We start from the raw sequence: 72089 nt of genomic DNA on the forward strand, positions 1-72089 counted from the left end.
CTTTTATACCTCCCTCTAGCCATGAGCCCAGGTGACCAGCAACCAATGGGCTCCTTCCTACACTCAGGAACCGCCCCCTATCTGCCCCTACAGCACTGGGTGTTCCACCCCTCCCTCCCCACTCCAGCAGGGACATGGTCGGTCGTGCCTGTTCTTCTGTCTAGTGGGAGCACCGTTGAGCTGTCCCTCGGAATTGGGGTGTGTGTGCTGCATGCAGCTAACTGAGCCCTGGTCCATACTCCATCCTTACCTGGGAGTGGAATATCACACCTCCGGTCTGAGGTGCAATACCCCTGTAGCGGCCGAACCCTCGGGGCGCTACAGGTCCACATACTGTTCTTGCACAGGGACCCTCTTCAGACTGCACATTTCACTATCCTGATTATGGTGCAAGGTACAATGCTAGTTCCCTCCCCTGAAGCCACAGAATATTATGGAGACCCACTTCCGTATGTATGTGAGTAATATGCCATGTAATAGCCTATATTGTGCACCTCTAGCTTAAAGGCAATCTATCACCAGGTCTTTGTTACCCCATCTAAGAGGAGCATGATGTAAGGGCAGATACCTTGATACAAGTGATGTAACACTTCCTAGCCAGCACACATCACTGATTGGCAGCTTTCTGTGAACACTGTGCATAGGCAGAAAGCTGCCGATCAGTGGTGGGGGCGGGATAATACAGAGCTCATAAATATGGAAGACTACATGGCAGCTGGTTTACTAGTCCTTTAATGATAATCTCCTGCTGATAAAACTGGGATTTTATCAAAACTACAGCAAGCAGCCTAGTAAGTGACACATCATTGGAATCAGGGTTTCTGTCCCTACATTATGTTGCTCTCAGATTAGGCGTCAAAAATCTGGTGATAGATTCCCTTTAACACACACAGTGTCAATGATCTGATATTCTTAAATATCGTGATGTGGTACATTCAAGTACACTACTACTCTCAAGTAAACGTCTCTTTATCTTGTTGAGTAACAGGCTTTACACATTGAATCTATTAAAAAGAATATATAATCTACAGTTGTGCTACCTTAGGGTGCATTTACATTATTTATTTATCTCACTTATATAGCGCCATTAATTCCACAGAGCTTTACAGACATTATAGGCACTGTCCCCATTGGGGCTCAAGATCTAGATTCCCTATCAGTATGTCTTTGAAATGTGGGAGGAAACTTGAAAACCCGGAGGAAACCCACGCAAACACGGGGAGAACATGCAAACTCCTTGCAGATGTTATCCTTGGCGAGATTTGAACCCAGGACCCCAGCGCTAATCACTGGGCCACCGTGATCAATGAGCATTTATAGGAACACTCATTTCCCAATAATAAGCCAGTGTAACCAGGCTGCCAATCACCCAATGAATGCTCAAAATGACTTTTAATTTTGCTTAAAAATCATCATTGTTGGCAGCACATTGTCCCATGTAAATGGCTTGTGCAACAAAGAAAAATGACAGTCTATGAACACAACACAATCTATTACCAATAGTTCTGTGTGCATGGGTAGTGCAGTAGGCCTAAATAAGCTATTAAATGATCGTCAATCGGCAAACATGTAGACATTAAAGGGGTTGTTCACTACTATTGAAAATAGCCTAATGTATTTTTATAATGAAAAGAAGCTTCTTTCTAATTACCTTGCGCTGTTGATAATGCCTGTGAGCGGCTCTATCACTGGCTGCTCAAAGGCAGCGCATGACCCCCCTGCTGACGTTACATCAAGTGAGTTATTACTCAGCGCTGGGGTCCCCGCGGTGGCTGCTGGGTTGTGGGCGGGGTTACCCCCCGCATCACACCCTGCATACACCACGTGCTTTCCCAATGAATGGGGAGAGGGAGAGCGCGCGGTGGATGCCGGGTGTGACGCACGGGGTAACCCCACCCACAACCCAGCATCCACCGTGGAAAGCAGACGAGAGAGACCCCCGGCTGCATCCGGAACCATGACATGACATCAGTGGATGTCAGAGCCGGCTGCAGTCGGGGGTCATGTGATGCCTGTGAGCGGCCAGTGATAGCGCCGCTCACAGGCAGAAACAGCAGTGGAAGGTATCCACAAAGAAGCTTTTATTCATCATAAAAATACATTGGACTATTTTCAGTAGTAGTGGACAACCCCTTTAAGATTATGTGCACACATTGAATTTTTTCTGCTTCTTCGATGCATTTTTTTTCTGCATGGATTTGGTATGGAAAATACTCAGCATTTTACAGTACGATCAAAGTGAACGAGAATTCTGAAATCTCATGCACATATTGCTTTTTTTTTCTTTGCAGATTCGGAACATATTTAATTCTGCAGCATGACAATTCTTGCAGAGTTTTGGCAGATTTCACCCATTCTAATGAGTGGGGGAAAAATACATACCAAAATGTGAAATGTGAAAAATGTGTCAAAATCAATGCAAAAATGTAAGTATTTCACACAGCGTTTTTCTTGCTAAGAAATGCCGAAATGGTACAAAATTTCTGCTGCAAATACTTAACGTGTGCACTAAGAGTGGAAAAAATTTAATTGACCCGCCCCCTGGGCCGCGTGTGTGTGGGGATACCCGGAACCGGATTCGTTGTGGATGCTGGGGGTTTTAGTCCTTGTGTGGCGGGGACCCGGTCCCGTGGCTCAGGGTGGTCAAACCAAATGGCAGTTTATATGCTGAATGTCCGACTAGGCCACCCGTGGATTGCGGTCAGAGTGAACCGCCGCTGCAGGGCAGACCGCTGAGGCTGGTGTTGTGAGTGCAGCAGAGGATAGTATAACTCCCCACGGGAGGAGTATAGCCTCAGGGCAGCAAGTGTGGATGTTGGTGGTGATGGTGCGCGGGAGCAGCAGTAACCACACGGAGTCTGTCATGCAATTCAGGGTCTTTACTGTTGGTGGTATTAAGGGACCCATCCGGAATGCAGGTTGACAATGGAGGCCTGGTCAGTCTGAGAGCAACTGGGAAATCCTGCTGGTCAGGAGGAGTTTGTAGGCCTACCGTGCTGACTTCACTCTTTCTTGGCTATCCCACTGTAGTGTAGTGGTAGCCCACGTCTCTGAGTGTACCGTGTTGTTCTCACCCGTATGACTGGTGACTCAGGCCTTCCGTACATCTCACCCCTCCAGGGCAGTAGTGGTCCCTCTCATGTGGCTGAGCCTCCGGGCTTCCTTGGGCCAGAGGACTTGAAGTCCCCTGCGTGGTGGTTTTCTGCTGCTGGGCTTATAACCCTCACAGCCTCGGACTCCCGTGTCCGGCTTTGTAAGTCTCTGGCCAGGACGAACACTGCTAGTTCCCCTCCTGGCCTCGTGTTCCTCCTCTGCCTACAGGGACTCCTCAGCCTGCTGTTGACCTGTCCCTATCTGCAATTTCACTGGAACTTGTCTCTAACTGGTCTCTAGCTGGTGTCTCTAACCCCGCCCCAGATCCAGTTTATAAAGGGCAGGTTTCTCCCCTCCCTGGACTGAGGCAGGAGGTGCTGCATGCTAATTGTCCTCAACCAGGGAACCTCCCACCTGCTCTCAGACATGACATTGCTGCCACTGTGGCGACCAGACCTGGGGTGCCACATAATGATTCTTTTTGGCATGATTTTTTTCCATAACATAAACGTGGCATTTTAATATAAGTGTAGACTTTTTACACTTTTTACACTTGTAATTGAACATAATACATTGATGGTGTGTTGGATATGCTATTCATGTTTTATGAAGAAGAATTGTATCTATTAGTGGATAAGTATTAGTTTGACAAAGAGGCCGATCTATACTAGGGGCTGAAACATTGCTGTAATATCTGTATTTGTGACGCCATAATAAAGCAAGTCAATCATTATGCTAAGGATTCTTTCACTTTATTTATCCCGAGAAATAGTCTAAATGGTATATTCTTAATGTGATAAAATTTTAGTAGATTTCCACAAGGAAGAATAAATCACAAATAAAAAGTTAACATATTTTAAGCCCTTATTTATTATCTTTAATTTATTTTATTCTGTTCATCCTCTTCATTTTCTGTCTGCAGAAACAGCAGCTATTTTGGCCCTGATAAGTAAGAAACAGTAGAAAACAACTTGAATATTTATTAAGGGGTTGGCAGAGTAATAGTTCTAGGCTTGAAAAGGCGAAGTTGCGGCACATGTTGAAGTGTTTGTATATAACAACATTTTGAATGTGCAATCTATTAATAGTTATAGAAAAACAACTGAGAGCTGCACATGTTCTCTCTATCACTCTCATAATTTTTATATAAAAAAACATCACATGTTGATGGTCTAAGTCTGCCCAGAATACAATTTTAAAGACAGTGTCCAGTAATGGACAATATCAGCTTAATTAATTCAGGACCCCAATAGATGTAAAAACAGCAACACTATTCCAGCAATGGCTGTTCAGCTGTTCCCAGACAGTGACGTGACATTGTTGTATTACGTGGAGTCCATAACCAGTGGGCAATGTTGGATGACTGCATCTTGTCAATATTCTGTCAGGGTAAATGTCCACTCTGATGAATTCATCGTTTGTCAGTTTTTCTAATCTACCCCTCCCTTCTACCCTGTAGAGTATATTTTCAAGCTTCTGGCCATCTCCCTACATTTAATGTCTCTGTCCGACACATTGTGGTGTCTGGGACCCTATAGTGAATAAACATGGGAGAATAGTGCACAAAAAACACTGTCATGAAATTGCTTAACAATATGTGCAGATATGTCTGGAATGCTTGATCACTAGTGTTGAGCATTCCGATACTGAAATATCGGGTATCGACCGATATTCGCAGTATCGGAGTTCCGATACTGAGTTCCGATACTTTTAGAATATCGAATACCGGAATCGGAAGTTCCCATAATGCAATGAGCCAGTTTGATTTTATTCAGCCAATGAGGATCCTAAGAAGTGTGGGCACATCCTACACCGCATTCAGAATTATTAGGCAAATGAGTATTTTGATCACATGATATTTTTTATACATGTTGTCCTACTCCAAGCTGCATAGGCTTGAGAACCAACTACCAATTAAGTAAATCTGGTGATGTGCATCTCTGTAATGAGGAGGGGTGTTGACTAATGACATCAACACCCTATATAAGGTGTGCTTAATTATTAGGCAACTTCCTATCCTTTGGCAAAATGGGTCAGAAGAGAGATTTTACGGGCTCTGAAAAGTCCAAAATTGTGAGATGTCTTGCAGAGGGATGCAGCAGTCTTGAAATTTCCAAACTTTTGAAGCGTGATCACCGAACAATCAAGCGTTTCATGACAAATAGACAACAGAGTCGCAAGAAGCGTGTTGGCCAAAAAAGGCGCAAAATAACTGTCCATAAATTGAGGAAAATCAAGCGTGAAGCTGCCAAGATGCCATTCGCCACCAGTTTTGCCATATTTCAGAGCTGCAACGTTACTGGAGTATCAAAAAGCACAAGGTGAGCGATACTCAGGGACATGGCCAAGGTAAGGAAGGCTGAAAAATGACCACCGTTGAATAAGAAGCATAAGATAAAACGTCAAGAATGGGACAATAAATATCTTAAGACTGATTTTTCAAAGGTTTTATGGACTGATGAAATGAGAGTGACTCTTGATGGGCCAGATGGATGGGCCAGAGGCTGGATCAGTAAAGGGCAGAGAGCTCCACTCCGACTCAGATGCCAGCAAGATGGAGGTGGGGTACTGGTATGGGTTGGTATCATCAAAGATGAACTTGTGGGACCTTTTCGGGTTGAGGGTGGAGTGAAGCTCGACTCCCAGACCTAGTGCCAGTTTCTGGAAGACAACTTCTTCAAGCAGTGGTACAGGAAGAAGTCGGTATCATTCAAGAAAAACATGATTTTCATGCAGGACAATGCTTCATCACATGCATCCAACTACTCCACAGCGTGGCTGGCCAGTAAAGGTCTAAAAGAAGAAAAAATAATGACATGGCCCCCTTGTTCACCTGATCTGAACCCCATAGAGAACCTGTGGTCCATCATAAAATGCGAGATCTACAGTGAGGGAAAACAGTACACCTCTCGGAACAGTGTCTGGGAGGCTGTGGTGGCTGCTTAACGCAATGTTGATTGAAAACAGATCAAGCAACTGACAGAATCTATGGATGGAAGGCTGTTGAGTGTCATCGTAAAGAAAGGTGGCTATATTCATCACTAATTTTTTTTGTTTTTGTTTTTGCATGTCAGAAATGTTTATTTCTAAATTTTGTGCACTGATATTGGTTTACCTGGTGAAAATAAACAAGTGAGATGGGATTATATTTGGTTTTCATTAAGTTGCCTAATAATTCTGCACAGTAATAGTTACCTGCTCAAACAGATATCCTCCTAAGATAGCCAAATCGAAAAAAAGCCCACTCCAACTTCCAAAGATATTAAGCTTGGATATTTGAGTCTTTTGGGCTGATTGAGAACACAGTTGTTGATCAATAATAAAAATAATCCTGTAAAATACAACTTGCCAAATAATTCTGCACACAGTGTAATGGCATGGCTGTGATTGGCTGCTGAAATGATGTCATGATGCACTATAAAAGCCGCCGCCCCCATTTTGGATTCACTCTCCTGTGAATTCAGTTAGGGACAGGACGCTGCTGTTCTGAGGGACAGTTTTAGCTACCGATTTGCTTTATTGTGCTTTACCCAGGTTACTTTATAAAGCATTCTTTTGCCTTGCAGCGCTAGTGCACAGTTCTCTGCGCTCTTCATGGCTGTCTGCGAGGTCTCTGTGTGTGAGAGCAGCTCATGCTGTAGTGTGTGCTGCAGCCACGTCCGGTTGTAGTCCGCTCAGCGTGCGTCACTGCTAGCGTTGAGCCACCCCCGTAGTGTTCGAGTTCGGTTCGGTTCGTCGAACACCCGTGTGTTCGCCGAACTGTTCGTCGACCTGTTCGTCGAACACCTTCGAACACCGTTAAAACCAATGGCAGGCAAACAAAAACACATAGAAACACATAGAAAACACCTTCAAAGGTGTCCAAAAGCTGACAAACTGCTCAGAAGACACAACTAACACATGGAAAAGTAGTAACAAGTACATATAGTCATGCGAAAAGAAAAGAGGTGGAGGAGTAAAAGGAGGGGGAGACACAGATATAGGCATGTCATGCCCTTCTAAAATCCAAAAAGTGAGAAGCCGACACGTTCAGTCCGCTCCTGCCCGTGCCACCTCCGTGTCGCCGGGTTTGTGCCAGAGCCGCGGTGAACCCTGACGGCCAGCCCCCCTCTCCCAATACTGGTGCCTGTCCGCTGGTGGGTCGAGCGAGCCCCCCTGTGGTGGAGGCAGCTCTAAGCTTTTTAATTTAAATTGTCTCTCTAATTTGAATGAATACACTTTAAATCCATTTACAAGGATCTATTGGAGGGCAAGTCTCATGCCAGCAGCCGCGTAATTCCAGCTCCAGTGGCGTCCACTAAAGCTGCTGCAGTTAAAAAGCTTTTATAAGGATCGAGCTCGGCTGTCCACCGCAAGGCATCCTACTGCCAGTCCCAGCCCCTATGCCTTGGGGTGCCTCCTGATGCTCTTCACTGAGTATCCCGTGGTCCCGCAGCATTTCCTTTGAAAAAATTAAGTGTCCAAACTACAGGTGGTGTAGCTTGCTTAACAGCCGGGATAATCCGCTGACTAGCAGACACTGCTACTAGGCACAAAGTATTTCCTGGGCTAGATGCAGTTAAAAATTTGTAATTAGATACTCTCGTTGGATGCTGAGAAAGCATTCCATAGAGTCTCCTGGCACACCATATATGATTCTCTTAAAAAGCTTGGGGTAGGGGTCTAGGGGACCCTTTTATAGCCAAAATCACGGCCCTGTATCACAATACGTCACCTAGGCTGAAGATAAATGGAACTGTAGCACCCTGAGGGCTCGGTTGCTACACAGGAATTGCACCTCACCCAGAGGTGTGATATCTCACTCTCAGGTAAGTATGGAGTGTGGATCAGGACCCGACACCTGCATGCATTACACCACATTGCCGTGGGGCAGGTCGACCAATATGCCTCTGAGATGGGCACGACAGTCCCTGTCCCTGGCTGGAGTGGGGGGAGGGAACACTGAGGAAGGGGAACCCTGTAGTGCAGGAGCAGGGAGGAAGCAGTTCCTGGGTGCATTGAGAAGGGAGTATAAAAGGTGGGCACCATCTTAGTTCAGTGCAGAGAAGTCTGAGCAGAAGTGGCAGGGAGCAGGGGCTCTGCATGAGCTCTGCTCCGGAGGCGGGCCTAGTAACAGAGGCCCAATCCTGGAAGAGGGAGAAGGAAGGAAGAGGAGCGGAGAAGACTCCAGGAACGAGGAACGAAGGGATCCCAGGGGTGCGGGCGGGCGAGTCGCCACCGCACGCCCGAATCCACCTGCGTGGAGGGGTCAGGCCAAAGGGGGAGACCGGTCCCCGAAACTAGTGGAGGCAGGAAACGACCCTCAGCTAGAAACCGGAGGCTGTGACATTTTATGTGGCGCAGCCCCTCGCTACACCCGCTAGGAAGGCACCACATAGGGTCAGGGAAACTGGCGCCAAGTTTACCAAGAGGAGGCCCGAGGCAGCCGGACAGAAGGGTTGGTAAGAAAGGCCAGACAAAGGACACACAAAGGGGGTCCTGTGAAGCGCTCCAAAGTTATCTGGGAGTTGTCTGAGCCCCTCACCTGGTGAGCACAGTACGACGTGGCCAGCCGTTACCTGCAGACGTGGTCTGGATAATAAGAACTGTGAGTAAAGGCCCTGGACTGCATCACTGACTCCGTGTTGTTACTGCTGCTGCCCTGCACCATCACCCCCATCCTCCGCATACACTGCCCTGAGGCTATACTCCTCCCGTGGGGAGTTATGCTACGCTCTGCTGCACCCACAACACCAGCCTCAGCGGTCTGCCCTGCAGCGGCGGTTCACTCTGACCGCAATCCACGGGTGGCGTAGTCGGACATTTAAACATCAAAACCACATAAATAGTTCCGCCACTGGTTTGACCACCCTGAGCCACGGAACCGGGTCGCCGCCACGAAGACTACAACCACCAGCATCCACCAAAAAGGGTCCGGCTCCGGGTGCCCAAGGCCCAGGGGGTGCATCAGAACATTTTCATCACCTTTCACAATCACCAATGGGACAAGGCAGGGATGTCCTCTGTCCCCTCTCTTATACATCCTAGTGACGGAGCACCTGCTCTCATCAATTCGCCATAACCCCAATATTAGGTGGATTGAGGTGGGAGGCACCGAGTACAAGTGCTCTCTATTTGCTGATGATGTCCTAGTATATATCACTCAATCACATATATCCATCCATGCTGTTATGGCTGAAATAGATCACTTTGTTACATGGTCAAATTTTAAAATCAATGCAGCGAAGTCTGAGGCCCTCGATGTCTCCCTCCCCAAATTCATATAGGATTCCATCCAGTCCAATTTTCCCTTTGCCTGGCCCTCACAGGGTATCAAATACTTAGGAATTCCTATTAATAGAGACCTCTCCCATCTATGTTATCTTAATTTTGGGCCCTTTATTGAACAACTCCATACAGACCACGGTTGGCATGTTAGAACTGTAAGATTCACTACGTGAACCACTGGTGTTTTGTGGAAAAGCACATGTACACTGTGTTCCAAATTATTATGCAAAAAGTGTTTAGGAGTGATAAGGGAAGAATTTGTTTGTTTGTCAGTTAAACTCATTGATGGTGATGTGTGTCAGGGCTCTTTATATCACTGTAAGCAATTGCAGACACCTGTGCTAATTAGTTTGGCAGGTGTGTCCAATGAAAGGCAAGGCTACTTAAGAAGGTTGTCTCACATTATTAAGCAGCCTACATTTTCTGCCAAAATGGGAAAGAAAAAGGATGTGTCGGCTGCTGAGAAGCAACAAATTGTGGAGTGTTTAGGTCAAGGCATGACTACAATCAACATTGTGCGATGATCAGGATGAAGTGTCTTGGCAATCAAGAAGTATGTAGCTGATTCACAGTACACACGTGTGCGTGCTGATAAGGGCAAATTGAGGACTCTTTCCTACAGGCAATTACGTCAGGTTAAAAGAGCAGCGGCAAAAAAGCCTTGTCATAGCAGCAGACAAGTTTTTGAAGCTGCTGGTGCCTCCAACGTCCCCCGAACAACAAGGGTCCTTCAGAGGTTTGCAGCTGTGCATACGCCATCCTGTCGACCTCCTCTATCCACTTCACACAAGCAGAAACGGCTCCAGTGGGCCAAACATTACATGAAGACTGATTTCAAAACTGTTTTGTTCACGGATGAGTGCCGTGCAGCGCTCGATGGTCCAGATGGATGGAGTGGAGGATGGCTGGTTGATGGACACCCCACGCAATCACGGCTACAGCGCCAACAAGGAGGAGGTGGAGTAATGTTTTGGGCTGGAATCATGGGGAGAGAGAATGTCGGCCCCTTTAGGATCCCTGAAGGCGCTAAAGATGAACTCCATAATGTATGTGGATTTTCTCAAACAGCACTTCCTGCCATGGTTCAAGAAGAAGAACCGTGTATTTCACAGCAAGATCATTTTTTTGCATGATAATGCACCATCTCATGCTGCACATAAAACATCTGCATCTCTGGCTGATATGGGCATAAAAGGGGACAAACTTATGGTGTGACCCCCATGCTCCCCTGACCTCTACCCCATTCAGAACCTCTGGAGCATCATCAAAAGGAGTGTCTATGATGGCGGGAGGCAGTTCACATCTAAGCAACAGCTCTGGGAGGGTATTCTGTCCTCATGCAAAACAATTGAAGCAGAAACCATCCAAAACCTGACAAATTCAATGGACGAGAGAGTTCAGAAGCTCCTTTCGAACAAGGGGTCCTATGTGAAAATGTAACATCACCTAGAATAAAGTTTTGAGTTGAAAACTGTTTGATTTCAGTTTCTAATAACCTGCTAATGCTTATAATTTCAAAAATGACCATTTTTTTGGTCTTTATTAAAATGAAAAGGTTGATCGAAAAGTTTGGGGGATCTAAGAGTGTGGCAACCCAGTAGTCAAGATTACTTCGAATTCTGACAATATGAGGGTCATGTTGCAGGTAGTGCAGCAAGAAGGCACTTATGTGTCTTGCGCATCTCGGAGCCCCAAAATTATTTTCCGGGCTAGATGCAGCTAAAAATTATTATTAATTTTAAATCTGGTGGAGCTTAGTATAGATGGCCTAATAGGATCAGTGCTGCACACTGCTACAAAGCCCAAATTATTTTCCAGCCAAGGTACAGATAAACATGATTAGTAATTTGAAAGCTTAAAACGGTTAGTAGGGTGATTTTAACCAATCATCAAGCTTTTACTCTCCCCAGGATGACACAGGGGTAGAAAAGTCGTTTCGGATCCATGATTTGTTCATCTTTATGAACGTGAGTCTGTCTACATTATCAGTGGAGAGCCGCGTGCGCTTATCTGTCAGCACACCACCAGCAGCGCTGAACACACGTTCAGACAGAACGCTGGCTGCGGGGCATGACAAGATCTCCAAGGCGTAAGTGGCTAGCTCCTGCCATTTATCCAGATTGGAAGCCCAAAAAGAGCAAGGGTCCAGTGACACAGTCATGGCTTCAATGTTTACTTGGAGATACTCCTGTACCATCGTCTCTAGGCGTTGACTATGTGTCAGACTTCTTGTCTCCTGTGGCCTTGCAAAGGATGGGCTAAAAAAGTGGTGAAATGATTCCGCAAAATTGATGTTACCAGCAGATACTGTGGTTCTGTTACGGTTTGAGTGCTGAACACTTGACGGTCCCACGGTTGGCAAGTTGGAACTGTGAGATTCACTACGTGCACCACTGGTGTTTTGTGGAAAAGCACATGTAAGATTCTGCAACAGTCTCTGCTGATACTCCTGCATGCGTGCATCCCTTTCTATGGCAGGAATAATTTCTTCAAATTTACTTTTGTACCGGGGATCTAACAGTGTGGCAACCCAGTAGTCAGGATTATTTCTAATTCTCACAATTCGAGGGTCATGTTGCAGGTAGTGCAGCAAGAAGGCACTCATGTGTGTTGCGCATCCAGGAGCACCAAGTCCCTGTTGTGTTGGTGGCGAGGTAACAATCATGCTTCCTTCCTCTGTCCTCTCCCCCCAACCTCGCACAACAGAAATGTGATCAAGGTCTCCCTCATCTGATGAGTCTTCCATCAGTTCGTCCTCCACTTCTTCCTGGGCTCCTGCACCTTCCTCACTAGTTTGGCTGCTACCATGCGCCCTGGAAAAACCATCTCCCCCACCCTCACATGCCTGCCGCCTTGGTGCTGCCGACCGTCTGGACCTTGCAGATGTTAGCCCTTCCGCATACAACTCCTCCTCCTCTACTTCCTCCACCTCCTCTTGTGCCACCACCTGACTCCGAATTCTGTTTAACATGTGCTCCAGCATGTAAATCACCGGAATAGTCATGCTGATAATGACATCGTCAGCACTAAACATCTTCGTCGCCATTTCAAAACTGTGCAGAAGGGTGCATAGGTCCCTGATCTGAGACCACTTCTCCAGCGTGATTTGCCCCACCTCTGGATCTCGTTGGCCCAGGCTATACGTCAGAACGTATTGCACCAGGGCTTGTCGGTGCTGCCACAGTCGCTGCAACATGTGCAGAGTTGAATTCCACCGGGTAGGCACATCGCATTTTAGCCGGTGAAGTGGCAGGCCCAACGACTTCTGTAGAGATGTAAGTCGCTGAGCTGCGGGATGCGAACGGCGGAAGTGAGCACACAGCGACCGTGCCCTCTGCAGAAGGCCATCTAGTCTGGGATAGTGGGCTAAAAATTGCTGGACAACCAGGTTCAACACGTGAGCCATACAAGGCACGTGTGTGACATTGCCCCGGCGAAGGGCCGCACCCAGGTTTGCAGCATTGTCGCACACGGCCTTCCCTGGTTTCAGGTCCAGTGGAGACAACCATTCATGAAATTGGTTCTCCAGAGCTGACCACAACTCCTCAGCTGTGTGACTCACATTTCCCAGACATTTCAAAGTAAAAACCGCCTGATGACGTTGAGCCCTACTGCCAGCATAGTAAGGAGGTGTGCAGGATCCCTTCTGCGCAGTTAGAAAGCTTGTGGCATGACCAGACAGGCTTTGGGTGCAGGTGGAAGACCGAGAGGAGGTTGAGGAGGCAGAAGCAGTGGAGGAACTTTGACATAAAGAGGATTGACGCACAACTCGTGGGGACAGCAAGACTTGGACAGCAGCCCCTTGTCCTGCTGTCACCATAGTTACCCAGTGCCCAGTCAGCGACATGTAACGCCCCTGTCCATGCCTACTCGTCCAAGTGTCTGTGGTGAAATGCACCCTGTCACACACAGAGTTTCTCAAAGAAGCGGTGATGTTGTGTGCGACATGCTGGTGGAGCGTAGGCACACCTTTCTTTGAGAAGTAGTGCCGACTGGGCATCTGGTACTGGGGCACTGCGATGGACATAAGGTCTCAAAAATCCTCTGTGTCCACAAGGCGGAAAGGCAGCATTTCTGTAGCCAAGAGCTTGCAGATGGTAAAATTCAACCTCTTAGCTTTCTCATGGCTAGGAGGAAATGGTCTTTTACTTGTCCACATCTGAGGGACCGAGGGCTGGCTATTGTGCTTAGACAGGGTTGATAAGGGAGTCCCCGGCAAACTGCCGGTCTGTGAGGAAGATGCAGGCGGACATGTTAGGTTGCCTTGATCCAAAGGTGGTGCTATCGATGTCGGACAGCGCTCAACACCAGCTGGTGTTACCACCTCCAAAGAAAATGATGACCTGCCAATCACGCTGGCTGTTGCGGGTAAAGAGGTAGCAGGTCTGCGCCCCAAAACAGGTGTGACTGCCGTCTCCCAAGTCACAGAGGATGAAGAGGCCGCGGATGCACAAGATATGGCAGACGGTGGTTGGCCCGGCCGGCTAGGCCGCATTGTAGCACACTGAGCTTCCCACTGCAACTTATGCTTCATGTCCATGTGCCGGTTCATGCATGAAGTACTCAAACTATGTATTTTTTGGCCTCTACTTAGCTTTTGCTGACAAATGTTACAGATAACACGAGTTGGGTCATCTTTACCGATCTGAAAAAATGCCCAGGCTATGCAAGGCTTAGCACCCATGCGACCTGAAGAGCCACCACGACTTGTGGTGAGAGGCAGAGTTGTGTTTGAGGATGCAGTTTTTGACGTGCTTCCAGTACTACGTCTCTGTCCAGGAAGGCGCAACCTGACCTCGTCGTCACTAGCATCTTCCTCCACCTCCTCTGCTGACCTCATCTCTTGGCTGACTGTGGGTTGACAGTAAGTGGGATCTCCAACCTCATCATCATCACCCTGTGCGTTATCACACCCGTCGTCCTCAGAGCCAACCTGTTCCTGCCCTGGCAAAAAACTAAAGTTGTCGCTCCAATCAGGTATTTGAGTCTCATCATCGTCTTCCTCATTGTCTCCACCAACAGGAGTTACAGTTTGGGAATGAGGGTCTACATTATGGTGAGAACCTTCTGCGTCTGGTCCTGGATCCGACTCATAAAGATTCTGGGCATCAGTGCAGATCATTTCCTCGTCTGGATTCACAGAAGCGCTGGAGTCGACCTCTGATTCCCAGGCTATAGTATGAGTAAACAGCTCTGCAGACTCAACCATCTGTTTAACCTCATACTCAGACGGGCAGCTGGAGATTTGGGAGCTATGAGGAAGCAAGTGCGATTGGGGTGACACCTTTGAGGACTGGAGTATTTGTGATGTTGAAGTTGATGTGGAGGAGAGCCCACTTAAAGGAGCACTTGATATCCGTTGAAGCACCTGCTGTTTTTGTGCCTCATCTGGAATTTGTAGCGATTGGCGTGGCCGTAAGAAAGGGATCTTATCACATTGTCCGCTAAAAGAAGTAGACATTTTAGTTTAGCTGGAAGATGGTCTTTCTTCTGCAGATGTTACTGTTGCTTTAACACCTACCCCACGGACACAACCTTTTTTCCCCTTCCCAACATGCCTATCCCCCTTTCCACCAGCAGCAGGCCTTTTTCCACTCATTTTGGTGGTTAACTAATTCACAACTCTGGAGTTGTTTGCACAAAAAAACAATGGATGGGAACCAAGCAGAGCTGAGTGGCCAAACTGTGGTATTAGGCCAAAACTATTGGCTGGGTTAGATGCAGAAAAAAATTATATTCAATTTGCAACCTGATGGAGGTCAGTATAGATGGACTAATAGAACAAGTCCCACACACAGCTAGAAGCCCAAATATTTTTTCAGAGGTAGATGCAGAAAAAAATTGTATTCAGTTTGCAACCTGATGGAGGTCTGTATAGATGGATTAATAGAACAAGTCCCACACACAGCTAGAAGCCCAATATTTTTTCAGAGGTAGATGCAGAAAAAATATATATTCAGTTTGCAACCTGATGGAGGTCAGTATAGATGGACTAATAGAGAAAGTCCCACACACTGCTAGAAGGCAAAATATTTTTTCAGAGCTAGATGCAGACAAAAAATTATTTTTAATTTGCAACCTGATGGAGGTCAGTATAGATGGACTAATAGAGAAAGTCCCACACACTGCTAGAAGGCCAAATATTTTTTCAGAGCTAGATGCAGATATAACTTATTTTTAATTTGCAACCTGATGGAGGTCAGTATAGATGGACTAATAGAGAAAGTCCCACCCACTGCTAGAAGGCCAAATATTTTTTCAGAGCTAGATGCAGAAAAAAATTATATTCAGTTTGCAACCTGATGGAGGTCAGTATAGATGGACTAATAGAACAAGTCCCACACACAGCTAGAAGCCCAAATATTTTTTCAGAGGTAGATGCAGAAAAAAATTATATTCAGTTTGCAACCTGATGGAGGTCAGTATAGATGGATTAATAGAACAAGTCCCACACACAGCTAGAAGCCCAATATTTTTTCAGAGGTAGATGCAGAAAAAAAATATATTCAGTTTGCAACCTGATGGAGGTCAGTATAGATGGACTAATAGAGAAAGTCCCACACATTGCTAGAAGGCCAAATATTTTTTCAGAGCTAGATGCAGACAAAAAATTATTTTTAATTTGCAACCTGATGGAGGTCAGTATAGATGGACTAATAGAGAAAGTCCCACACACTGCTAGAAGGCCAAATATATTTTCAGAGCTAGATGCAGATATAAATTATTTTTAATTTGCAACCTGATAGAGGTCAGTATAGATGGACTAATAGAGAAAGTCCCACACACTGCTAGAAGGCCAAATATTTTTTCAGAGCTAGATGCAGAAAAAAATTATATTCAGTTTGCAACCTGATGGAGGTCAGTATAGATGGACTAATAGAACAAGTCCCACACACAGCTAGAAGGCCAAATATTTTTTCAGAGGTAGATGCAGATAAAAATTATTTTTAATTTGCAGCCTGATGGAGGTCAGTATAGATGGACTAATAGAGAAAGTCCCACACACTGCTAGAAGGCCAAATATTTTTTCAGAGCTAGATGCAGACAATAAATTATTTTGAATTTGCAACCTGATGGAGGTCAGTATAGATGGACTAATAGAGAAAGTCCCACACACTGCTAGAAGGCCAAATATTTTTTCAGAGCTAGATGCAGACTAAAAATTATTTTTAATTTGCAACCTGATGGAGGTCAGTATAGATGGACTAATAGAGAAAGTCCCACACACTGCTAGAAGGCCAAATATTTTTTCAGAGCTAGATGCAGATAAAAATTATTTTTAATTTGCAACCTGATGGAGGTCAGGATAGATGGACTAATAGAGAAAGTCCCACACACTGCTAGAAGGCCAAATATTTTTTCAGAGCTAGATGCAGAAAAAAATTATATTCAGTTTGCAACCTGATGGAGGTCAGTATAGATGGACTAATAGAACAAGTCCCACACACAGCTAGAAGGCCAAATATTTTTTCAGAGGTAGATGCAGATAAAAATTATTTTTAATTTGCAGCCTGATGGAGGTCAGTATAGATGGACTAATAGAGAAAGTCCCACACACTGCTAGAAGGCCAAATATTTTTTCAGAGCTAGATGCAGACAAAAAATTATTTTGAATTTCATAGAATCATAGAATCATAGAATGGTAGAGTTGGAAGGGACCTCCTGGGTCATCTGTTCCAACCCCCTGCTCAAAGCAGGATTCACTAAATCATCTCAGACAGATGTCTGTCCAGCCTCTGTTTGAAGACGTCCATTGAAGGGGAACTCACCACCTCTCGTGGCAGCCTGTTCCACTCATTGATCACCCTCACTGTCAAAAAGTTTTTTCTAATATCTAATCTGTGTCTCCTCCCATTTAGTTTCATCCCATTGCTTCTAGTCTTTCCTTGTGCAAATGAGAATAAAGATGATCCTTCTACAATGTGACAGCCCTTGACATATTTGTAGACAGCTATTAAGTCTCCTCTCAGTCTTCTTTTTTGCAAGCTAAACATTCCCAAATCCTGCAACCGTTCCTCATAGGACATGGTTTGCAGACCAGTCACCATTCTGGTTGCTCTTCTCTGAACTTGCTCCAGTTTGTCTATGTCTTTTTTAAAATGTGGTGCCCAAAACTGTACACAGTATTCCAGATGAGGTCTGACCAAAGAGGAGTAAAGTCCGATAATGACTTCACGTGATCTAGACTGTATGCTTCTGTTAATACATCCCAGAATTGTATTTGCCTTTTTTGCTGCTGCATCACACTGTTGACTCATGTTCAGTCTATGATCTATTAGTATACCTAGTCTTTTTCACATGTATTGTTGCTTAGCTCTATTCCTCCCATTCTGTATATGCTTTTTTCATTTTTATTGCCCAGATGTAGTACTTTGCATTTTTCCCTGTTAAAAACCATTCTGTTGGTTGCTGCCCACTGCTCCAGTTTATTTAGGTTTTTTGAATCCTCTCTCTCTCTTCTCTAGTATTAGCTATCCCTCCTAGCTTTGTGTCATCAGCAAATTTAATCAGTTTACCCTCAATTCCTTCATCTAAATCATTGATAAAGATGTTGAACAATACAGGTCCCAGGACGGAGCCCTGTGGTACCCCACTTGAGACATTCATCCAGCTGGATGTGAAGCCATTTACAACCACCCTTTGAGTCCGATCACTAAGCCAGTTATGAATCCACCTAACAGTTGCCTGGTCCATTGCATACTTGGTCATTTTTTCAATAAGGATGGTGTGAGATACTTTGTCAAATGCTTTGCTGAAGTCAAGATATACTATATCTACAGCATTTCCCTGATCCACCCAGTCAGTGATTCTGTCATAGAAGGAAATTAAGTTAGTCTGACTTGACTTGTTAGTTACAAACTCATGCTGACTCTGGTTAATCACTTCATTCTTATCCATGTACTTACATACATGTTGTTTAATAATTTGTTCAAAGATCTTTCCTGGTATAGAAGTCAGACTCACCGGCCTATAGTTCCCTGGGTCCACCTTCTTCCCCTTTTTGAAGATAGGAACAACATTTGCTCTTCTCCAGTCTTCTGGGACGTCTCCTGTTCTCCAAGAATTTTCAAAGATTATGGAGAGTGGTTCTAAAATTTCTTCTACGATCTCCTTCAGTACTCTGGGGTGTAATTCATCTGGACCTGGAGACTTGAACTCATTTATGTTAGCTAAATATTCCCTCACAATCTTTCTGTTTACAGATAACTTGGATTCTTCTATTCCTTTAAAAGGACAGTGAAGATCAGTTGATGATACATTTTCTTTCTGAGAGAAAACAGATGCAAAATAGGAATTAAAAAGTTCGGCCTTCTCAACATCCTCTCTTACCATTTCTCCATTTTCATCCTGTAAAAATCCTATAGCATCTTTGACTTTTCTTTTACTTTTGACATACCCCCAAAATCCTTTTTTGTTGCTTTTGACATCTCTTGCAAGCCTTAATTCATTGTCAGCTTTAGCTAAACTGATACGTGCCCTACAGGATCTGCAGACTGCATTATAATCTTCTTTAGATATGCCTCCCTCTTTCCATTTAATAAACATTTCTTTCTTTCTTTTTAGCATGTGTTTAAGTTCTGTGTTCATCCATCCTGGTTTCCTTAAATGCTTCCCATTCTTCCTACTTTTCGGGATTGTTAATGATTGTGCTTTGAGAATCTCATTTTTAAAAATTTCCCATCCTTCCTGGACATTTTTGTCCTTAAGGACATCCAGCCATTGGATCCCTCCTATTCTCTTTCTGAGTCTCTTAAAATCTGCCTTTCTAAAATCTAACCTTGAAGTTTGAGTCTTCACATGTCTTCCTCCTCTAGTTATCCAAAATTCTATAATAGCATGATCGCTGCCTCCTAGGGTCCCAGCCAACTTTACCTCCTCAACCATTTCCTCCCTGTTTATAAGGATTAGATCCAAAGTAGCAGATCCCCTTGTTTTCTCCCCTACCTTTTGGAAGATAAAGTTGTCAGCAAGAGAGGATAAGAATTTGCTTGACCTGTTAGTTTTACTTGAGAGAGATTCCCAACAAATGTCTGGATAGTTGAAATCTCCCATGACCACTACATCATATTTTTTTGAGAACTTGGTCATTTGATACATAAAGAGTTCATCCATATCTTCAGCTTGCCCAGGTGGCCTGTAGTAAATGCCTAAAATGGTGTCCTTTCCGTTGTTCTCTCCTTGTATTCTTACCCAAACAGTTTCCACAGAACTCCCAGTCTCTGAAGCTTCAATCTCTGTGCAGATATACGCTTTTCTAACATACAATGCGACACCTCCTCCTCGTTTATCAAGTCTGTTTCTTGCAAATAAGTTGTATCCTTTTAGCCTTGTATTCCAATCATGTGTATCGTCCCACCAAGTCTCAGTGATTCCAATGACATCATATTTCTTTTCCTGCATTAGTAGTTCCAATTCTCCTTGTTTGTTGCCCATGCTTTGTGCATTTGTATAAAAACATTTTAGTTTGTGATTGGTTTCTCTTCCTCCCATATTTTTATTATTTAAATTGTTTTGTCTTAGTTTTTCCTTTCCACTTCCAGTAGCAGAGATCTCAATAGTATTTGTCAGCTGTATGGCTTTTTCTGGCCTTTTGCTTCCCTTCCCACATTGTTCTAGTTTAAAGCTCTCCTGATGAGTGTAGCAAGGCGACTTCCAAATACATGTTTTCCAGTCTTCGTAAGGTGCACCCCATCTCTAGCAAGTAGTCCATCGTACAGGTAATTCATTCCGTGATCCAGAAATCCAAATCCTTGTTGACGGCACCATCGACGTAGCCAGTTGTTCACCTGTAGAATCTTATTGCACCTCATTGTTCCATGGCCATCCACTGGGAGGATGGATGAAAAGACCACCTGCGCTCCCAATTCTTTCACTTTCTTGCCTAAGTCTTCAAAGTCACTGCAGATGGTTTCCAGGTCCTTTCTTGTGGTGTCATTTGTCCCCACATGTATTAGCAGGAATGGGTAGTGATCTGTAGGTCTGAAGAGTCTTGATATCCTGTCAGACACATCTTTAATTTTTGCTCCTGGAAGACAGCACATTTCTCTTGAGGTTATGTCTGGTCTGCAGATAGCGGCCTCTGTTCCTCTTAACAGGGAATCCCCCATGACCACCACTCTCCGTTTTTTCTTCACAACATTCTTCTTTCTCCATCCAGGAGGATTCTGAGTGCTTACAAGGTTATTCATTGCTGGCAAAGTCTTATCTTGCTGTATTTCTTCTTGGTTGTATTTGCAACCTGATGGAGGTCAGTATAGATGGACTAATAGAGAAAGTCCCACACACTGCTAGAAGGCCAAATATTTTTTCAGAGCTAGATGCAGACTAAAAATTATTTTTAATTTGCAACCTGATGGAGGTCAGTATAGATGGACTAATAGAGAAAGTCCCACACACTGCTAGAAGGCCAAATATTTTTTCAGAGCTAGATGCAGATAAAAATTATTTTTAATTTGCAACCTGATGGAGGTCAGTATAGATGGACTAATAGAGAAAGTCCCACACACTGCTAGAAGGCCAAATATTTTTTCAGAGCTAGATGCAGAAAAAAATTATATTCAGTTTGCAACCTGATGGAGGTCAGTATAGATGGACTAATAGAACAAGTCCCACACTCAGCTAGAAGCCCAAATATTTTTTCAGAGGCAGATGCAGATAAAAATTATTTTTAATTTGCAACCTGATGGAGGTCAGTATAGATGGACTAATAGAACAAGTCCCACACACTGCTAGAAGGCCAAATATTTTTTCAGAGCTAGATGCAGAAAAAAATTATATTCAGTTTGCAACCTGATGGAGGTCAGTATAGATGGACTAATAGAACAAGTCCCACACACTGCTAGAAGCCCAAATATTTTTTCAGAGCTAGATGCAGAAAAAAATTATATTCAATTTGCAACCTGATGGACGTCAGTATAGATGGACTAATAGAATGATGCTATGCCCAAAAGATTTTACTTCACTAGGTGCAGTAAAAAAATTGGTATTCTATACACACGTGGTATATCTTGCAACACAGATAGGCTACTCCACTGGCTAACACACTCTGCAATAGGCCAAAAAGGATTAGCTTTGCTAGATTCAGCCAAATGCTGTGAAAAAAACTTGCACAGCACTGGCACAGACCTGCCTGGCAAAAACTGATAGGAACTGATGTAACCTAGTCCTGAAAAGGACTGCAATTACAATTAGTCTTTACTCCCACAATCTATCTATTTAAGAGTACAGACCTGCCTGATAAAAGTCGTAGGAAATGCTGTAACCTAGTCCTTAAAAGGACTGCAATCACAACTATTCCTTACTCCCAAGCTATCTGTAGATTTGTGCGAAAATTGGCTTGAAATTAACAAGGTATAGCGCACACATTAACAGCGATGCCGTCTAACACGCAGCTGCAGCAGTGAGAAAATGGTGGCGACGGGGAAAATGGCTTGGTCTTATAGGGCAAGGACATGTGACATACACTGCCAATGACACATGCCCTTGCTTGTGTGAAAAAAAGCACTTCGCTCCGTGTGTGCGCTGCTGATAGGCTGACAGACTGCACCTCCCCACTGTAAATGCGGGAAAGAGAAAAAAAAATTGAGATCTTCATTATTCCTGCAGAGATCCATCCCCTGCCCCTCCCCCCACCCCGCTGTACACTCAAACTGCGTATTAACATTAATTTTCATCATTACTGAGAAAAAATCCAGTTATGATTTTGGTGCACGAACAGTTATCGAACATAACCTCGAACAGCCGAATTTTTCTCAAATCGTTCGTGTTCGCCGAACGGCTCGAACACCGCCCAAAACAGCTCGAATTTGAGATTGGCGAACAGTTCGAGTCGAACAACGCTCATCTCTAGTCACTGCCTCATACATTGTACTTTTTTGCATTAGTGCTGCTCATTTTTCCTGATTTCTCCTGTTAGTGTTGTTCCATCCGTATCCAGCTAGATTGCTTAAAAACACACTATATAGGAGTAGATGGAGAAGCTTTCTTTTGCCTTGCAGCGCTAGTGCACAGTTCTCTGCACTGTTCACGGCTGTCTGCGAGGTCTCTGTGTGTGACTGCAGCTCACGCTGTAGTGTGTTCTGCAGCCACGTCCGGTTGTAGTCCGCTCAGCGTGAGTCACTGCCTCATACATTGTCCTTTTTTGCATTAGTGCTGCTCATTTTTCCTGATTTCTCCTATTAGTGTGGTTCCATCCGCATCCAGCTAGATCGCTTCCAAACACACTATATATGTGTAGATAGAGGAGCCTTTCTGCAGCCTTATGCCCTGCAGCCCCAGCCCGATTAGTATTAGCCTATTTTTTGTAGCCTCATCTATTGCATTGTAGGTTACCTTCCTGCATTGTAATAGCTACAAAAAGTTTGTGATACTATCAGTTTTACATCTTTGGGCACATCCAGTGTCTTTTTGTGAAAAAAAAAACGTAAATAAAGTTCACCAAACACTCCACTTTATAGTTGTGTAGGCCACATTAGCTCATATTAAAGTCTAGTCCACACTTTATAAAATTAGTGTTTCTTATACCTGTTAGCAGCTGTTCAGGAATAAGCACACTAAGCCCTTAGTACTTTACTGCCTATCTTTATAAGTCTACCAAGATGAAGAAGGCAGGGAGTAAGGCATGTGGTAGTGGGCGTGGGCATGGAGTTTCTGCAGGGAGAGGACGTGGGGATTCTGTGCCTGCAGGGAGAGGACGTGGGGATTCTGTACCTGCTGCGGGCACAAGTGACTCAGCATCCCCCAGTTTTACCAGGGAACAGTCCTTTATGCGCAGCTTTGTAGGAGCTCGCCATACCCCACTGTTGCGGGAGAAACAAATTGAAGCCGTTGTCGGATGGATGGCAGCTAAAGCATCGACTTCAATTAGTTCCAGATCCTCTCAGGTCCTGAGCACTGAAGAGCACCCATCTGTCTCTTCACCACCTGCCAAATTGCCAAGGCAGTCAGAGAGCCCTGGACAGGAGCCATCTCTACGTCTGTTCTCTGAATCTCTTGGCTTGGAAAGAGGGGGCCAGCCAAGTAGAATTCTTGAATTTGAAAAAGAGGTAGTATGCAGTGATGCGCAACCGCTTTGTCTCTCTGAATCTGAAGAGGCGGGTGGGCCAGTGCCTATGGTCAGCACACCTCAGTACGCATCTGATGATGAGACTCAGGTGCCACTTTCTGGTGTGTACTGTGCTCTCGAGACTACCCAGGAGAAGCAGTTGTTTGAAGAAGGTGGTGTAGATGATGAGGTCCTTGACCCATCATGGCGTGAGGTACAGGAAGGTGGTGGGAGCAGCTCTGAGGAAGAGATTCCCTGAACGGCCCAAAAAAGAGGGAGAGGGAGGGGACAGACTTGGTTGCCTATAGCCTCCACTTCGGCACCCATTAGGAGCATGCCTCTTCCAAAACCCAAAACGGGTGCTCCCAAGACTTGCAGTGCCTGGTCCTTTTTTGACACAGTTGCAGATGACATTTGCTTTGTCAAATGCAAGCTGTGTGATCAGAAAGTGAAAAGAGGTAAAAGTGTCAGCAACCTCAATACCACAAATATGTGGAAACATGGGCGGACCAAGCACGTGGTGGAGTTACAAAGATACACTGAAGGCCTAGGCCAACCTACAGTGCCACCTACCACCTCTTCAGCTCGTGTTGTAGCCTCTTCCTCCAGCTCACACACAGCTGGTTCGGCTTCCTCACAGGATCGCCATGGAAGAACCTCTGGCACTGTTGTACAGAGACACAGTGTCATTCCACCCACAGCACCACGTTGCCTGTGATCCTCACACTCCCAGGCCAGTCTACAGCCATCGTTAGCACAGGCATGGGAGAAAAGGCGCCCATACTCGCCAAACCACCCCCTAGCACAGGCTCTGAATGCTGGCATTGCAAAACTACTGGCCCTTGAAATGCTATCATTCAGGCTGGTGGAGACTGACACCTTCCGTAACTTGATGGCATTGGCAGTCCCACAATACAACGTGCCCAGCCTCTTTTATTTCAGCAGGCAAGCCGTCCCTGCCCTGCAACAGCATGTGGAGGGAAAAATTAAACATGCGCTACAAAACACCATCAGTAGCAAGGTCCACCTGACCACCGATGCGTGGACCAGTAAGCATGGACAGGGATGATACCTTTCCCTCACTGCCCATTGGGTAAATGTTGTGGAGCCGGGTACAGATCTTGAGAGTGGCACTGTACGTGTTCTGCCAACTCCAAGAGTTGCAGGAATCCAGTCTGTACACATTGACTCCTCTTCATACTCCAGTTCCTCTGAATCAGCGCTCAGGAGCCGTCACGGTCTACCTCCACATCGAACCTTGAACGGTTACCTGTTAAGACCGATATGAGCACAGCCATGGCCAAACGTCAACAGGCCGTATTGAAATTTATTTATTTGGGGAATCGAAGCCACACAGCGCAGGAGCTCTGGAATTCCATCAAGCAGCAGAGCGATGTGTGGTTTGTGCGAGCCAATCTCCAGCTAGGCATGGTAGTGTGTGACAATGGCCAAAATCTGGTGGCAGCTCTGGGCCTAGGCAACCTCACTCACATCCCATGTCTGGCACATGTGCTCAACTTGGTCGTGCAGAGTTTTTTGAGGGACTATCCGGATCTTGATGCACTGCTGCACAAGGTCCGCAAAGAGTGCGATCACTTGCGGTGTTCCAGCATCGCAAGACCGCGCACTGCAGCTCTGCAGCGCCGATTACGCCTTCCGTAACATCGCATCATATGTGACCTACCCACCAGGTGGAATTCAACATTACATATGTTGGAGAGGTTGTGTGAGCAGCAGGCAGCAGTAATGGAGTACCATCTGCAGCAGGTGCAAACAAGTCGCACTGCGCGCCGTTCACACTTCACCACCACTGAGTGGGCCTGTATGAAGGACATCTGCCACGTTTTGCATGCCTTCGATTATTCCATGCGGATGGTGAGTGCAGGTGATTCACTAGTCAGCATGACTATCCCCCTTATCTGCCTGCTTGAGAAAACACTGCAAGCACTAAGGGAGGAGGTTTTGGAAGAGGTGTAGGATGAAGAGTCAAAAATGCCATCTGCTTCTGTACAGTCTGCGCAATGTGGTTCCTCACAAAGGCCTAGGCAGGGGACACTTTGTGAGGAGTATGAGGAGGAGTCAATGGAGGAGGAAGACATCTGTCCAGAGGAGGGAGGTACACAATGCTCTAGTAGTCAGTATCTAGAGCGAGGGTGGGGTGATGCAGAGCAGGCAGAGATCACGCCTCAAGCAAGGGACAGCATTTCTTGGCCAGTTGGCAGTCTGCAGCACATGGTTGATTTCATGCTGCAGTGCCTGAGAAACGACCGCCGCATCGCCCACATTCTCAACACGGCTGATTATTGGGTGTCCACCCTCCTAGATCCTCGCTACCGGGACAACTTACAAAACCTCATAACACCGTTGAACCGGGAGCGTAAAATGCGGGAGTACCAAGACACACTGGTGCATTCCATCATGTTCTCCATTCCACCCGAGAGCAGTGCTGCTAGTGCTTTACAAAGCAGCTCAGTGCGTCGAGGTAGTGGAGGAAGCTCTGCACAAAGAGGGAGCAGAAGCAGCGCCTCAGCACAAGACAAGACCAGTATGGCCCAAATGTGGCAAAGTTTTGTGTCCCCGCCACAAATGTCTACACCATCATTGACGGCTCCAGTCAGTAGGAGGCAACATTTCCGTCAGATGGTGACAGACTACATGTCTTGCCCTGTCAGTGTACTCCCAGACGGCTCTTCCCCCTTCATGTTTTGGGTCTCTAAGCTGGATACATGGCCAGAGCTTAGCCAGTATGCATTGGAGGTGCTGGCTTTCCCTGCTGCTAGTGTATTAAAGGAACGCGTCTTTAGTGCCGCAGGTGGTGTACTAACAGACCGTCGCATCCGACTATCCTCCGATAGTATTGACCGGCTTACTTTTCTGAAAATAAACAAGGCCTGGATCTCACATGAATTTGCCAGTCCTCTTCCAGATTAAATAATTGGTTGGCAACAGTATCCAGGTCTCCTGTTGTGTTCATGTTTCTACCACCTGAACTGTAATCCCTGGTCTCCAACACCGCCAGTTGCGGCTCAGAAGTGCCGTCTGCACAGTCAACACTTGCTCCAGTGTTACTGGGGTTCAGTAATGTCAGCTGATGCCCTGCTGTGTGCCCGGCAATTTATCCTGCTCTGTCCACATTCACACTACTACTGATTTTAAACTTGCTCCAATTAGGCCTCTGGCTCCTCTCTGTTTTCAGTATTTACCCAGGGCTCCAACACTGCCAGTTGCTGCTCAGAAGTGCCGTCTGCACAGTCAACACTTGCTCCAGTGTTATTGGGGTTCAGTAACGTCAGCTGATCCCCTGCTGTGTGCCCGGCAATTTCTCCTGCTCTGTCCACATTCACACTACTACTGATTTTAAACTTGCTCCAATTAGGCCTCTGGCTCCTCTCTGTTTTCAGTATTTACCCTCGGCTCCAACACCGCCAGATGCTGGTCAGAAGTGCCTTCTGCACAGTCAACACTTGCTCCAGTGTTATTGGGGTTCAGTAACGTCAGCTGATTCCCTGCTGTGTGCCCGGCAATTTCTCCTGCTCTGTCCACATTCACACTACTACTGATTTTAAACTTGCTCCAATTAGGCCTCTGGCTCCTCTCTGTTTTCAGTATTTACCCTGGGCTCCAGCACCGCCAGATGCTGGTCAGAAGTGCCGTCTGCACAGTCAACACTTGCTCCAGTGTTATTGGGGTTCAGTAACGTCAGCTGATCCCCTGCTGTGTGCCCGGCAATTTCTCCTGCTCTGTCCACATTCACACTACTACTGATTTTAAACTTGCTCCAATTAGGCCTCTTGCTCCACTCTGTTTTTAGTATTTACCCTGGGTTCCAGCACCGCCAGCTGTTTCCCAGCAGTGTCTTTGGCACGGGTACTCCCTCCTGCCCAGCCTGGTTCCAGCACGCCAGCTGTTTCCGGGTAGTGTCAACGTCACTTTGCCTCCAATACATTGTCCTGTCGTGTGGCGGTCGGGTTAGCCGACTCTATGGTGCCTGCAGTTTAGATGACTCCTATGTGGGCTGTGGGATCTGGCAATGAAGGCTGGTTCCATAGTGCCAATAGGACAAGCACCCCCTGTAGGACTGTGGGTTTCGGTAACTCCGGCCGGCTCGCGGCCTTGCAACTTTTTTTTTCATGTGTACCTTCTGCTGCCTAACTGAGTTCCAGTACCATTAGCTGGTTCTTTGGAAGTCAATCTTGAATATGTCCCACTGGGTTCCAGTAACATCAGCTGGTTCCAGGCAGTGCCTTTGGCTTAGGTGCCTCCTTCTCGGTATCCGAGTTCCACCAACGTCTTCTGGTCCTTGGTAGTGCTTTCTGGCACAGGTACCTCCTGCTTAGTAACCGGGTTCCAGTACCATCAGCTGGTCCTCGGTAGTTCCATTGGCTCTTGTACCTTTTGCTACCCATCCGGGTTCCAATACCGTCAGCTGGTTCTCGGCAGTTCCTCAGCCTTCTTGTACCTTCTTCTACATTTCCAAGTTAAAGCTTTTTGAAATGGTTTTTGGTAATCACTCACGATCTCCCTGACGACGACCCTGAAGATGACGACCCTGAAGACCACCCCGAAGAAGACGACGACCTCGAAGACGACGACCCTGAAGACGACGACCCTGAAGACCACCCCGAAGAAGACGAGGACCCCAAAGACGACGACCCTGTAAATGACGACCCTGAAGACCACCCCGAAGAAGATGAGGACACCGAAGATGACGACCCTGAAGACGACGACCCTGAAGACCACCCCGAAGAAGACAAGGACCCAGAAGACGATGACCCTGAAGGCGATGACCCTGACGACCACCCTGAATTAGACGAGGACCCCGAAGACGATGACCCTGAAGACGACGACCCTGAAGACCACCCCGAAGAAGACGACGACCCCGAAGACGACGACCCTGAAGACTACCCCGAAGAAGACGAGGACCCCGAAGACGACGACCCTGAAGACCACCCTGAAGAAGACAACGACCCCGAAGACAACGACCCTGAAGACGATGACCCTGAAGACCACCCCAAAGAAGACCAAGAAGATGTCCCTGAAGAAGATGACCAAGAGGACAAAGAACAAGAAGACAACCACCAAGATACAGAAGTACAAGAGACAGAAGACCAAGAAGCAGAAGAACAAGAAGCTGCAGAACAAAAAGCAGAAAAACATTAAGCATAAGACTAAAAATCAGAGCAAAAGATATTATCTAAATTATAAGCAGAAGAAGACTAAGCAGTGTATGGGGGTGAGTCCGTTCCTCCTCGTGGTGCCCCTGGAAAATACCTGCTGCTGCAGGCCAAACTGAACGTGGACAAATCCTCTTGTAAATCTTTTGTGACAGGCAGAATGGAAGGTGTAATCTTCAAACTTTTATAGATAACAACTACAGGAATGCCTGTCACAAATAAGAATATGATGAAGAAGAAGAATATGAAGAAGATGAAGAAGTAGAATATGAAGAAGAATAATAGTTGAATTAGAAGAATATGAAGAATGTAAAAAAAAAGAATAATAGGAAGAAGGTGAAGAAGAAGTTGATGAAAAAGATGCTGCTGCTGAGGATGATGAAGGAGAAAGTGTGGGAGAAGTAAAAAAGAAGGTGAAGAGCATGGAAGTAGTGAAACATAAATATCTGACCAAAGATAGAAAAGCTTAACATAGTCAATATCTTTGTAACTCCGAACGTCTTAAAAAAAATATTAATTCCTACTATTCCATTTTATTGGGCTAAACCTCTGTGCCTTTAATGTCTCCTCCACCTCCCCCAATACATTCTACATTATTCTTAGTTGTTTTCCTTCATGTAGAATTAACCTACAAGGAAAGAAAGGGTTTATTTTCATTCCGATATTTGTGTCCCATTGACTTGCATTGGTTTCCGGTATCAGAATCGGCGATATCCGATATTTTTTGGGTATCGGTCCGATCCAATCCGATCCGATATTTCCCGATATCGGAAGGTATCGCTCAACCCTATTGATCACCCAATTTGGCTACATCAAACACATGACACAAATGAAATTGTACTTACAAGGAACCTGTTATGATGTAACTGCAATCCAATCTATGGACAGCATGGCATAGAGAAAGAGAAGCTGAGCAGAATGATAGTTTTTTGGGGAAATTGTTCAGTATAAGTTATATTTTATTCACTGAAATCTCTGATGTTTGTATCCATATAAGTCCAGTGGGTGGTCCTACTAGTGATTGGCATTTATCTCTATATTCACAGTAATACAGAGAAGACTGTCAATTAATAAGTAGGTCCTCCCACTGGACTCGTATACATACAAACACTGTAGGTTCTTCCACTGGACTTATATACATACAAACACCGTAGGTCCTTCCACTGGACTCATATACATACAAACACTGTAGGTCCTCCCACTGGACTCATATACATACAAACACTGTAGGTCCTCCCACTGAACTCATATACATACAAACACTGTAGGTCCTCCCACTGGACCATATACATACAAACACCGTAGGTCCTCCCACTGGACCATATACATACAAACACTGTAGGTCCTCCCACTGGACTCATATACATACAAACACTGTAGGTCCTCCCACTGAACTCATATACATACAAACAACGTAGGTCCTCCCACTGGACCATATACATACAAGCACTGTAAGTCCTTCCACTGGACTCATATACATACAAACACTGTAGGTCCTCTCACTGGACTCATGTACATACAAACACCAGGAATTTCAGTACCTAAACTTTTCCTAAAAAAATGAATATCAATCTATTCAGTTCCTCTAACTCTATAACATCCTGCCTGCAGCTCATATACTATTATCAACTTGACATGTTTCCTTTAAACAATGAGGACACTATTTCAAATTTGAAACCCAAAAAAAATATTTAATTATTAGTATTGATCGAGCACTAAAATGCTCGGGTGCTCGAAGCTCGGGCCGAGCTCGCCGTGATACTCGGGTGCTCGACCCGAGCAACGAGCCCAATGTTAGTCTATGGGAGACCCGAGCATTTTTGGTGCGGCACCCCCGGCAGTCTTTTAAAAGCCTAACAAGTGCCCAAAATGATAGTGACAGTGCTCAAATGACATGGGGACAGCATGGGGATCGCCCCAGGAAGCATTTCTGATGCCCAGGTCACTGCTGTCAACAACGTGGTCAGAGGTATTAAGCCGCTTTTAAGGGCTCACAATAAAACGTTCAAAAACGAAACTGAAACTGCTTTCCTGTGAAATATGTTAAGGAACTTCCTTTCCAGGGTAAAGAGTCTTGTGTATAAGGTAAAATAAATAACCCCCCCAAAAAAATACTCCTCCACACCTTGGGCTATGTTAACAAGTAGCATTTTTTATGCGTTTTTGCACTTTTGTATTGCTTTCAACCGTGACAAATGCATTCACCGGGAAATGTCATTTTAACATTTTACAACCATATCTGGCCATGTGCTGTGTGACACATGCATACAGTGCTGAAAAGACATGGGAACAGCATGGGGAAGACCCCTGGAAGCATCTCTGACACCCAGGTCACTGCCTAAAAGTGTGCCCATCAGAAGTCATCCTTGCCGCATCAGAAGATGCAGACTTGCAACTATCCCCGTGCAAGTTCTTGTCCCAGGTTGCTGTTCAATTGTACCTCCCCCATTCCTTGCAATGCAAGCGCAAGTATGCAGCCTGCCACCCACCCACCCCCAGGCTGCAATACCATACTGCTTGCTTGCTTGCACTTGAAATTGGACCTTTTAGGCATGTGGAGGCGGAATCTGGCCACCACGTCATGGCTGCGTTGGCGGCCTGGAATCCATACTCAGTCCCCAGCCGCCCGGCATCCAGGTGTCCACACTCGTTCCCCAGCCGCCAGGGGGCAGCCAGGTGTCCATACTCGGTCCCCAGCCGCCCCGCGGCCGGGTGTCCACACACGGTCCCCAGCCGCCTGGGGGCAGCCGAGTGTCCATAAACGGTCCCCAGCTGCCCCTATTTCTCCTGTCAACTCCCCCCTCACACACTTTTTTTAGCCCGGCCTGCTTTAGGGCATCATTGGACGAGACCACCAGAGAACCAGACTCCTCTGGTGGGCCCTGACTTCTCCATCAGGGGAGTTGAGAGTACCAAGGTGAGGAGCATGATGAGGATGATAGAAGTTAGCATCTGCTTTGTTTTCTTTTAATGCAAGCATAAGTGCGGGCCTGCCACCCACCCACCCACAGGCTGCAATGCCATACTGCTAGCTTGCACTTGAAATTGGGCCTTTTAGTTTGGAGGAGGCAAAAGCTGGCCACTACCTCATGGCAGCTTCGGCAGCGAGGTATCCATACTCAGTCCCCAGCCACCCCTATTTGTCCCGGTGTGCCTTATACATAAGATTAAACGCGTATACCAAAACATTACCTGTGCCCTTCACAGGGCATTTAGTGGGAAGGACAGCCTATTCCGCTGTATTGTGTGCATGCCAAACCCCTGTTCATGGTACATGCGAAGATGCCTCCCACCCTGCACCTGTCGTTGCAGACTTGCAACTATCCCCGTTCAAGTCCTTGTCCCAGGGCAATGTTCTATTGTACCTCTCCCATTCCTTGCAATGCAAGCGCAAGTATGCAGCCTGCTACCCACCCACCCGAAGGCTGCAATACCATACTGCTTGCTTGCTTGCACTTGAAATTGGACCTTTTAGGCATGTGGAGGCGGAATCTGGCAACCACGTCATGGCTGCGTTGGCGGCCTGGAATCCATACTCAGTCCCCAGCCGCCCGGCGGCCGGGTGTCCACACTCGGTCCCCAGCCGCCAGGGGGCGGCCGGGTGTCCACACACGATCCCCAGCAGCCTGGGGGCAGCCGGGTGTCCATAAACGGTCCCCAGCCGCCCCTATTTCTCCTGTCAAGTTCCCCCCACACACTTTTCTTAGCCCGGCCTGCTTTAGGGCAGCATTGGACGAGACCACCAGAGAACCAGACTCCTCTGGTAGGCCCTGGCTTCTCCATCAGGGGAGTTGAGAGTGCCATGGTGAGGACCATGATGATGATGATACAAGTTAGCATCTGCTTTGTTTTCTTGGAATGCAAGCGCATGTATGTAGTCGTGGCTAGGCCTGAGGTGGTCAGCGTTTTGGCGCATATCCTACCTCCTCCGAGGATTGCTGGATGTTTTCCTGCTACTATCCCAGTTCTATGACTCCCGTTAAAACAAAGCTTCAGGTGATAAATGATGGATGAGGTAGTGGCAAAGGAGAAAGAGCAGGAGGAACAGGGACCATTCGCATCAATATCAGGCCAGTCAACCACATATGTCTTGTAGGATATGTTTCTGTAACAAAAGGAGCAGTTCGGCTACACAGTTAGAGGGCATACAGTGAGTGCAATGCCTACCAAAAATTTTGAGGTACTCCAATGCCCGTTGGAAATGACATGGAGGTCAGAGTGCCTTAACTAAACCGTTTTTTCCATTTATACCAACTGGGTCTCCTGTACACTGTTAGCCTAAGCAGTGAATGGAAGGCTTTCCAAAAATTCTGAGGAACTTGCAATGCCCCTTACAAGAGCCATGCAGTACAGCATATTACAAACAAAAGTCCTATTATTGGGGAGTGGGTCTCCCATAGTATTTGCTTATGCCTTCCAAGCAAAAGCTTCCAAAAATTAGGACGGACCAACTTGCAATGCCCCTTACAAGAGCCATGCAGTACAGCATATTTCAAACATAAGTCCCATTATTGGGAAGTGGGTCTCCCATAGTATTTGCTTATGCCTTCCAAGCAAAAGCTTCCAAAAATTAGGACGGACCAACTTGCAATGCCCCTTACAAGAGCCATGCAGTACAGCATATTACAAACTTAAGTCCCATTATTGGGGAGTGGGTCTCCCATAGTATTTGCTTATGCCTTCCAAGCAAAAGCTTCCAAAAATTAGGATGGACCAACTTGCAATGCCCCTTACAAGAGACATGCAGTACAGCATATTACAAACTTAAGTCCCATTACTGGGGAGTGGGTCTCCCATAGTAATTGCTTATGCATTCCAAGCAAAAGCTTCAAAAAATTAGGAGGAAATGCAGTGCCCATTCGAAGACTCGTGGAGGACCCAGTAGCTTAACAAGACGGTTTTAATGCCCCTTACAATAGACATGGAGGTAAGAGTGGTATAACAAGACGCTTTTAATGCCCCTCAGAAGAGACGTGGATGTCAGAGTGATATAACGAGACGCTTTTAATGCCCCTTACAAGAGCCATACAGTACAGCATCTTAAAAATATTATTCCCATTATTGGGGAGTGGGTCTCCCACAGTCTTTGCTTATGCCTTGCAAGCAAAAGCTTAAAAAAATTAGGAGGAAATGCAGTACAGCATATTACAAACATAAGTCCCATTACTGGGGAGTGGGGCTCCCATAGTAATTGCTTATGCATTCCAAGCAAAAGCTTCAAAAAATTAGGAGGAAATGCAGTGCCCATTCGAAGACTCGTGGAGGTCCCAGTAGCTTAACAAGAAGGTTTTAATGCCCCTTAAAAGAGACGTGGAGGTCAGAGTGGTATAACAAGACGCTTTTAATGCCCCACAGAAGAGACGTAGAGGTCAGAGTGGTATAACAAGATGCTTTAATGCCCCTCAGAAGAGACGTGGTGGTCAGAGTGGCATAACAAGACGCTTTTAATGCCCCTTACAAGAGACGTGGAGGTCAGAGTTGTATAACAAGATGCTTTTAATGCCCCTTACAAGAGCAATACAGCACAGAATCTTAAAAATATTATTCCCATTATTGGGGAGTGGGTCTCCCACAGTCTATGCTTATGCCTTCCAAGCAAAAGCTGACAAAAATAAGGACGGAGGAACTTTCAATAATGGCAACACGGACCATGGTCACCCTGGTGGTATAGTGGTGGTGGAGGCTGAGGATAAGGAGAAGAACATAAAACAGCCGAAATGAGCAAGCGTATACCCATGTGTGGGTGTGAAGCGTTGCATGGGAATACACCTCCCGAAATAACACAGTGGATTTGACTTTATGTTACTCTGCTGTCATTTGGTGGCGATGAGAAATATGGCCCAATCCAGCCCTTGTTCATTTTGATAAGGGTCAGCTTATCAGCATTGTCAGTTGACAGGCGAGTGGGCTTATCAGTTATAATTCCCCCAGCAGCACTAAAAACATGCTCCGATAACACGCTAGTGGCAGGACAGGCCAGGACCTCCAAAGCGTACAGAGCGAGTTCATTCCAAGTGTCAAGCTAGGTTACCCAATAATAAAAAGGCACAGAAAAATCACGGAGGATGCTGGTACGGTCGGCAAGGTACTCCCTCACTATCTTTTGAATCATTCCACTCCTTGTGAGAGCACCCCGCGCCTCAGGGTCTGTCCGAAGGGAGGGTCTGAGAAAACTGTCCCAGAATGTTGACAGTGTTCTCCTGCCTCTCCTGGATTGGAGTTGCCTCTCTCTCGCTTGTACGCTTTGGTTGGTCAACGAACTGTGACCTCTGCCGCTAGCGTGTTCAGATGGGAATTTTTTTAAGAGTTCTGCAGCAAGGGCCTTCTGGTACTGCCCCATTTTTGTAGACCTCTCCACCTCAGGAATAAGAGAGTGAAAGTTCTCCTTGTAGCGGGGGTCTACAAGTGTCACCAACCAGTAATGACTGTCACCCAACATTTTGACAATGGAAGGGGCACGGTTAAGGCAGCGTAACATAAAGTCAGCCATGCGTGCTAGACTGGTAACGGGCAAGATTTCCGTGTCCTCACCAAGATGACGACTGACCATGCTCTCCTCCTCCTCCTCCCCCCTGTCCTCAGGCCACCCACGCTGAACCGACGGTATGACACTTGTACAGGTACTACCGTCTACAGCGCATGATAACAGCTCCTGTTCTTCCTCCTCCTCCTCCTCCTCTCCCTCATTGTCCCCCAATGCACATTGGGATGAGATGAGGCTGGGCTGTGTGTAATCGCCCACTGCGGCTTCTTGATCCATCTCATCATACTCTGGCTGCAATGCCTCCTCTTTAATTCTCTGCAGAGAGCGTTGCAAAAGACAGACAAGTGGGATGCTGACACTAATGATGGCGTCATCGCCACTCACCATCTTGGTGGCCTCCTCAAAATTTGTCAGGATGGTACATATGTCAGACATCCAGGTCCACTCCTGAGGTCTTATGTGTGGAGTCTGACCTGAATATCGACGGCCTTGTTGCAGCTGGTACTCCACAACTGCTCTCTTCCGCTCACAAATCCTTTGCAACATGTGGAGGGTAGAGTTCCAACGTGTGGGGACATCACACATCAGTCTGTGTGCCGGAAGCTGCAAACGCTGTTGCAACACAGCAAGGGCGGCGGAAGCTGTAGCCGACTTGCGAAAATGAGCTGACAGGCGGCTTACTTTCACGAGCAGAACTGGCAACTCGGGGTACAATTTAAGAAACCGCTGAACCACGAGGTTAAGCACATGAGCCAGGCATGGTATATGTGTGATCTCGCCTCGCCTCAGAGCCGCCACCAGGTTACGGCCATTGTCACACACGACCATGCCTGGATGTAGGTTCAGCGGTCTCAGCCATAGATCTGCCTGCTCTTTCACATCTGTCCACAACTCACAAGCAGTGTGAGGTTTATCACCTAAGCTTATGAGTTTCAGCACAGCCTGTTGCCGCTTGGAGGAGGCAGTACTGCAGCGCTTCCAGCTTGTAACTGATGTGGTGATATCTGAGATGGAGGCTGAACATGAGGAGGAGGAGGAGGAGGATGATGCGCAGGAGCTGTACACTGTGGGGGCAACTCTGACTGACATAGGGCCCGCAATCCTCGGTGTGGGGAGGATGTGTTCCGTCCCAAGGTCCGACTGGGTCCCAACTTCCACTATGTTTACCCAGTGTGCCGTCAGGGAGATGTACCGTCCCTGGCCACAAGCACTTGTCCACGTGTCCGTTGTCAGGTGGACTCTCCCGGTAACTGCGTTGTTGATGTCACGGCAGATGTTTTGGGACACGTGTTTGTGTAGTGCGGGTAAAGGCACACCGGGCAAAATAGTGTCGGCTGGGGACCGAGTACCGAGGGACGGCCACCGCCATTAGGTTGCGGAAGGATTCCGTCTCCACCAGCCTAAAAGGCAGTATTCCCAACGCAAGCAGTCGTGAAATGTGCGAATTTAGGACTGTGGCCTGTGGGGCGTTAGCTGCGAATTTCCGCTTTCGTTCAAAGGTCTGGGATATGGACAATTGAACGCTGCGGTGGGATGTGGACGTGGACGTTGATGCTGTTTCTTGAGAAACTGCCATAACAAGTGAAGACTGAGAGGAGGGGGCATCTTTACATGCAGTATGGACAGGGGATTGCCTTGCACACACAACAGGGGGTTCTATTGCATGCACAACAGAGGAAGAAGCAGTGGTGACACCTGCTGACACTGGTCGTGGACCCTGGGGTTCCCCCCACAAAGTCGGGTGCTTTGCTGCCATGTGCCTGATCATGCTGGTGGTGGTCAGGCTGGTAGTTTTGTCACCCCTGCTGATGCTGGCATGGCAGGTGGTACAAATGGCCTTTTTGGGGTTATCAGCAGAGTCTTTAAAAAAGTTCCAGACTCTGGAAGACCTACCGCTTGTACTGGCAACGTCCCTCGTGTTGGTGTTACGGGGAACGGTTGCCTGCCTTCTGTCTGCGGCCACCACACTGCTTCTTCCTGCCTTTTGGGGTACTCTGCCGCCCTCCCCCTGTGTGCCGCTGGCCTCACTCTGCATGTCCTCCTGCCACGTTGGGTCAGTTACTAGATCATCCACCACCTCCTCCACTTCCACTTGCGCACCACGATGCTCCTCCTCACTTCCTGGCAATTGTGTCTCGTCATCGTCCACCTCTTGTGACAAATTGCCAGAGTCGACTTCCTGTGGCCATGGCTGTTCAAATATTTTTGGGCATCACTACATGGGATCTCCTCTTCCACCACTTCAAGCGTAGCAGGCGAGGAGCACAAATATGGAAGTGTGGGATCAATTGCTGTGTGATGACACTCGGCATGGTGGGAGGAAGGAGCATCAGGGTGAGGAGGAGTATGCGGTCGAGATTCACGGCTACTAAGAGTTGACCGTGTGGAAGACAGACCGGAGGTGGTGGTGCCCAGGTAACTGGAAGTATTATCTGCTATCCAATTAGTAAACTGTTCACACTGATCAGTTCGCAATACTGGTGTTGTTCTGTGCTTCCCTAGTAATTCGGTCAAGAAGTGGGAGCGAGAAGATGTGGCTGTTGGTTGTGGCACATTTTCACCTTGGCCACGGCCCCGTCCTCTGCACGCACCATCACCAGAACGTCCAGTTCCACGTCCCTTGCCACGCGCCTCGCCCATTGTAAAGGAAGTAAAATAGCTTACACTCGCACTATCAAAGGAAAAAGGGTAATAAAAAGTAGATTAGAACCGTGGAAGAGGAAAACCACATTTCTATTTCTCTGGCCTACACCCGACTCTTTTAAACAATCAGAACAATCAGGGAGAAACAATTACTGTTTTTCCTTACGGAAAAAATACCAAAACCTGAATAATAGAGATTTTTTACCGTGGAATGGCAAAACCACAGTTATTGTTTACTGGTGTATACCAGACTTTTTAAAATATATAGATTTGCGGTTGAACAGTGAGCGACACACTCAAACTGTTTATTTTTTTAGATACCAAAGGCCAAAAACTGGATACTACACAGATTTTATCCATTGAACTGAAAAACCACACTGGGATTTGTCAGGCGTATACCAGACTATTTTCAACAGATATATTTTTGTGTCAGAACACTCAGGAGACACTACTGTTTTTTTTTACTGCAAAAAATGCAAAAAGCAGGATAATAGAAGTTTTTTACTGTGGAACAGCAAAACCACAGTTTTAATTTACTGGTGTATACCAGACTTTTTAAAACATATAGATTTGCGGCTGAACAGTGAGCGACACACTCAAACTGTTTATTTTTTTTTATACCAAAGGCCAAAAACTGGATACTACACAGATTTTACCCGTTGAACTGCAAAACCACACTGGGATTTGTCAGGCGTACACCAGACTATTTTCAACAGATATATTTGTGTCTGAAAAATCAGAGACACACTTTTTTTTTTGGGGGGGGGGGGGGCACCAATAGGTTAATAAGACGGGTATTTGTACAGTGTGTAGGAGGAAAAAAAAGAGGATTTAGATGAAAAAAAAGGATTTTTACTGGCCCCCGAGACCTGCAGCTATTCACCAAGAACAACCTCTCTTCACTTCCATTGTCCTTTATACTGTCTTTAAATTTCATTTGCTTAGTCTTGATGGTTTACTTTTTTCAGTCAATAAATTATCTTTTTCCAAAACTTAGTTGATTTTCATTGAACAACTTGTTTTCACTCGGCTCAGTTCATTTATGGTTCCCTCAACTTCATAGCTCCTAATTATTGATGACATGCAGTGTCATGGTAACACTTAAATCATCAAAAACTATGTGCTTTTTCAGTTACTCCAGATGAAAAATTCTATTATGAAGTCATAAAAATGATCACAGTTGAGGAAAAGGGGTAGGCATAGTAGGATGCCATTGAAAAACTGCACAACTGGATAAGTAATGATAAAACATTCTCTACCATAACATTTTTTTTTACAATTAATTGGACTTTGTTTCTTAGCTGCAGATAATGCTAAGAGTGCCTGAGCAATTCTAGGAACATATTCTGAAAGGCTACCCTTATGTTCCAATAGCAGAAGTTCATACAAGATAGGCAATAAAGACAATGCTTCTGTATCTACAGTGGCATGTAAAAGCCTGGGCACCCCTGGTATAAATTATTGTTATTGTGAACAGTTTAGCAAGTTGAAGATGAATTGATATCTAAAAGGCCTAAAGTTAAAGATTACACATTTCCTTTGTATTTTAGGAAAAAAAAATATTGTAATTTTTTACATTTTAAAAATTACAAATAGGAAAATGGACCGATGCAAAACTTTGGTCACCTTTGGAGATTTGAGTGCTCTGATAACTTTGATCAAGGTTTCAGACCTTAATTAGGCTGTTAAGGGTATGGCTTGTTCTCTGTCATTGTTAAGAAAGGCCAGGTGATGCAAATTTCCCAGCTTTATAAAAACCCAGCCTCCTCTAACCTTGTGCAAAAAAACTGGAGCCATGGGTTCTTCTAAGCACTCTGAAAATGAAAATGGTGGAGGCCCAGAAGCAGGAGAAGGTTATAAGAAGATAGCAAAGCCTTTTCCTCAGTTCGAAATATATTTAAGAAATGTCAGTTAACAGGAACAGTGGAGAGCAAGATAAGGTCTGGAAGACCAAGCAAAATGTCAATGAAAGCTGCTCGTAGGATTGCTAGCGAGACAAATCAGAACCCCCACTTGACTGCCAAAGACCTTCAGAAAGATTTAGCAGACTCTGAAGTTGTGGTACATTGTTTTACTCATCAGAGACACCTGCACAAATATGGCCTTCATGGAAAAGTCATCAGAAGAAAACCTCTTCTGCATCCTCATCATAAAATTCAGCGTCAGAAGTATGAAAAAGAGCATCTAAAAAAGACTGATGAATTTTGAAAATAAGTCCTGTGGACCGATGAGGTTAAAATAGAACTCTTTGGCTACAATGCTCAAAGGTATATGTGGAGAAAAAAGGGTACAGAATTTCAGGAAAAGAACATCTCGCCAACCATTAAGCATCGCAATGGATCAATCATGCTTTGGGGTTGTGTTGCAACAAATGGCAAGGGGAATATTTCGCAGGTAGAGGAAAGAATGGATTAAATGAAATTTCAACAAATTAATGATGCAAACATAACGCCATCTATAAAAAAACTGAAGTTGAAAAGAGGATGGCTTCTACAAAAGGATAATGATGCTAAACATATATATATCACTGATATTTTTCTTTCTTTCTTTCTATCTATCCCATATCTATCTATATCTATCATGTTCCTTATCACTATCTATCTCTATCTTTGAACATCTTTAATACATAACACTCTTTAATTTCTATGCTGCATTTTATTCCATACACTGACAGCACGCTGACAGCACACTGACTGCACACAGATCCGGACAGTTCACAAACACACAGATGTCACATACGTACACACGAATGGCATTCGGACACGGACCACGAATCTCACCAGTACTGATTTTTCCAATACCAGAATCACCAAGATGCGTGAAGGGGGCCTAATATGAAGGCTGTCAGCTCAACTTCTTTTATTGGTCCCTTGTAGACCCAAAAAAACCCTTCTTCTACAATATGCCTTCCTCTTCTCATTGCTCTAAGATAATGGCTGACCCCTTACACATGACTCAATTCTTACTACCTCACGGCACTTAGCTACTCTCACTCTTCTGTGACTCTTACAGCTCCAGTTATTGGCTGACTGCCGAGGGAAGTTTCTTCCAGAAGCTACTGCATATCAAATAGAGCTGGTTCACATGAAAAAATCTCTGTGGGGAAGATTAACACTTTTTGAGCTGCCTGTCAGAAGTTCCCACAATATGTTACAACAAACAGTTTACACAGAAATCTCAGTATTTGCATGAAACACACTACACATCCGGTATCCCATGGAGATGGTCACTTTGTGGGACACCACAATATGAGTTGCCACTTGATGCACAGCAGTAACTCGTCAGCTGTATGGTTTTTCTCACCATTTGCTTTCAAGCTGAAAAAGTGCTTTGCAGTGCTTGTTCTTGAAAGAGTGAAATGATGAGGTTGTTGTGTGTAAAAAGGATATTCACTGTGTCATGTAATTGTTACAGAAGGGGTCATGCCTGTTGAGCAGGATCTGGAGGAAGTGTTGGAGGAGACTGATAATCACCTCCTGATCGTGGAAAAAGACACAACTTACAATTGTGGTGTTTCACCACATGTCTCAGTTGTGTTGGTGCATCTTTGCCACTCAAAACATTCACACGATTGGCATTAAAACACATATTGTCCCTGCCTACCGTTGCCATTCCAGGTGTCTGTGGTGCAGTGCACTTTTAGCAAAAGACAAGTTGAGAGCAGCCTATGTTATCCTGCACATGAGAGAAGAGAAAGGGCACTCCTTTCTGTGAGAAATAATGGTGGCTGGGTATCTTACAGCAAGGCTGAATGTATTCCTCATTTCTCCAAAGTCAGCTGACTCCAAAAGGAGGAATGGCAGTGACTGCACTACCAGCAACTTGATTATGTGAAAGTTTAGCTGGTAAACCAGGAGATGACTAGAAGTGTACACTTCTTTCCTTGACACACTCAGGAATGGATATTTGCCAATGCGATGGAGGAGGAAAAGGTGTACGCGGAGTATGACAAGCAGTAGTGGTGGATGATAATGATGATGACACTAGTCAGGTAAAATTTGAAAGTGTGGCCTATTTGAAAGAAAGACGAGCATGATGAGAAGAGTGAGGAGGACAATTGAGGCTTGCTGGCTGGCTTGATATTCCCAAATTAGCAGGTAATGTTACTTCATGTGCTGACGTAGAGCTGTAGTTCCTAGTCTATGTGCACTGGGAAGTCCATGGCTTATTTTCCACTTTCACTGCCTGCAGATTGCACCAGAACCATCTGGCATCAATGTGAAAAAGAACTTCCACACAACTGCCTGAAGGTACAACTCACCACAACCACCACCAGACCTGGTTGAAACTCCTCCACCAGCAGCACGTGTGGTGCTCCTGAGCTGACGGCAGAACAAGAAGATTTTTCCCCAGAGGATTTTTTAGCTTTACGCGGTGGATTTACAGTACATGTATCGCCAAGGCCAACACCCTCCTCCTCTGTGGATATCACTTCCTCAGCACTCCTGTCTAGTTCGCAGATCTTGTCCACTGCAGAATCATCATCATCATCCTCATCCCTCATTAGGCTGGCAGTTGCTTCTTTGTGGGAAATGGCTTGAGCTCCTTGCCTTCCTGTCTGATTGCCACCTAGAGATTTGTCCTGGCTCCAAGTGCTACTATATCTGCCAGGGTCCCTATCACCGTGGATTGCAGAGCCAGCAACACAGCCTGGCATTAAAATCGTTTGCTCCATCTCCTCTGGTCCCATATAATTTGAGTGCAAAGGCTTTTCACCTCTTCTAATTTTTCAACTATAATAAGTTGCTTTGGTGTAAACCAACATACTGTGGTTTAAGGAGACTATGGGTCAGAACAGAAACGTGTCGATGATGGATTGGAAATTCTGCTGTGTACAACATTAAGTGTTATGATGGCAGAGAAGGTGGAAGGAGGAGAACACTGAATAAAGCAGATGGCTGTGAGGCAAAAAATGAGAAAAAAACATTGTGGAGGGTGCTGTCATGATGAAGATAAGAATGAGAAGCTTTAGAAAAAGAACAAATATTTATTAAAAGAAAGCAGCATTTTTCAAAAGCAATCTAATTTTAAATGCATTGTTGTCTTAATATTTTGTTTGTTGTTTTTCCACACCTTCTCATCCTTGTCTTTATCTTGACAGTACCCAGTAGAATGTTTTTTTCTCATTGTTTTGCCTTGCAATTATTTTAGTGAGCCACTCTTTCAGCTCTAATAGGTAGAGCAGTAGTCTATACGAGGAATACCACTTTGTTACTATTCTCATCAGAGTTGTGCAAGACCTGTGTGTAGCATCGGCATCTCTGCCCCCGGCCCTCCCTCGTGGCCCTGGTCCGGCGTCTTCCAGCTCCCGTCCAGCTGCTACTGTGGCGCGCACTGCGCGCAGCTTCCCGGGCACTGTGCTTAGGGGGCGCGCGCGCTCCCTCCCTCTTAAAGGGGCCGCGAGCGCCGTCCTAAAAAGTCCCCGGCCAATGGCCGGAGGACTTCCCCTATTTAAAGCACCTCCTCTAATATGTAGGTGCCTGTGCAAGGTTGTTTTACCGTGTGCTAACACTTGCTCCAGCCCTCAGGTCCCGCTGCCTGTCAGTCCTGCCTGCCAGCCTGTCTGTCAGTCCAGCCCGCCAGCCTGTATAACAGTTCTGTCCGCCAGTCTGTCTACAGCCATGTCCGCCAGCCTGCTTACCTGGAGCACCTGCCTGTTACCTGTCGTGCCCGCCAACCTGCCTACTCGGAGCACCTGTCTGTTACCTGCCATGCCCGCCAGCCAGCCTACCCGGAGCGCCCGTCTGGCTATCTGCCTTACCAGCCTGCTCATCAACCCGGAGCACGTGTCTGCCTTCCTGCCGTGCTCATCCACTGTACCGGTCAGTTCCTGCCATCTGAGACGTTGGAGTCACCTGCTCTCACACAAGGTCGGTCCCAGAGTGGCACCTGGTCCACCTTTCCAGTTCCTCCCTGGTTCACGGAGTTGACTAAGCCGCCATGTGACCTAGGTCAGGCCGTGTATGCACTTAGTCACGCCCCTCTGGTCCCTCCTTGCACCGAAGCACAGAGGTTCCACTACCCGAACCCGTAACACTGTGTAACTCCACCAGGTGAGCAGATTCCATCCACTCTTCCCTGTTTTTTATCACCAGGACATCACCATGGAGGACTCATATTTTGTCTTTTAAAGATGATGATGTCACTGTCAGAGGCTATATCAACTGGCTGTGACCAATTATTTTGGCTTACATGTCTCAATAAAGGAAGCTCATTTTCTGTGACATACAAGTCTTTGAATAAGAATGGACTCAAAATTATAGGTACTGGGTCCGACGTAATGAAAATGAGTATAGACTCATATGAGTTCCTGCCTTCTGACCCATGGGAGTCACCTGCTCTCACACAAGGTCGGTTCCAGAGTGGCACCTGGTCCACCTGCCCGGTTCATCTCTGGTTCACGGAGTCGACTGAGCCACCGTGTGACCTTGGTCGGGCCATGTAGGCACTTAATCACGCCCCTCTGGTGCCTCCTTGCACCGAAACACAGAGGTTCCACCACCCGTACTGTAACAATTTGCATAGGCCATGGAACCCGGTGGCCCCCAGGCTCCATCACTCTCTGACCGGTACCAGGAGGTCTCACATCAGAGATCCCAACAGGAGACTATCTTGTCCTATCTGTGGACTGTCAACTCCCACCTTGAAACGCTGTCCACCCCGTCTGTGTCTGTCTCCAGCCGAGCGGCACCCGCTCCGGCAGGACCTCAACCCACTGGCGCCATGGCACCCGGCTCTGGACCCCGGCTCTCAGTGCCTCCATGTTTTGGTGGTGACTCCGTCTTATGTCGGGGCTTCTTGAACCAGTGCACGCTGCACTTTGAACTCCTAGCACATCAGTTCCCCTCCTACCGGGCCAAGGTGGGGTTCATTATATCTCACCTCACCGGGGAGGCATTGGCATGGCTTAACCCTCTGGGGGAAAGAGCGGAACCCCCTGGTGTCCGAAATTCTGGCTTTCCTTGCTGCCTTCCGGAAGGTATTCGATAAGCCCGGACGAAAATCTTCTACTGCCTCCTCACTTCTCCGCCTCCACCAAGAGAGTCTCACCGTTGGCCAGTATGCCATACGTTTCTGAACCCTCGCATCTGAGCTTGACTGGAACAATGAGGCCCTGGTGTCCACCTTCTGGGAGGGTCTTTCCAGATGGATCAAGGACAAGCTAGCCAGTTGTGACATTCCTTCCACCCTGGACAACCTGGTGTCATTAGCTACCTGGATTGACATCCTTTTTTTTGAACGAGCTAAGGAGACTACCCGGGAGAGAAGATTTCCGCGTCTTGCTCCTGTATTCCAAAGCCCAGCCTCACAACCAGCAATTCCTCAGGCACGTTCCCCAGAGCCTGTGCAAATTGACCAAACCAAGATGGTCAAGTCTTGCCTGGAGATGCGCCGAGCTGAGGGGAGTTGCTTCTACTGTGGCAATAAAGAGCATCTGATCTGTTCCTGCCCTGTGAAGTTGGGAAACTCCAGTGTCTAGGACCACTTGAAGAGGTTGTCCTAGGCAAGAATAAATCCTCTTCGTACTTGACTTTATCTGTTTCTATTTCCATTGGTGAGACCCGCTTCTTTGCGACTGCCCACCTGAATTGCAGAGCCGCTGGGAGTCTCATTTCACAGGCTGTTGTGGAACGGTATCAGATTCCTACCATACGTCTGGCAGAACCGTTGGCGGTCGCTTCCATGGATGGGAGGCTTCTTCTGGAGACCATCTTGCTACTCACAAAGCCTGTAACCCTTCAGGTGGGAATACTGCATTCGGAGAAGATCTCCTTTCATCTGCTGTCCGGTCTCTCTCACTCCCTTTTGCTTGGTCTACCCTGGTTACAGAGACATGAACCCATCCTGAATTGGAGATCTGGTGAAGTGCTCCATTGGGGTCAGGAATGCCATGAGTCCTGTCTGGTTCTGGTTCATCCAGCTCGACCTCCGTCTACTCGGGCTAATCTACCTGGTCTGCCGGCAGCCTACTGGTCCTATGCGGATGTCTTCGACAAAAAGGATGCAGAGAGACTACCACCTCATAGGCCGTATGATTGCCCCATCGACCTGGTACCTGGTGCTTCTCCTCCCCGCGGGCGTATCTACCCCTTGTCTCTGGCTGAGACCCGGGCCATGTCTGAATACATACAAGAGAATCTTGCTAGGGGATTCATCCAGAAAGACGGCTCACTACGTCCCTGTATCGATTACAGGGACCTTAACCAGATTACCATCAAAAATAAGTACCCCATGCCTCTCATCTCGGAGCTGTTCAACAGCCTTAAAGATGCGAAGATCTACACCAAGCTCGATCTTCGTGGGGTGTATAATTTGGTCCGGTTCCGCCAGGGAGACGAGTGGAAGACGGCATTCAACACCCTGGATGGTCACTATGAATATCGCGTGATGCCCTTTGGTCTCTGTAATGCCCCAGCCATGTTCCAGGAGCTGGTTAACGACATCTTCCGTGATCTCCTGTATTCTTGGTGGTGGTGTACCTGGACGATATCTTGCTCTTCTCTCCGGATCTGCCCACATACCGGAGGGATGTTTGTCAGGTTCTGCTAAGGCTCCGGCAGAATCGCCTATATGCAAAATTCGAGAAATGCCTCTTCGAGCAGACCTCCCTTCCGTTCCTGGGCTATATAATCTCTGAGACTGGTCTGTGGATAGATCCCGAGAAGGTCTCTGCCATCTTAAAGTGGCCCCGACCAGAGGGGTTGAAGGCGATATAGCGATTCCAGGGCTTCGCAAATTATTACCGCCTCTTCATCCCTCATTTTTCCTCCCGGACCGCTCCCTTCTCCGCACTCACCCATAAGGGAGCAAATCCCAGGGAATGGACTTCTGAAGCGGAGGAGGCCTTCGTCTCCCTAAAACAAGCTTTCTCCTCCGCTCCTGTGTTGCACCGCCCAGATTGCAACAAGCAATTCTTCCTGGAGGTTGATGCATCCTCCTCTGGAGCCGGAGCTGTGCTCACCCAGAAATCCCCGTCCGGGAGAATGGTAACCTGTGGCTTCTACTCCAAGCTCTTCTCCTCGTCCGAGCGCAACTACTCCATAGGAGATCGTGAGCTGCTAGCCATTAAATTAACCCCGGAGGAGTGGCGTTACTTGCTGGAGGGGGCTCTGCACGCGGAGGTCATCTACACTGACCACAAAAACCTCACCTATTTACAAAACCGCCAAAGACTAAATCCGCGTCAGGCCAGGTGGTCTCTATTCTTTGCCCGATTCTGCTTCACTCTACATTACCGCCCAGCGGACAAGAACATTAAGGCTGATGCTTTATCCCACTCGTTCCTGTGCCCGTAACAAGGTTCCTCGGCACCTTCCATCTCTTCCGTCTCTTTCCTCTTCCCGTGCTTTCCGCTCCGTGGCAACACATTGCAATGGACTTCATTATGGATCTCCCTGTTTCTGCCGGTTGTACAGTCATTTGGGTGGCGCTGACCGCTTTTCTAAAATGGCCCACTTCATCCCACTGCCTGGTCTTCCATATGCATCTGTGCTGGCAAAGGACTTCATCCATCACATCTTTTGTCTTCACGGCCTACCCCTCCACATTGTGTCTGATCGTGAAGTTCAGTTCACTTCCCACTTCTGGAGAGCAACGCGCAAGCCGCTGGATGTCTACTTGGATTTTTACTCTGTCTATCACCCTCAATCCAATTGTCAAGTGGAATGTATCAACCAGGTCCTTATCAGCTTTCTTCGGCACTTCGTCAATGCTCACCATAACGATTGGGTTGAGCTCCTGCCCTGGGCCGAGTTCTCCTATAACAACTATGAGAGCGAGTCTTCTTCTAAATCCCCGTTCTTTGTGGTCTACGGTCAACACCCCCGGATTCCTTTTCCCGTCTCCTCTTCAGTGGACAATCCTACCGCAGAGTCTCTTGTCAGCAAATTTTCGCCTATTTGGGAAGACACTAGATCCGCACTTATTCAGTCCTCCGAGTGGATGAAGAGACATGCTGATAAGAGACGTCTGGATCCGCCTCAATTCCGTCCGGGAGACAAGGTCTGGTTTTCCTCCAAATATGTTCATCTCAAGATGCTTTCCTATAAGTTGGGTCTGCGGTTCATTGGTCCGTTCGAGGTTCTGAACCAAATCAATCCCGTGGCCTACAAGCTGAAACTCCCGGTCACCTTACGAATTCCCAACTCCTTTCATGTATCCCTCCTCAAACCTGTTGTCCTTATTTTCTACTCTGACGATCCAGGTACAGTACCTCTCCAGCTCCAGTCTCCGGACATCTTTGAGGTAGAAAACATTTTGGCCACCAAGAGGGTAAGAGGGAAGACTTTCTTTCTTGTGGATTCTAAGGGGTTTGGCCCAGAGGAGAGGTCTTGGGAACCCAGAGATAACATTCATGCCCCTCATCTTCTTGAAAAATTTCTCTCAGGCTTAAAGAAGAGGTGGTGTAAAGGGGGGGTACTGTAGCATCGGCGTCTCTGCCTCCTGCCAGGCAGAGATGCCGTTCCCCTCACCGACGCGGCCCTGGTATGGCGTCTTCCGGCTCCCGTCCTGCTGCTAATGTGGTGCACACTGCGCGCAGCTTCCTGGGCACTGTGCGTAGGGCCAATGGCCAGAGGACTTCCCCTATTTAAAGCACCTCCTCCAATATGGAGGTGCCTGTGCAAGGTTGTTTTACCGTGTGCTAACACTTGCTCTAGCCCTCAGGTCCCGCTGCCTGTCAGTCCTGCCTGCCAGCCTGTCTGTCAGTCCAGCCTGCCAGCCTGTCTAACAGTTCTGTCCGCCAGTCTGTCTACAGCCATCCCTGCCAGCCTGCTTATCTGGAGCACCTGCCTGTTACCTGTAGTGCCCACCAGCCTGCTTACCTGGAGCACCTGCCTGTTACCTGTCGTGCCCACCAGCCTGCCTACCTGGAGCACCTCTCTGTTACCAGCTGTGACCGCCAGTCAGCCTACCCGGAGCACCCGTCTTGCTTTCTGCCGTACCAGCCTGCTCATCAACTCAGACCACCTGTCTGCTTTCCTGCCGTGCTCATCCACTGTACCGGTCAGTTCCTGCCATCTGACCCGTGGGAGTCACCTGCTCTCACACAAGGTCGGTCCCAGAGTGGCACCTGGTCCACCTTCCCGGTTCCTCCCTGGTTCACGGAGTCGACTAAGCCGCCATGTGACCTTGGTCAGGCCGTGTATGCACTTAGTCACGCCCCTCTGGTCCCTCCTTGCACCAAAGCACAGAGGTTCCACCACCCGAACCCGTAACACTGTGTAACTCCACCAGGTGAGCAGATTCCATCCACTCTTCCCTGTTTCTTATCACCAGGACATCACCATGGAGGACTCATATTTTGTCTTTTAAAGATGATGATGTCACTGTCAGAGGCTATATCAACTGGCTGTGACCAATTATTTTGGCTTAAATGTCTCAATAAAGGAAGCTCATTTTCTGTGACATACAAGTCTTTGAATAAGAATAGGCTCAAAATTATAGGTACTGGGTCCGACGTAATGAAAATGAGTATAGACTGGAAAACCCCCCTAAAAACAACTTCATCAAAAATATTTAAAAATGCTTACTGGCATCCCCATACATCATTTCATATAGCACAATAATGTATAGTAGGATATTTTGAGTAAAAATTGGTGTAAATACACCTACGTAGGACTCAGGGAAATAAGATTTGAACATAAACAAAGTATAACAAAACAGATACAAGATTAATATGAATATAATTCAAAAAGACCCTATGTAAAGCCACAAATATATCCCTAAGGATTCCCTACCTAGTTGTGGAGGTTGGCACTTTACAATGTAAATTGGTGCCCACGGTCAATGATGATTATCCCTAAATTCCCTAACAATATCCCTATATACTTGCAAAAATCTTAATATTAATCTTGTCACACCTCCAATAGGGTATTAGATTTATGAATAATATCTTAGAAACCCTAAACCCGTCTGATAGGGTATTAGATATACAAAAACATAGTAATAGAAAACATCTCGCTCCTCTGATAAGGTATCTAAGAGGTCTCTATAGGATGCTGTAAAAGCTTTAATGACCAGTGGTCCAACTAGTCATATATCCAATTCACTTTCACAAACACGTTTACCCTCAGAGTACCCGAGGTCCATCAGGGAAAATAAGGATCAACCAAAACTGCATTATAGGGAAACTCACCCTGCCATGTCTGATGTCAATGACCTGAGTCTTCCGCAGTGTGTGAAATGGTGCCGGAATTTTCACTGCAGCCAAAGAAAGAATGCTGCTCTCTATGTTAGTGACCTGGGACTGACATAATGGTCCAACTGAATATGTGAGCAAAATAACTACATGTTAATAGTCATATTTTGGGCATATTAATGGTAATGAATTAAGTTTCACTTTCAGAAAGTGTTGATTGGAAATGTTGCAGTTCAGTAATTAATATAGTGCAAATTGTTATCACTGTGTGATATATTGCACATACAGAACATGACATTTTAATTATGGTGCAATAAAATCCAAAATATACTCCATTTTTTTCATTTTTATATTGTAGACTTGATTTTTTTAGCTATGACCCTCAAAAGCACTTTTTCTTCAGTTATATTGCTATTTCAAGGAACAGGTGTAACAAGAAACATACTTTTGCTTGTGTGATCTAAGAATAATATCATAGCAATATTTGAGGTGAAAACTACATTCTGTTTAATTGACAACAGAAGTTTTAACTCAGATGTTTTGTATGGAGTACAATTTACATTTTTAGTTGTATTGTAATATATTTGTAACAGAATAACCACATATTATTAACCCTTCATACTCGTATATTGCAGCAAGTCACCATATATTGTTCCACATAACTTCTAAGTCCATGTAGATATACAATTTTAGGAACGTCGAGATGAGTCACCACCTGGACTCATTTCTACAAAGAACAATTTCTTACTAGGTCCTTTTCACTTTTTTCCCTTTACTTTAAAATACATTATAAAGCTATAGTTATAAGGATGCCTTCACTGGTGGTCAGGAATAGAACACATCAACCTTTCAAAAGTCAAACTTTGGAGTGCTGGTGGGATAGCATTTTCAGTTAAATGGTTATTCATTTCCAACCTTTGTAAAAGATAAAAAGCATGTGTGTGTAGTTATATACAGTACTGTGCAAAAGATTTAGGCAGGGGTGAAAAAAATGCTGCAAAGTAAGAATGCTTTCAAAAATAGAATGGTAACAAAATGGAAAGTGAATGAAAAAAAGATAAATCTAAGTCAAATCAATATTTGGTGTGACTTAAAAAAACAAATCATCAATTCTTCTAGGTACGCTTGAGCACAATTTTTTATAAAAAACTCGGCAGGAGGTTTTCTAAACACCTTGGAGAATTAAACACAGATGTTCTATGTATGTAGGCATGCATAAATTCTTTTGTTTCTTCATATAATCCCAGGCAGACTTAATGATGTTGAGATCAGAAATCTGTGGGGCCATATCATTACTTTCAGGACTCCTTGTTTTTCATTACACTAAAGAAAATATTTTATGACAATAAGTGTATGCTCAAGATCATTGCTCTTCTGCAGATTAAACTTGGAGCCAGTTTTATACCTACCAGATAGTATTGCATGATGGATAAGTAACTCCCATGGAGAATGCACTTTAATATTCAAATCATTAATGTCTGCTGCTGAAGTTTCTTTTGCAATTGCTGACCAATCATGTCCCAAATGTGCTTATTGGGAGACAAGTCTGGAGACCATGCAGGCCATGAAAGCACACTTAAGCCATGCTGGCTGCTCACAATAGCATGAGCAACATGAGGCCTGGAGTTATTGTGCTGAAAAACAACTCCTAGGACACTTCCATGTTCCCTCATGCAGTCTTCTTCATAAGGTTGCTCACGTGGTCTCCATACCATACCTCCATACCACTCTTCAACTATTGCATCCAAAACAAAAGCAGGACAAATAACTCTCGAAGATATACTTCTATTACAGCCTCCTTGTTCTGTACCATGGTAGCTTTTGAGAGCGGTGGCATGAGGTCATTAGAACACCTGTAGATGAGCGTCTGGCTGGCTTGTGTCGACATTGCTTGACACCTTAGACTTTGTATGTGACATTTAATTTCATTTGCAGCACAGAATGAATCACTGCGCATCATTCTTTGAATCTGAAGAGACCACATGGGCAAAGCCATGAAAAGGCCTTCATGATCTAATGTCACACTGGTCCTGCCCCTGGGATTATGGTGTGGAGTGGCATACTGTATAGTAGCTAGACCCCTCTCTTCTTTATTCCAAGTACACTAACAGCTTGACCTTGCATTGATTTGGTTTTGGAACCAGGGACAAGGCCATTTCTTCAAAGTGTCCAAGGAGCCTCTTGTTTCATGTGCTACTGTGAGCAGTTCAATTGGGGTGCCTAAATGTGCTACCATGGCCTGCAGCATCTCCAGATTTGTTCTTGATGGGAGACATCTGGGACGTCATTGGTCGACAATTGCAACTGTTACTGCCAATAATGGATCTTGAGGATTTGAATGCCCAATTGCTGGGAGAATAGTTTATTTTGTAATTTTTTAATATTTGTTGCTATTTAATTTATTTTTAAAGGTTGGACAATCCCTTATAATTCAATTTGTTTCTTGCTTTTGCAAGATTAGGGAGGTCTCCACCCCTCCCTTATGGGCCACGCACATAAATGCCGTCCTCTGCAGCGTGTCCACATGAACATTACCTTCAGATCTGCTCATATAGGTACTATACACATGTTCAGTTTTGAAATACACCAGTTAGGGACTGCCCTGATCTGGGTTACCTTGACGTTGGTAGAGCGGCTTAGTATACATATTTTGCGAAAAACGTGTCAACTAAATACCCTGTTTTTTATCATCTTTTTACTAGCACTTGCTGTTTACTGTTACTTTTTTACAACAGAGTATTTTTATACGCTTGTTTTATTGTGTCCTTGTGTTTTTCAATCCCTTATAAGTTGCTGGCTAGACAAACAAGACACAAAAACAAAAGAAAAAAAATACAGTTAAAAAAAGTAAAATAAATAACATTTTGTACATGAATACTAATGCACAAAATGTAAAGAATAAGGAAGAATTAAAAGGGGAAAAAAGCTTGTAATGAAAATTTATCAAAATTTATCAATATATTAATGGGCATAAATATATGAACCCACTACAATGTAAATATACTTCATCTTGGGATAAATTATCAAATAAATATCACTAGTGACTATAAATCCTTCAAAATAAATGTTATAAAGGGAATCTGTCAGCAGGTTTTTAAAACCGTCCAACCTATTTATAAGCTCATATAGCTCTTTTAACTCCTTCGCGACATACAACGTATATATACGTGAGTGAGCAATGCCCACATTCGGTGCTAGCACCAATCACAGGTGTTTAATCCCTGTGAAGCCACTGTGAATATTGACAGCGACATCGCAGGGCATTGCAGAGGGAGTGAACTTCCATCAGCATAGCGTTGTGTTGATTGTCTCCATGGTGACCCTTGGTCCCAAGATGGCTGCGGGGTCCTTCAGGGTCCTGGAGGAAGGTCGCATGTCAGCATCTGCTTAAAGAGCAGGAGCTGAGACGCCTCCTTTCCTGCCTGTCAGATGTTGATCTGATAATCTGCAGTGCAAATGCATTGCAGAGTATTAGATCATCGATCAGGGTAGGGAAAGTTGATGTCCCATACTGGGACAACGTGAGACAGTAAAAAAAAAGTTTACAAAAATTATAAAAATAATTAAAAAAAATATCAAAAAATAAAGAACAAAAAGAAAAGAAAAAATATTAATAAAATAAATACATTTATCTGTGTAAGAAAAAAAGTACACATATTTGATATTGCCACCTCCAGAATGACCCAAACTACACTGTGTGCAGAATTATTAGGCAAGTTGCATTTTAGAGGATTATTTTTATTATTGATCAACAACTATGTTCTCAATCAACCCAAAAGACTCATAAATATCCAAGCTTAATATTTTTGGAAGTTGGAGTGGGCTTTTTTTCGATTTGGCTATCTTAGGAGGATATCTGTTTGTGCAGGTAACTATTACTGTGCAGAATTATTAGGCAACTTAATAAAAAACAAATATAATCCCATCTCACTTCTTTATTTTCACCAGGTAAACCAATATCAGTGCACAAAATGTAGAAATAAACATTTCTGACATTCAAAAACAAAAATAAAAAAAATCAGTGATCAATATAGCCACCTTTCTTTATGATGACACTCAACAGCCTTCCGTCCATAGATTCTGTCAGGTGCTTGATCTGTTTTCGATCAACATTGCGTGCAGCAGCCACCACAGCCTACCAGACACTGTTCAGAGAGATGTACTGTTTTCCCTACCTGTAGATCTCACATTTTATGATGGACCACAGGTTTTCTATGGGGTTCAGATCAGGTGAACAAGGGGGCCATGTCATTATTTTTTCTTCTTTTAGACCTTTACTGGCCAGCCACGCTGTGGAGTAGTTGGATGCATGTGATGGAGCATTGTCCTGCATGAAAATCATGTTTTTCTTGAACGATACCGACTTCTTCCTGTACCACTGCTTGAAGAAGTTGTCTTCCAGAAACTGGCAGTAGGTTTGGGAGTTGAGCTTCACTCCATCCTCAACCCGAAAAGGTCCCACAAGTTCATCTTTGATGATACCAACCCATACCAGTACCCCACCTCCATCTTGCTGGCATCTGAGTCGGAGTGGAGCTCTCTGCCCTTTACTGATCCAGCCTCTGGCCCATCCATCTGGCCCATCAAGAGTCACTCTCATTTCATCAGTCCATAAAACCTTTGAAAAATCAGTCTTAAGATATTTATTGTCCCATTCTTGACGTTTTATCTTATGTTTCTTGTTCAAAGGTGGTCGTTTTTCAGCCTTCATTACCTTGGCCATGTCCCTGAGTATCGCACACCTTGTGCTTTTTGATACTCCAGTAACGTTGCTGCTCTGAAATATGGGAAAACTGGTGGCGAATGGCATCTTGGCAGCTTCACGCTTGATTTTCCTCAATTCATGGGCAGTTATTTTGCGCCTTTTTCGGCCAACACACTTCTTGCGACCCTGTTGGCTATTAGCCATGAAACGCTTGATTGTTCGGTGATCACGCTTCAAAAGTTTGGAAATTTCAAGACTGCTGCATGCCTCTGCAAGACATCTCACAATTTTGGACTTTTCAGAGCCCGTTAAATCTCTCTTCTGACCCATTTTGCCAAAGGAAAGGAAGTTGCCTAATAATTAAGCACACCTTATATAGGGTGTTGATGTCATTAGTCAACACCCCTCCTCATTACAGTGATGCACATCACCAGATTTACTTAATTGGTAGTTGGCTCTCAAGCCTATGCAGCTTGGAGTAGGACAATATGTATAAAAAGTATGAAAGTGATCAAAATACGCATTTGCCTAATAATTCTGCACGCGGTGTATAAAACTGTCCCACTAGAAAACCCCTTCAGTGACCACTGTAAAAACAAAAAAGAAGAAAAACAAGGCAAAAAACTATGCTTTATCATCATACCACCAAACAAAAAATGGAATAAAACACAATCAAAATTGTATCGCTGAAAACTTGTTATCTTGTCCTGCAAAAAACAAGCCAGCATACAGCTTAGTCAATGGAAAAATAAAAAAGTTACAGCTCTCAGAATAAAATAATGCAAAAATATTTTTTTTTTTTCTAGAAACTAGTTTTTATTGTGTAAAAGCGGCAAAACATAAAAAATATAAATGTGGTATCGCTGTAATTGTAGTGACTAGAAGAATAAAGCTCCCTTATCAATTTTACCATACGTAGAACGGCATAAAAATATCCCCAAAAAACAATTCATGATTTGCTGTTTTTTGTTCATTCTGCCACTCAAAGAACGGAATAGAAAGCAATCAAAAGATGTCATTTGCCCGAAAATGGTACCAATAAGAACGTCAACTTGTCCAGTAAAAAACAAGCCTTCACATTACTCTGTCAGGAGAAATTTGGAAAAATTATAGCTATCAAAATATGGCGATTAGTGATGAGTGAGCACTAAAATGCTTGGGTACTCGTTGCTCGGGTCAAGCAAATTGGAATGCTCGAGTGCTCGGCGCGAGTAACGAGCCCAATGTAAGTCTTTGAGAAACTCAAGCATTTTTCCTGGAGAGGGCTTAAAAATTCCCCTAATCGATGGAAACAGTGCTCAAATGACATGGGAACAGCATGGGGATGACCCCTGGAAGCATCTCTGACTCCCAGGTCACTGCGGTCAACAACGTTGTCAGAGGTATTACGCCACTTTTAGGGACTCACAATAAAACATACAAAAACTAAACCAAAAGGATTTTCCTGGGAAAAATGTTAAGGAACATCATTTCCAGGATAATGAATTGTATGTAAGGCAAAATAAATAACCAAAACCAAAAAATTCCACACCTTGGGCTATGTTCACCCGTAGCGTTTTTGATGCGTTTTTGCACTTTTGCATTGCTTTCAACGGTGAAAAATGCATTCACCAGGAAATGTCATTTTAATATTTTACGACCTTATCTGGCCATGTGGTGTGTGAGACATCATCAGACACATCCTGTTTCTTTTATGAAGGAGGGACTCTGAAAGTCACAAACACTATTTTTTATAGGGCCATCAGGTGGCCCTTACTATTCTTAAAGGGCCAGCAGTCGGCTATGCTTTGTTGTTCCCATTATTAAAGAGTGGCTTTCCTATACTGTTATTGCGTATGCAGTGACTGCAGTGACTGCAGTGACTGCAAGGGCTGCCAAAACTTTTGACGCACCCCAATACCCCTTTGAAGAGACAAAGAGGAGGGTCTCAGTAAAAAAAATGTTCCCATTATAAAGCAGTGGGTCTCCTATAGTGGTAATACCCATGCAGTGACTGCAAGGACTGCAAAAATTTGAGAAAAACCTCAATACCCATTTAAAGACACATAGAGGTGGGCCACAGTAACCACATGTTCCCATTAGAAAGGAGTGGGTCTCCCATACTGTTTGCCTATGCAGTGAATGCAACAGCTGCCAAAAATTTGGAGGAACTCCAATGTCCCTTGCAAGAGATGTAGAGGTCAGAGGGCCTCCTGAAAACAATGTTCCCATTATTAGGAAGTGGGTCTACCATACTGTTTGCCTATGCAGTGAATGCAACGGCTGCCAAAAATTTGGAGGAACTCCAATGCCCCTTGCAAGAGACGTATATATGGTGATATGGTATACATTGTGGTGATATGGTGGAGAAGGATGAGGATGAGGAGAAGGAGGAGGACAAGAGCAAATAGACAAAATCAGGAAGCTTATACCCATGTCTGGGTGTGAAGACAGAGGTGCATGCGAATAAAGTTAGACCTCCCAAAACAAAGACACTGGATTTGAGTTTATGCTACCCTGCTATCATTTGGTGGTTTTGATACGTCTGGCCCAATCCAGCCCTTATTCATTTTTATAAGAGTCAGCCTGTCAGCATTTTCAGCTGACTGGCGGATGCACCTATCGGTTATTGTTCCACCAGCGGCACTAAAAACCCGTTCTAATAAAACACTAGCGTCAGTGCAGGCCAGGACCTCCAAGGAGCAGAGAACCAGTTCATGCCACATGTCCAGCTTGGATACCCAATAATTATAAGGCACAGAGGAATCATGTAATCATCTCTATTTTTGGAAACTTTTCCCTCCTTGTGAGAGTACCCCGCACTTAAGGGCCTGCGCCATGGGAGGGTCTGAGAAAACTGTCCCAGAACTTTGACAGTGTTCCCCTGCCTCTGCTGGATTGCATTTGTATCTCTCTTGCCTGTACTTCTTTGCTGTCCAACAAACTGTGACCCCAGCCGCCAGCGCAACAAGGGCCTTTTCGTAGTGCCCCATTTTATTCGGCGTGTCCTTCGCGAGAATAAAAGAAAGAAAGTTCTCCTAGTGTGGGTCTAGAAGTGTCAACAACCAGTAATGACTGTCACCCAAAATTTGGGCAACACAAGGGTCACGGGAAAGGCAGCGTAACATATACTCAGCCATGTGTGCCAGACTGCAAAGATGCAAGATTTCCATGTCCTCACCAAGAGGATGACTGACCATGCTCTCTTCCTCATCCTCCTCCTCCTCTTCCTCCTCCTCCTCCCCTTCTTCTTCCTCCTCCCTGTCCTCAGGCCATCCATGCTGAACATACAGTATGACAGTTGTGCAGGTATTACCGTCTATAGTGCAGGAAACTAGCTCTTGTTCTTCCTCTTCCTCCTCCCCCTCTTCCCAATCATTGTGACCCAATCCACGTTTGGATGAGATGAGGCTGGGCTGTGTGTAATCACCCTGTATGGTTCCTTTCTCCATCTCATCGTGCTCTGCCTGCAATGCATACTCTTTAATTGTGAGCAGAGAGCATTTCAGAAGACAGAGAAGCGGGATGGTGATGCTAATTATGGCGTTATCGCCGCTCACCATCTTGGTGGAGTCCTCAAAGTTTTGGAGTATGGTACAAATGTCTGACATCCATGTCCACTCCTGAGGTCTTATGTGTAGAGTCTGACCTGAATATCGACGTCCGTGCTGGTAGTCAACAACTGCCCTCTTCTGCTCACAAATCCTTCCCAACATCTTCAATATAGAACTCCTACGCATGCGGACATCGCACACCAGTCGGTTAGCTGGATGCTGCAAACGAGGCGGAAGCTTTAGCTGACTTTCTAAAATGGGCACACACGTGGTGTACTTTGACAAGCAGATGCGACAGATCTAAGTAGGTTTTGAGAAAAAAACGAATTTAAGCACATGGGCCAGGCATGGCATGTGTGTGAGCTTGCATAGCTTCAGAGCCGCCACCGGGTTCCAGTCTTTGTCACACATGACCATGCATGGCTGTAAGTTCAGCGGTGTCAGCCACAGATCTGCCTGCTCTTTCAGAGCTGTCCACAACTCTTCAGCGGTGTGCGGTTTGTCACTAAAGCATATTAGCTTCAGCGCAGCCTGTTGCCGCTTGGCCGAGGCAGTGCTGCAGTGCTTCCAGCTTCTGACTGATGTGGTCATTTTGGAGATGGAGGCTGAAGAGGAGGAGGAGGAGATACAGGAGCTGTAGAATGTGGAGGTGACCCAGGGCCTGCAATCCTCATCGGGAGGACGTGTTCCGTTCCAAGATCTGACTGGGTCCCAGCTTAAACTATATTAACCCAGTGTGCCGTCAGCGAGATGTACCGTCCCTGCTCACAAGCACTTGTCCACATGTCCGTGGTTAGGTAGACTTTCCCAGTAACTGCATTATTGAGGGCACAGCTAATGTTGTGGGACACTTGCTCGTGTAATACGGGGACGGCACATCGGAAGAAATAGTGGTGGCTGGGGAATGAGTACCGAGGGATGGCCGCTGCCATCAGGTTGCAGAAAGCTTCTGTCTCCATGAGCTTAAAAGGCAACATTTCAAACGCAAGCATTCGTGAAATGTGTGAATTTAGTAGTGTGGCCTGTGGGGCTTTGGCTGCGTATTTGCACTTGCGTTCTAAGGACTAGGGTAGGGACAACTGAACGCTGAGCTGGGACAAGGACGTGGACGTGCTTGCTGATGGTGCTAGTTGAGTGTGTGCAACGACAGGTGCAGGGCGGAAGGCATCTTCACATGCGCCATGGACAGGGGATTGGCATCCATGCACAACAGCAGAAGAAGCAGTGGTGTCACTCGCAGACACTGTTTCTGGACCCTGGGGTTTGGCCCGCTTAGTCGGGTGCTTTGCTGCCATGTGCCTGATCATCCTGGTGGTGGTCAGGCTGCTAGTTTTGCTACCAGGGATGCTGATGCTGGCATGGCAGGTGGTGCAAATGGCCTTTTGGGGCTATCTCCAGAGTCTTTGATAAACAATCTGGCTCGGGAAGACCTAACAGTTGTACTGGCAACTTCCATTGTGTTGCTGATACGCTTTCCCACCTTGTGTCTGCGGCCACCACACTGCTTCTTCCTTCCTGTTGTGGTGCTACGCCTCCCTCCCCCTGTGTGCTGCTGTCCTCGCTCTGTATGTCCTCCTGCCAGGTTGGGTCAGTTACTATATCATCCACCACCTCATCTTTCACTTCCGCACCCTGGTCCTCCTCCTCACTTTCAGGCAATTGCGTCTCATCATCATCATCATCTACCTCTTGCGACAGTAATTGCACTTTCCCACCGTTGCCTTCGTGTGACCGTGGCTGCTCAAATATTTGGGCATAGCTACACGCGTTCTCCTCTTGACTCACTTGAAGCTGGTGGTGCGAGAGGCCTGAATCTACAAATGGAAAAGTGAACAGCTCTTCTGAGTGTGCAAGAGTGGGATCAGTTGTCTCTGGGCACTCGGCATGGTGGGAGGAAGGAGAAATATGCGGTCCAGACTCGCGGCTACTGAGACTTGACCATGTTGAAGACAGAGTGGTAGTGGTGGTGGCAAAGTGACTGGAAGCATTATCTGCTATCCAACTAACAACCTTTTGACAATGCTCTGGGTTCAATAGTGGTGTGCTGCGGTCCCCTAGCAATTGGGTGGGACAGAAAGGTTGGGCAGCAAGATGTGGGTGTTTGTTGTTTCTCAATTTCAGCTTGCCCATGGCCTCGGCCTTGGCCTCTGCTTGCACCATCACGTCCACTTCCTTGTCCCTTGCCACACACCTTGCCCATTTTAAATGGAGGACAATATGCTCCAAGTTCACTAGAAATGGCTGATTTTGGACCACAGTTATATGTGGTACATCTGACAGAGATCCACGGTTTTGAATAACAGGCCTGTAATTTACTAATACTATTCTTCACTGAGTCCTAATGTGAATAGCTTGACCAACACACTGCAACAAAAAGAAAATATAAGCCAATATTTTCCACGTTCAGTTTAAATTTCTGGATTTTTATCGCTGTAATATGGAAAAGATCTGGTTGTATTCTGCAGTGCTAACAAGCAAATGGAGCAGAAAAAATGTGTACTCTGGAATGCTTTTTAAGCAAATAATAAGGATTAAGGTCATAAAAAAATTGTCCCTGACCTGATATATGGGGCTATGGCTACAAATATCTGTAAGAATATCAGCAGCAGGAATGTGCTATGGACCCTCTTGCACTATATGCACTGCAGTCTGCAACATATGCTGCCTGCCTGCCTAACTCCTGCTATCACCTTCATCACTGAAAATATGCACCTTGATTAGTCCTCAGAAGGACTGTTAGTTCAGATGGATATATTGATATATGTTGTGGAATACCTATACTAACTCTAAACAAGCAAATCTCTCCCTGACTCAGCAGCAGCTCTCTCTACTCTGCCTGATTCCGGGGGTAGACTGTGTCGAGCCTAGCAGCGCCAGGTCTTATATAGATCTGATAACACTGTGCGGCCACAACCAACGTGGCTACGGCATTACAGTGCGTGGCAAGCAATCCCTGCATGTTCATTGGCTCTCTAAAGAGTGCCAAACATGCAGGGTGGGGACTAGAGTTCCCACCCGAGCAACCCAGAAATACTCGTGTTGCTTGCCGAGCACCGTGATGCTCAGGCGAGTACCAAGCAGTGGCGAGCACGTTCGCTCATCACTCATGGCGATGCAAAAACTTATTTTTACAATATAATTATTATTATTATTTTTACTAATAATAAATTTAATTTTGCAAAAAAAAGTATTTTAGTGTGTTACAGCTGCCAATCATAAAAACTCAAATCTGGTTTCGCTGTAATCCCACCGACCCGAAGAATAAAGTCACGTAATCACTTATACTGCACGAGGAATGGCGTAAAAAAATAAATAAAACAAATTCTTCATCTTCTGTTTATTTTTTCATTCTGCCTCCCAAAGATCGCAGTAAGGCTCTTCTCACATCCTGCGCTCTGCACTGAGTGCTTGTGCTATGGTTTCCGTGTAAATCTCTGAAATATGTAATTTAGATGGAAACCCTGCTGGAACATTTCCTATAATGAGTTAGGTGGAGGCACTGTAGGTGCTCTCTGGCTTATGATCTGGCGGAGTCTGTCTTTTTATTAGGCGTGCATAAAAGTGCCGTTGGCCACAGTTTTGTGCACTTCTGAAAAGAAGAACAAAGCTGAACTGAGGCCAGATGGAGTCCAGGGAACTCTGCTGCCTCATTATAGCGAATGGATCCCTTGGGGGTTTCATCTGAATCACGTCACTTGGAGATTTAGATGGAAACCCCAATATAAATACTCAGCGTAAAAGCTTCAACTCCATTAAAAAAAATCCCCTCATCCTCCAAAGGAAATCCAGCAAATTCTGGGCTCCCAAATCCAAATGTCCCCCTCTCTTCTGAGCTCTAGAGTGTGCCTAAACAGTAGTGAGCATCCACATGTTTTGTATTCCTGTAGTGATGAGAACTAGCCTAATTTACAGGTGCATGTCTCCAGAAGCATTAGCTGGGCATAACATACTGGTCACTACAACGTACTGGTTGCTACAATAGCAGTTTGCAATCTTCGCTTAGCAACATCCACTGCTGCTTGTTTATGTGAAAACATCGATGGAGTCAAAATTGTCACTACACCTGTAGATAAATTCACAAAGGGGTATAATTTCCAAAATGGGGTCACTTGAGGGGGATTCTGCTCTTCTAGAACTTAGGGGCTCTGTATATGGAATCCACAAACTATTCTAGGAAAATCTGCGCTCCAGGAGGCAAAAAGCACTCCATCAATCCTGAGTCTCACTGTATGGCTAAGCAGTACTGCACAGCCACATATGGAATATTTTTACATTCAGCAGAAATTGTGGGACAAGTTTTGGTGCCATTTTTCCCCATTTCCCAGTGTGAAAATGTAAAATCTGGGTCTAAAACAAAATTTTGGTGGTAAAAATGTAATTATTTTTTCTTCACAGACCAATGGTATAAAATGCTGTGACACACCTGTGGTGTCAATATGATCCCCTAGTTTAATTCATAGAGAGATGTAGTTTGTAAAATGGGGTCGCTTATGGGGGAAATCAGCTGTTCTGGAACCTCTGGGGCTTTACCAATGTGACTTAGCACCCTCAAATCAGCAAAATCTGAACTCCAATATGGCACTTCCTCCCTACTGAGCTTTGCATTATGCCTCAAAAGTAGTTTTTGACCACATATAGGGGTATCTGCGTACTCAGGAGAACTTGAACAACAAATTTTGGGGTCCATTTTCTCCTGTTACCTCTGTGAAAATGCAAAATTTGGGGCTAAAAAATATTCCTTTTGGAAAAATGTGATTTTTTTTATTTTCACAACTCATCGTTATAAACTTCTGCGAAGTACCTGGGATTTCAAGGTGCTCACTACACATCTAAATAAGCTCCATGAGGGATCTAGTTTCCAAAATAGTGTTACTTGTGGGGGTTTCCACTGTTTAGGCACGTCAGGGGTTCTCCAAATGTGACATGGCTTCCGCTAATTATTCCAGCAAATTTTGTATTCAAAACATCAAATGGTGCTCCTTCCCTTCCAAGCCCTGCCGTGCACTTAAACAGTAGTTTTCCTTCATATATTGGGTATCAGCATACTCAGGAGAAATGAAATTGAACAACAAATTGCATGTGCAATTTCTCCTGTTACTCCCTTGAAAATGCAAAATTTGGGGGAAAAAAACATTTTTTGTGGGAAAAATTTTATTTTTTTATTTTCACGACTTAGCGTTATGAACTTTTGTGAAGCACGTGGGGGTTCAAGGTGCTCAATAAACATCTATACTAGTTCTCTGAGGGGTCTAGTTTCCAGAATGGTGTCACTTGAGGGGTGTTTCCACTGATTAGGCACATCAGCGGCTCTCCAAATGCAACATGGTGTCCGCTAATTATGCCAGCAAATTTTACATTCGAAAAGTTAAATGGTGCTTTTTTCCTTCTGAGCATTGCCATGCTCCCAAACAGTAGTTTTCCCCCACATATTGCGTATCAGTGTGGTCAGGATAAATTGCACAAAATTTTGGAGTACATTTTCTCATGTTACCCTTGTGAAAATAAAAAAAAGGTCTAAATGAAAAGTTTATTTTTTCCTTCCACATTCCATTAATTCCTGTGAAGCACTTGAAGGGTTAATAAACTTCTTGAATGTGACTTTGAGCACCTTGAGGAGTGCAGTTTTTTGAATGGTGTCACTTCTAGGTAGTTTCTGTCTTCTGCCATATAGCCCCCTCAAAGTCACTTCAAATGTGATGTGGTCCCTAAAAAAATGGTTTTGTAAATTTTGTTGCGAAAATGAGAAATCGCTGGTCAACTTTTAACCCTTATAACTTCCTAACAAAAAAATTGTTTCCAAAATTGTACTGATGTAAAGTAGACATGTGATACATGTTATTTATTAACTATTTTGTGTGACATGACTCAGTGATTTGAGTGCATAACAATTAAAAGTTTGAAAATTGCAAAACTTTCACAATTTTCACCAAATTTCCAATTTTTCCACAAATAAAATTAAGTCATATCAAATAAATTTTACCACTATCATTTTGACATTTTTTGACAACAAAATGTCATGAGAAAACAATCTCAGAATCACTGGGATCCATTGAAGCGTTCCAGAGTTATTACCTCATAAAATGACAGTGATCTCAATTCAAAAAATTGGCCTGGTCAGAAAGGTGAAAACAGGCTTTAGGGTGAAAGAATTAAAAACAAGTCTGGCAATACATATACATGGCAAGTCCATTCTCCATTACTGAGGATCCGGATTTTGAATTAATATGCAAATAAGGGTGAAGAGCTTTCTGTTTTGCTTGAAGTCACACTGCAAAGGAACTGTCAGTCAAGCTAGAGGAGGTGACACTGGGCTGGAAACAGAGCCGGAGTGACAGAAGATTCCAGTCTCCGAAAGCACTCCATTCTCATTTGCATATCCATTCAAAAACTGATTTTTAAAAGTATTGTTGGACTTGTATTTGAAAGAACTACATGTTTGGGGAGTTTGGGGAGTGAAATACTTCTCAATGATTCCCTTTAGAGAACCTCTCTGGGAAAAAAACCCTGATCTATTGTGGTATCTCTATTTCAAGGCCATTTTGGGTGGTATATATTGCAATAATTATGTCACTGGTGCTGTTTGAATCCCTGTTTTATGCAGCACCCCCTAATATCCTACACAGCAAATTATATATTTTACTGTTAGACCCAAATTCATCAAGACTGATGTTTTGCATACCAGTCCTGATAAAGAGTGCACTAGAGTAAGATACGCTAAATTCATTAATGATCTCATTCATTAATTGATCTCATAGATTGTAAGATTGCAAGTAGGGCCCTGACTCCTCTTGGTATCTGATGAATTATGTGCTACTCTTTAATGTCTGATATTGTCTGTACATGTCCCCCCTGAATTGTAAAGTGCTGCAGAATATGTTGGTACTATAGAAATAAAAAACATTATTATAAAATTATTATCCTTTAGCTGATGTTAGTCACCACAGGAAATTTACTTCAGTCAAACCCTCTCTTGACAAAGCTGATCGAGACGCCAAAAGTCAGAACATTTTTGTGCAATTATGAGTTGCAATATTTCAAGCAGTTTTACTCCAGAAAACCTTTGAAAATTACATAATATATCAGGGCCATAGTATTCCTTGAAATTTATACACTGCTATAAATAACTCTGATAAGGAATAGAGTAAAAATACATAATTAAATTTATAGAATTAAGTGCTGGTGTCATTTGCTGAAATGTAAGCGTTTAGCTAAAGGACCCAATTGATCATCAGAAATGTTGATGGTCAAGAGAGAGGGAGAAGACTACCTAAAATACCACTACTCCAAAAAGAATCAAAAGGAATCTGATGAATACTCCCAGGTATCTCCTATTGATTTCATTGGAGAGTTGGTTTTAAAAAAATAAATAAATAAAACAGATTTATTGAAACCATTTTGATGGATTAAAGTTAATGATGGTCATTCTTGAGCTGGGTAGTATTTTATATAGCATTGCATTCGAGGGATAATGGATTCCTAAGAATTTCAAGCTACACTGTTGCAGTTCTCAGAACTGTAGAATCACTCTGGAGATCATGGTAGGATACTCTTGGGTGATTGAATATGAACGTTTCAAGATTAGGCTTAAGATTGAAAACAGAAGCTATTTATAGAAACCTACTGTATAAGGTATGTGTTAGAATACTAATAGCTATTTGAAGAAAAAACGTTCCCGTAGCTCCTTAGCAAACTTTAAAATTGTAGGATAGATTTTTTTTTATTAAATGAAAAATGCGAAACTTTTAATCACTGAAATATTAAAATAAGTCCTGATGACCTTAAAGTTTAGTTCAAAGTGTCTTGTAGATTTGTACCTTAGGGTACATTCGCATGAATGTATTTTCAGTCTTGTTACGATTAAGGCCGGTATATGGTCAAAATGCATGAATATGATTCTTACCAGCCTCTATATATCATGCACTTTTTAATAAAGACCAAATAAAGATTGGAATTTTTATCATAACAACAGCTTTTTTTCTTTACATTACCATCTAATCGCATGAGCTAGCGATTTCGCTGTTGGATCTGTATTGGATATGAAAGGCAGAATCCATTTACTCATTTTCAATCAACGGTAAGTTTCCTCTTTCCTTGAATTGCTTTATTATCATTATGTTTGCTAAACATGTGGAAAGCGAACTTTGCACAGACAGCACTCGGACCAATCTTAGGTTAGATCCATGTGAAACAAATCGCAGTATGCTCTAATCCAGTTCGATTGGACTTGCACACGGAGGCAGATACATATGCAATTTGCAGACGTAACTGATTTGATAAAATCAAAGGTTGCCCAGAGGCCTAGGTGTCTATTATCTGGGCTCAGTCCTTCTCAGCCCTTATCCTCATGTATGCCTGTCATTTGACAAGTGGTTTTAATATTAGCGGTTAGGACCATCCCGAATAGGGTCACCATGACGTGGTTGGATGGCTTTTTCATTTCTTTGATCAAAAACTGACCTGCAGTGTGTTTTTGAAATCCTCAACATATTCTCTTGTGAGTATGCTGAGATTTATTGTGTGGGGGGATTTTCCCCATAGAATTACATTATATGCAAAAAATCCACAGGAAAAAATTACATATGAATATTTAGTATGTTTCTGCTGTGGAAATGCATTAAGTGTGCATGTAACCCACACATGACTGTATCAATAAAGTTTTATCAAATACCAGGAAAAATCAAAAACATCAAAAACAAAGCAGTTTAATTTAAAACATCATACACCAAAAAGTGACAAAAACAGCAGAGTGAAAATCATGATAAAATGCACATAATCTAATTTACTTAATAGGTACAGAAATACTGTCTCATTAAAAACTCACCAAATACTCATTGTGGAAATGTAGCCTTAGTCTTAAACTTTTGTTTAATTGCTGAATGACCTGCAAAGTAGAATTTTGTCATAGGTCGATAAGCAAAGTATGAAGTACTTGATTTTTATACCTTAAGAAAGGCTCCGGTCTGGCGTAGAAACGTGTTGATATTAATAGAAAATGTTTTATAAGCCCAAGGCTCTTCATTCCCATAGCAAAGTCCATCTAAACATGTGAGCTTCCATTTTTGCTATTATGCCTCTGGAAGAATCCTTTCCTCCAGCCACGGGGCAGCAGCAGCGGCTTTCCATGCCTTTATAGGTGTTGTTCCTGCACACAACACCTTTAGATGAGGGCTTACTTTGATTATACCTATCCCTTACCAGACAATATTGCTCTATTTTGTGTGTACTTCTGTCCCTCTCCAGAGCTTCTTAATTTAGAACATGACACACTAAAAAGAGACAAAAACAGCAGAGTCAAAAACGTGATAAAACGCACGTAATCTAATTTAAAAGGTCCAGAAATACTGTATCATCAAATACTCATTGTGGAAATGTGCCCTAAAGGTACCGTCACACTTAGCGACGCTACAGCGATCCCAACAATGATACGACCTGGCAGGGATCGTTGCTGTGTCGCTGTGTTGTCGCTGGTGAGTAGTGTTGAGCATTCCGATACTGAAATATCGGGTATCGGCCGATATTCGCGGTATCGGAATTCCGATACTTAATTCCGATACTATTGCAATATCGTATACCGGAATCGGAAGTTCCCATAATGCAATGAGACATTTTCATTTTATTCAGCCAATGAGGATCCTAAGAAGTGTGGGCACATCCTGTTAGGCATGTAGGCATCTTAACTAATGGCATGGCTGTGATTGGCTGCTGAAATGATGTCATGATGCACTATAAAAGCCACCGCCGCCATTTTGAGCTCACTCTGCTGTGAATTCAGTTAGGGATAGGACGCTGTTGTTCTGAGGGACAGTTTTAGCTACCTATTTGCTCTATACTGCTTTACCCAAGCTACTTTCTAAATCACTGTGCCTTGCAGTGCTAGTGCACAGTTCCCTGTGCTGTTCACCGCTATCTGCAAGGTCTGTGTGTGTGAGTGCAGCTCACCCTGTAGTGTGTGCTTCAGCCAAGTCTGGTTGTAGTGCACTCAGTGTGTGTCACTGCCTCATACATTGTCCTTTTTTGCCAATTCATAATTTTTCCTGATATCTCCTATTAGTGTGGTGGTTCCATCTGTATTCAGCTAAATTGGTTCCAAACACACTATATAGGAGTAGATAGAGAAATTTTTTTCCGTCTTGCAGCACTAGTGCACAGTGCTCTGCATCTGTACTGTTCACCGCTGTCTGCAAGGTCTGGTGTGTGAGTGCAGCTCACCCTGTAGTGTGTGCTTCAACCCCGTCTGGTTGTAATGCACTCAGTGTGTGTCACTGCCTCATACATTGTCCTTTATTGCCAATTCATAATTTTTCCTGATATCTCCTATTAGTGTGGTGGTTCCATCTGTATTCAGCTAAATTGGTTCCAAACACACTATATAGGAGTAGATAGAGAATTTTTTTCCGTCTTGCAGCACTAGTGCACAGTGCTCTGCATCTGTACTGTTCACCGCTGTCTGCAAGGTCTGGTGTGTGAGTGCAGCTCACCCTGTAGTGTGTGCTTCAACCCCGTCTGGTTGTAGTGCACTCAGTGTGTGTCACTGCCTCATACATTGTCCTTTATTGCCAATTCATAATTTTTCCTGATATCTCCTATTAGTGTGGTGGTTCCATCCATATTCAGCTAAATTGATTCCAAACACACTATATAGGAGTAGATAGAGGAGCCTTTCTGCAGCATTGGGCCCTGCAGCCCCAGCCAGATTAGTATTAGCCTATTTTTTGCAGCCTCATCTATTGCATTGTAGGTTACCTTCCTACATTGTAATAGCTACAAAAAGTTTGTGATACTATCGTTATTACATCTTTAGGCACATCCAGTGTCTTTTTGTGACAAAAAAAACCTAAATAAAGTTCACCAAACACTCCACTTTACAGTTGTGTAGGCCACATTAGCTCATATTAAAGTCTAGTCCACACTTTATAAAATTAGTGTTTCTTATACCTGTTAGCAGCTGTTCAGGAATAAGCACACTAAGCCCTTAGTACTTTTCTGCCTATCTTTATCAGTCTACCAAGATGAAGAAGGCAGGGAGTAAGGCATGTGGTCGTGGTCGTGGGCGTGGGCGTGGAGTTTCTGCAGGGAGAGGACGTGAGGATTCTGTGCCTGCAGGGAGAGGACGTGGGGATTCTGTGCCTGCTGCGGGCACCAGTGACTCAGCATCCCCCAGTTTTACCAGGGAACAGTCCTTTATGCGCAGCTTTGTAGGAGCTAGCCGTACCCCACTGCTGCGCGAGGACCAAATTGAAGCCGTTGTCGGATGGATGGCAGCTAACGCATCGACTTCAATTAGTTCCAGATCCTCTCAGGTCCTGAGCACTGAAGAGCACCCATCTGTCTCTTCACCACCTGCCAAATTGCCCAGGCAGTCAGAGAGCCCTGGACAGGAGCCATCTCTACTTCTGTTCTCTGAATCTCTTGGCTTGGAAAGAGGGGGCCAGCCAAGCAGAATTCGAGAATTTGAAGAAGAGGTAGTATGCAGTGATGCGCAACCGTTTTGTCTCTCTGAATCTGAAGAGGCGGGTGGGCCAGTGCCTATGGTCAGCAGCACACCTCAGTACGCATCTGATGATGAGACTCAGGTGCCACTTTCTGGTGCGTACTGTGCTGTCGAGACTACCCAGGAGAAGCAGTTGTTTGAAGAGGGTGGTGTAGATGATGAGGTCCTTGACCCATCATGGCGTGAGGGACAGGAAGGTGGTGGGAGCAGCTCTGAGGAAGAGATTCCCCGAACGGCCCAAAAAGGAGGGAGAGGGAGGGGGCAGACTTGGTTGCCTGTAGCCTCCACTTCGGCACCCATTAGGAGCATGGCTCTTCCAAAATCCAAAGCGGGCGCTCCCAAGACTTGCAGTGCCTGGTCCTTTTTTGACACAGTTGCAGATGACATTTGCTTTGTCAAATGCAAGCTGTGTAATCAGAAGGTGAAAAGAGGGAAAAGTGTCAGCAACCTCAATACCACAAATATGTGGAAACATGTGCGGACCAAGCACGTGGTGGAGTTACACAAACACACTGAAGACCTAGGCCAACCTACAGCGCCACCTACCACCTCTTCAGCTCGTGTTGTAGCCTCTTCCTCCAGCTCACACACAGCTGGTTCGGCTTCCTCACAGGATCGCCATGGAAGAATCTCTGGCACTGTTGTACAGAGACACAGTGTAATTCCACCCACAGCACCACTTTCCCAGTCATCCTCACACTCCCAGGCCAGTCTACAGCCATCGTTAGCACAGGCATGGGAGAAAAGGCGCCCATACTCGGCAAACCACCCCCGAGCACAGGCTCTGAATGCTGGCATTGCTAAACTACTGGCCCTTGAAATGCTATCATTCAGGCTGGTGGAGACTGACACATTCCGTAACTTTATGGCATTGGCAGTCCCACAATACAACGTGCCCAGCCGCTTTTATTTCAGCAGGCAAGCCGTCCCTGCCCTGCAACATCATGTGGAGGGAAAAATTAAACATGCGCTACAAAACGCCGTCAGTAGCAAGGTCCACCTGACCACTGATGCGTGGACCAGTAAGCATGGACAGGGACGATACCTTTCCCTCACTGCCCATTGGGTAAATGTTGTGGAGCCGGGTACAGATCTTGAGAGTGGCGCTGTACGTGTTCTGCCAACTCCAAGGATTGCAGGAATCCAGTCTGTACACATTGACTCCTCCTCATACTCCAGTTCCTCTGAATCAGCGCTGCAGGAGCCGTCACGGTCTACCTCCACATCGACCCGTGAACGGTTACCTGTTATGATGACCGATATGAGCACAGCCGTGGCCAAACGTCAACAGGCCGTATTAAAATTAATTTCTTTGGGGAATCGAAGCCACACAGCGCAGGAGCTCTGGAATGCCATCAAGCAGCAGAGTGACGTGTGGTTTGTGCCAGCGAATCTCCAGCCAGGCATGGTAGTGTGTGACAATGGCCGAAATCTGGTGGCAGCTCTGGGCCTAGGCAACCTCACTCACATCCCATGTCTGGCACATGTGCTCAACTTGGTCGTGCAGAGTTTTTTGAGGGACTATCCGGATCTTGATGCACTGCTTCACAAGGTCCGCATAGAGTGCGCTCACTTGCGGCGTTCCAGCAATGCAAGATCACGCATTGCAGCTCTGCAGCGCCGATTATGTCTTCCGGAACATCGCATCATATGTGACCTACCCACCAGGTGGAATTCAACGTTACATATGTTGGAGAGGTTGTGTGAGCAGCAGGCAGCAGTAATGGAGTACCAGCTGCAGCAGGCGCAAACAAGTCGCAGTGCGCGCCGTTCACACTTCACCACCACTGAGTGGGCCTCTATGAAGGACATTTGCCACGTTTTGCGTGCCTTCGATTATTCCACGCGGATGGCGAGTGCAGATGATGCACTAGTCAGCATGACTATCCCCCTTATCTGCCTGCTTGAAAAAACACTGCAAGCACTAAGGGACGAGGTTTTGGAAGAGGTGGAGGATGAGGAGTCACAAATGCCATCTGCTTCTCTACAGTCTGCGCAACGTGGTTCCTCACAAAGGCCTAGGCAGGGGACACTTTGTGAGGAGGATGAGGAGGAGTCAATGGATGAGGAAGACATCTGTCCAGAGGAGGGAGGTACACAATGCTCTAGTAGTCAGTATCTAGAGCGAGGGTGGGGTGATGCAGAGCAGGCAGAGATCACGCCTCAAGCAGGGGACAGCGTTTCTTGGCCAGTTGGCAGTCTGCAGCACATGGTTGATTTCATGCTGCAGTGCCTCAGAAACGACCGCCGCATCGCCCACATTCTCAACACGGCTGATTATTGGGTGTCCACCCTCCTAGATCCTCGCTACCGGGACAACTTACAAAGCCTCATAACACCATTGAACCGGGAGCGTAAAATGCGGGAGTACCAAGACGCACTGGTGCATTCCATCATGTTCTCCATTCCAACCGAGAGCAGTGCTGCTAGTGCTTTACAAAGCAGCTCAGTGCGTCGAGGCAGTGGAGGAAGCTCTGCACAAAGAGGGAGCAGAAGCAGCGCCTCAGCACAAGGCA

Source organism: Phyllobates terribilis, unplaced genomic scaffold (genome assembly GCF_046119375.1).
Source record: "Phyllobates terribilis strain yellow unplaced genomic scaffold, ASM4611937v1 Scaffold_5__5_contigs__length_657084704, whole genome shotgun sequence".
In the NCBI taxonomy this organism is placed as follows: Eukaryota; Metazoa; Chordata; class Amphibia; order Anura; family Dendrobatidae; genus Phyllobates; species Phyllobates terribilis.